Raw genomic sequence first — 72,089 nt, forward strand, 5'->3', positions numbered from 1 at the left:
ATGCATGTTCTTCCTTAATTAAAGACAACTCTTCAAGATCGGTACACTGTGCCTCACTGATCCACGATTGCCTCTGCTAACTCCCAGTCAGACACTGAAGTTTATAGAAATCTGACTAAAAACTGGAAAAAGAATCTTTCTCTTTAAACAAGAATGATTTCCCTTGGCAAGATACAGAGATGAATCACTGCCAACACTTTCCTTTAAGAGCTGTGTTAATAAAATTGGGCCAGATAATACTCCTTATTTCTGAAACATCTTTTTCTTAGGCAGCCTCATATTTCACACAGATCTGTGGTAGGTAGCCTGACAGCAATCAGGCAAGTTGAGAGAGAGGAATGAATTTCTTCTTCCATGCTTACAAAATGGATATGTTAGTAAATGGATGTTTTCTAAACTGGATTTGCAGAGCTCTTTTATTTTTGAAGATATGCAGCATTTTTTTTCAAGACAACAGTTTGGACATCGTAATCAAGTCATGCATGCCTTAATATTTGTGTAACTGCAATCATTGTACAAACTTAATAGCAGTCAAATGTGTTTGTGACAATTTACAGAGCTCATAATTTAGAGTCTAGTCATGGATAGTTGTCTTTTTGTGCTACACATCTATACAGCCACATTTATGAAAGTATACAGATACCTTGCAATTTTTACAATATTTATTCTCAGAATAGCCTGGGTGATGGAAAAGCATTAGTCCAGATTTACACATGGGAAACTAAAGCACCACTGTAAGACCACTTAACATTCTTTCTATATGCATTAGAATTTTTCTATTGAATGTTGTGACCAACCAAATCTGCAAAACTAGTTCATGAAAAAAGAAGCAGACTTCATTATATGCCATATTTCTGTTGAAAAGTTGATATTAGCTTCACTGACTCTTTTCCTAGTCGACGTTAGACCTTTCCAGAATTTGCTCCTTTCCTCTCTAATAATTATTTTTCTTTACTGAAACAATTTATTTTATTTGTTCTCTTTTTTATTACAGTGTTTATTGATCACTTTATCATTCTTCTGTATCGCTTTCACAGAGCCTCACAGATTGTTGAATACTTTCTATATGGGTAGTTGGAACTGTGATTTTGTGAAAGTCAGAAATAAATTGTAGTTCAGCTTGTAGGCTGTGTAAAGCAATTCAGAACCCTGCTACCGCCCTTTGTTCTGCCTTGAATCACTCTGTTGTTCCCGTCCGTTGAACAACGCGTGTGTTGATCAGACTCCCAACCGCGAGGATAGTTTTATTGCCGCACAAACAGGGATTAGTGCTGCGCTGCACTCATTTTCACTTGTGCCCTGATTTCCAGCACTCTTTTCAAAGGTGAAAGGTCAGTGGAGTAATTCAGTGTGCTACTCCACCTGTCTTTGCCTTCAAAGAATTACTTAGTCTGTGCATTATTATTAATGATAGCAAAAGAGAGCAACACTGCTGCTCTAAGATCACTGAAGGACACGATGATGCATTTCACATATCTCATTTTCCACGTCAAGACACACAGTATCCTTGACATGGTCTTCTAGGAGTTCATTAAATTTAAAACAGGTGATGTGTGGTTAACTATGAAAACTTCCCAAGGCAAAGTGACATTATAAATAAAATTACTCGCAAACAATTAATCTTCTCTTAATCCCTTCCTCTCGGAGTATTAAATTGTTCTGTGACGTGCTTGGTATAGCATGTCTCACACTGCCTTTGCAGTTTTTATTGACTGGTCTTTTTATAACACTAGCCTGGATATCACTGAAAACAACATAAAAAAGTATAATTAGATATTAAGTATTTTTTTAATTAATTTTAAGTGTGGTTTTGGTGTGAAGCAAGCCATCAGTGTTTGCTGTTAAGAAAGTTGGTGTCTCAATGAATTATTAGTTTCTCTTCTTACCCCAATCTTTTTTTTTTTCAATTTGCCTTTTGTGACCTATTTCTTAAAAGTTGGTACAATATTATAACTGACAAAAATTGGATTCAGAAGTCTTGGCTTTCACTGTAAGCCAGTATGGGAACATCCTGCGCTGCTGTTTGCACTGAAATGACCAAACAAAATGTAGTTACTGAAAATATGAACTTTTATTTTGGGAAGGTTTGTTTTTGGGGTAACCAATCCTGGCTGTGCTGCTTTATAAAGATGACTCCAAGGCTGCTATCCCGTAGATGACATACACTTCAACTTTTCCTAAAAAAAAAAAAAAAGCTCAAGCACTCCACATTTTTTAATTGAAAAAGAAATGCAGCATAATATTTGGAAAGAGAGGCTGTTCTAAAAAAAGAAAATGTAGTATTCTGTAGTATTACGTATTCCTAAAGCTCTTCTAAATTTAACATTTAATTTTTGGTGACTGATAGTACAGGTAGTTCCCTAGAGCCTGTCAATGGGATGCCTCTCACAGCAATGAGGATGGAGTCATTTATAGTTCAGAAGGAATAAGACCTTTCAAATTACATCTAACCATTGGAAATCCTTCCACTTTAATTCTGCTCTTCAGCTGGAGGCCAACTCTTCTGAATTCTCCCTGATACAGAGCTGAATCTTAACCTGGACCAAAAAAAAAACCCAAAACATTGTAAATATTTGGCTAAAGAAACTGAGATTTTTATAGGGCTGTGGGTTTTTTTAGTTTTTAAGGTGTTCCAGAAATCTTTCTGAGAACCGACTTGTAGTAGTGCAATAACTGGCTCCATCAGCTGTTCTCTATTAAGACTGCAAAATACTTCACTAGAAATATGATTCTACTTTATAAATTCTCATAAAAAATATATAAAATGCATACAAACACCCATAATGTATGTTTTAAGTCTAAATGTGTGTCTCTTTAACCATGTTGGCATTACCAATTGGAATTTCATTGCATACTGTGTGGCTGACAGAGAAGGCACATTGAAATCGAGCTGTTAAACATACCATCTCCATTTTTTATTTCACTAGAGTATGTTTGCTGTATTTTTAAAAGAGCATTGAAAAGCCCAGGAGATGAATTCTGCTCTGAAATTGCTATTTGCTGACATAGAAATAGCTATAAAAATACAAGCTGAGAAAAATACAGTATAGCAATATATTTTCATTTATTTGGGGGAAAAGTAGTTTTAAAGAAGAATTATAGTCTGTCTTCTGAATGATAAAGCAGTTTAACTAGCATTAAACACAGCTGAAATTTTGTAATGACCAAACCTCGGCTCATCCAAATCCCCAATAGCATTAACTTACTAGAATTGGGCTGTAAATTTGATTAGCCCTACAGCAGACATGAGACACAAATGTTCTTCTTTATACAGTCATACTAAGTGGCTGCAAAAGAAAATGATAAGGTGGCGTAGAGCAGCACATCCAACCTTTTCAAGCTAGGGACAAGCTCCAGCTCACCCAGCTTTCAAATCCACATAAATACAGGGCAATTTCATGAATTCTGATATAACATGAGGATTACATATGGTGAGGTGAGGAGGGATTTAGCAGCTGCAGTCTTCCTATAAATCATCCAGAAGCTTTTCTTCATAGTTTAAGTCTTTTGATTGACATTTTCAATGTAAACTACATCGCTGAACCATAGCTTCTGTCTTTGCCTGTATAATATGGTGCTTTTTTTTATATGTTTCCATTACTCATCCACTGTCCTCTAACATGAAATTTGATGCTGTAACTCCTACTGTGTTAACATTTTACATTGAGCCAATCAGAGTATGGGATAAAAATTTTTCTTTACACAAGTTAAAAGTTATAGAGGCATTCTAGGGCAGATTTTTAGAAATTAGAGTCTAGGACTGGAAGGAACAGTAAATTACAAAACTTTAAAGGTCCAAAGAGTTGCAGCAACTTCTCTGGTGGGCTGAGAGTGTGTGCCACAGCACAATTTCTTACAGTGGCTACACAGCCACTGCCACCCACAAACCTGCTCCCAGGTTCCAGTGCTGCCGAGTGCCACACGCAGTCGCTCTGCCTCATCCTGGCTTCCGCAGCCACCGGCACCCTGAGGGCCGGGAAGCCCATGTCTACCCACACAGCAGGGAAGGAGTTGTGCACAGGGGGTGCCATCCCGGCTCGCAAGCCAGCCACCATGCATCTGGTGCACCAAGAGTACATTCCTCCTGCCAGGCCAGCAGTTACGTAGTTTTGCTGTTATTGTTGTTAATTTACTTTGGGTTTATTTTAATTTCTTTTAGTAGGTTGTTCTCATAACACATTTCTGGCATAGCTTTGTATTCCTATCACCTGGTTTTGTTGTCAGTTGGACACAGTCCCATTTGGAGTCAAATTGTAAAATGAACCCTGATTCAATGATGAATCATGCTACTTATTAAAAAAAAAAAAAAAAAAAAAAAGATAAAACTCAAGCAGTTTGTTAGTTACAGAAACAAATTTCTAACATCAAGAATAAAACCGCAGATATATACAAATGGAAAATAAAAAAAAGTTTTTGGTAAAGAGAAATGGAAACATGGGAAAAATGCCCATATAAATTTTGAGATCCAGTATTCCTTTTTATGTCTTAATTTGATAGTTGATGCAATGGTTGTTTTATAAATACATATTTGACCTTACTAATGGAGATTTCACAATACCCCTCAAACAGTGCAGCCCAGCTGAGAACCACATGATGCTCAGCTGTGTGCTACATAGTTTAGGGGGTAAATGATAACTGCTGTTTTTTCCTTGATATTTTGTAAAATTTCTTCCTCATACTTGATATTTTGTAGGACTTAGGCATTATAACCAAGGCTCATGCATGTTGAGAATTAAATCTTTTAATTGTTTTAATTAAGGAGCTTCAATTTATCTTGTAATCTTCATTTTATGGCCCATCCCAGTGAACTGTGTAACAACAGTAACTCATGACTCCTGAAGGGTTGAGAGATCTGTCTCCTTGGGCCTGCCAGCTGGCTGAAACTGCCCACACAGGTGCAGGAAGAATCCGTGGCATTTCTGGAGCTCACATGCTGTCCTTAAATGCTGTGGCACAGATGTAGCATGCTGCATGGAATTGGCCAGTGTACCACTGGTTGGGTGGCTCTGATCTGAAGTTTAAATTTCCCTCCTCACCATCTGTCCTGACTTCCCAAACAAAGCCGTTGTGCCTCCTAATGGCTTTATGCCTTCATAGGAACTGCTAAATAAGCCAGCTCTTCAAACACCTGTTGAAGAGTCCTTTTTAAAATCCTCATAAGTAACTACATGTAATGACAACACACCTTCAGACTGTCTGATAGAGATTTGAAATACCGGGGCCTCAGTGTCAGTAACTATTTTTCTATTCCCTCAGTCTGTGGTCTCAAACAAGCAAGTGGCTTTGCCAAATTATGGGTTTGTTCTTTTATTCAATATTGTACCTAAAAAACTTCTAACCAAATTGAAAAAAAACAATGTCTTTACTGTTATTACTGAGAGTACCTTTTAGTAGCATTCGCTTGGCAGCTGGCTGTGAGTGCAGATGTTCCCACTCATGCTACAGCAAGCAAGTGGTTTGCTTCCACAGACCTGCTTCATACAGGCAGACAACAATGGAAGGAGACACTTGCTTGGGGGAACCACCTGAGGTGACAGTTGATTCTCAGGTCACTCTGTGGGAATTTACACACCTACAATAAAAGCTTTGTAGACCTCAGTCATCTTGCAGGCCATCACCTCCACTCTTTCTCCAGCTGCCAAACAAAATACTGCAAAGACAAAGGCTTGAACGTATGGATAAACAAACAGCCCAGTTCTCTACATTACTGGGTTTCAACAGATTTCCACACTTTCTTACCAAGAACTCCTCTCACTGATTCTCTCACCCCAAAAGAGAGGAGACACCTTCCCATGCTGTGAGGAAGTGAGAGGAAGAGCCTGTACCTTCCAAAGCCTTCTAAATATGTATGTTGTTGAAATATTTCCTCCCAAAAGGAGATATACATGGAAACCCATACTAGGAAACAATTATAATTATCATCAAGGATTGGGGATGATGATGTGATCCTCAGTACCCTTGGAGTGTATCGAAGAAATTGATTTACACTTCCTAATGTGAAAGACATGCTTTCGCAGAAACATTCATCCTGCACATAAAAAACCTTCAGATTTGAACAGGGTAAATCTTTACCACAGCACATCACTTTTCTTGCAAGGCTTTGTAAAGGTCTTAGAGGCAGCACTTTAAATGTTCACTAAACCTCAAGAAGGACTTGCCACATTCCCAGATTATAATGTCCTGCAGCCCATCACAGCCAGATGCCTCAGAGGCCAAACACCACCTTCCCCAACAATATGAAAACCAGGACATTGGTCAAATTTTACTTCAAGGATTCCTTTCAAGTTCAACTCTTAGGCTCCATTTCTCCATGGGTCTCCAAAAGCGTTTCTTTACACAGTGGCGTTGCATCCAAGGAGGGTGTGGGAGTTCGCAGCGGTACTGTCAGTCTGATCCCCAAACTACTGTTACACTATGACAACGTTTCCCTGTGGCTACTCCCTAAATTTTTTGTGAAGAAAACGTTGCCCTTTCCTATTGCCCAAGTTCCCTATTTACCCTACAGTGCTTCTGAAACCTTGTTCCTGCCATGGATATCTTTTCACTACTTAAATGCCTATATACTATTAGCCTCCTATTTACACAGAACAAAATCCTTCTGGTAATCCCCTACGTAGTTTTTCCACCTTGGCCGAGGAGTTAAATGTGATATACTTTCTAGTCTACAACTTTTAAAATGGATCTTAGATCAGATATGCTTCTTGGACATTTACGAATGTAAAAATAGTCAAGTTCAGGCCTCGGTGACCTTCCCTGGTTATATTAAAATGCAGTAAGTGTTCACAGGACTGAGACTACAGGGACATAGTACACTGCAAGTCACAGTGATAACTTGCCTTACTAATTTAGAAAGTGTAAAGTTTACATTCAAATCACAGGCTCTTCCTGAAAGTGCAGGATATGCATGCAAACCAAAGGATTTTTTATTAGATATTGTTTACTAATATTTGATGATGTTGGCAGTATGCCGGTCAATTGATTTTTGGCTAAACCAACATATTTCTCCTATCATAAACTCCTATCATTAACAACCAAACAAAAAAAGCCCAGATTTACTCTGCTTTACAGGAGCAGAGTAACATCTGATGTCTTGTCCAAGGAATTTCAGTGGTTAATGGTACAAGCACCACACTTAGATTACAAGTTTACCAGGGAAGCTAAGAGTCATATTGTTCAATGGCACCATCCTCAGTCAACTACAAAGCTAATTATTACCTAGCTTTCAGAAGAAGTCATATTCCTCTGTCCTAAGTCAGGACAAAGTGTGGTATCAGTGCCTCTGGACTTACATGGTAGAATCTCAGAAAATTTACTATTGCAGCAAAAGTATCAAGAGTATGGGTTTCCCTCAAAAAAGGAAAAGTCTCTATACATTTTGTCTGCTTTAAATTGAGAAAAGTATCTGAAAGAGAAAAATGTTGATTAAATACAATCACTTATGGGAATGTCTTGACTTGGTTTGTTTTCCTTAGGGGACTGATTGGTTTTGATTAATTATTTGTGAAGTATTTGGAGATTCAGACCATGTCATGCAGCATTCTGGCCATATGAATGCTCAGAAAGATCCCTTAAATTAAATAACAATTCTAAAGTTTGGAATTAACTTCTGTCACTTTGAAAATAGTACTTATTGCCTTAATTCCTTATATTTCTTTATGCTTTAAAGCAAAAGGCGTTTAACCAAAATTGAACCTGATAATAGAATTAGAGCCCATCCTCTTCTTAGGTGAGAATATATATACTTGTGGGAATCTAATACCATAAATAAATGACATCATCTGAAAGTGAATTTTAGCTCAAAATGAAATTATCGGAACTTTTTTGTGAAGTATAATTTTAGAATATTGTTTCAGTTCTATGTTTAACAGAAAGGTATAGCTAATTGCAAGCCACCTTCTCCCCATCTTCCTTTCACGCTTTCAAAATTAGGCTAGCATACGTAGGCACCTTGTTCTTACGGTTTAACCTAAGAGAACTGAATGAATGTGGATCTAAAAATAGCTTTTTCATCCCTTCAAGGCTGATGCGTATTTCACACTTTGTGTTTCCTTTTCAGCTGACCCCCTGGTTGGAAGCATCGCCACTCAGTATATGACTAACAGAGCAGAGCACGACAGAATGGCCAGACAGTGGACCAAGCGATACGCCACATAGGAACCTACTCTAGGATTTGCTGGACCTGTGCAAGCACATTCACTAAGTGCATCAATAGCCCTTCCCTTCATTCTTATTTTTTATTAAATTTTGAACCATTTCGTGACAAAAGGTTGTCCTTACTTTCTTTTTTTGTTTTATTTTTATTTGTTCTGGGGTTTTTTGTTCTGTTAACTTGAAAGTTGTTTCCCTCAAATGTAGACAGGGAATTTTGGTTATCAGTGCAAAGAATGTTGGATCTGTAATAGTATAGAGCTTTATCACAAAGCTTTGTATTAATGTGTGGGATTGTTTTTTTTTCTTTCATGTGGTTTTGGGGAAAACAAAAAATTTCAGAATTATATCTCATTTCTACTTAAATGTAGTGTTTAGGGTTATTTTTTTGTACTGAAGTCTTTAATGGTGGGTGCATGCTACTGGGAACAAGTTTTGTATAAAAGCTTAAAATCAAGAATCACTGTGCATTACTAAGACTGTGTTTATCACTAGCCTTCTGTTTCCCACACAAAAGGCTATTGCGTTGAACAAATTAATATGTATTTTGATTTACTTAAAAAACAACAAAAAAAAAGTGCTTGTAAATTTCTTAGGGACCTGCCACTTTTGACTGTGGATCAGTTGATGTACACTTGTATTATTAAAGCACTCAATAAAACACTGTGGCTGATAAATGCACTTCTTGCAAGACAGTGCTTTTGCATTTGTGCAGTATAGGCTGCGCAGTCCTCACATAATACAACTGCAGGTTAAACAACTATTTTTAGACGTGAACTATTCACTTCTTCTCAACAATGCGTTTCTTAACTCAGAATTCTTCATTGTGTATATCTGTCACATACCAACATTTTCCAAATGTTAAGGCCTTTCTTTCACGTGCCTATGCTCAGCTTTGCTATTCAGAAGCCTCATGCTACATCTTTTATACTATGGCTTCACTTTATCCATCTTGTTACATTTAAAATAGTTGGCTGTAAAAATAGCCTTGCAGTGAAAGCAGAATACTGATGTTGATTTTATACAGCAGGCCTCATTTTGCCTTTCTCCAAGCTCCTTGACTGTAAAAGCTACTGTTATTTAAAAAAATAAATGAAGGTTTTCGATGGGAAAATTGAGCCCATTGCACCAATCATTCCCAGCACGTTCAATAGTAAGGGTATTTCTATTCAGATTTGACCTTCAGGCTAATTTTAGATATGCAGCCATGGAAGGAAAACTTGTACTTGGCTAAGGAAATGTGTGGGTGTTGTGATTTAGAAAATATATACTGTGATGCTGATAGCTAAATGTTCTTTGTGTTGCAAGGCATATTGGAAAATCCCTGTCTCGTATAATTAAACGTTACAGATGCTTTATACAGTGCTTGCCTGCCCTCTCCCCTCTCTCCTTACCTCTTATGTTTAAAGAAGATCTTATCTTTAAAAAGATACGTTACAACAGGGTCAGTATAAACATACCGGGAGACCCAATCCCATTACACTCCAACCCAGTTTAAGTGTCATGAAAACTAAAGCAGTCAAGGTGACCCCATAGGGCCTCTACACCCACCACTGCAGTGCTCAGCGTTTCAAGGCTCTTTTGTTTTTCTCTTGGCCATTTGCTAACAAAGTGAACAGACATTCAAATCCAGTCCACTGGTGAGTTGTCCTCTGCATGAAGAAAAGCTGAACGTTGATGTTGTTGTAGGTGGTCTGATAACTACCACCCCAAGAACCACAAGGCTGTCAAACAAATAATGAGATTCTCTTGATAAGAGCAAACAGAGAATCTTCTGGTGTTTGTAGAAGCCAACTGTTTACAAGCCCAGCCATACAACATTTTGAGGCCAACAGATCCTAAATACATACATGAAAGAACAATGATATTTCAAAAATAAAACACAAAACCTAGACTTCTCTGAGCCAGAACCACCTTCTCAGGACAATACTGGTATATGTGCTTCGCTTGTGAGTTGCCTCCACCATACAACTTGCCACGGAATACTCCAGATCTGAAGAGAACCTTCCTGCTGTAAAAGTACAACAAAGGGGTAAAAGGAATTAAAAAGAACAATGCACCCTGCCCTCTACAGTAACGGCATTGCTTCCCCTCTTATCCCAGCTGCTGAAGAGATTCCTGCCATAAAAGACCTGTATCCCCTGAGACAGCAATTAATGGGCAATTTCAGATTTCTTATGAAGTACTTTCAGAGTCTGTCACACTGCAGTCTTTATTTACACTCGGCTGAGCACAATGCAGTGATTTCCCAGGTACATTTTAAGTCTACTTGGTAAAGAAATCTTTCATTTCCATTCTCCTGCTTTTTGTTTTTCTTTTGCCAAAATATAAAAAAGAGCCTATATTCTTCTCTAAAGAAGATGTAACTGAAAGATAGCTGAGATACCTTGGAGGGGGAATCACGGAATTCTCAATAAATATCTATTCTCGGATCATCAGCTCTCTCTTGCTTTTTTTATCAATTAAAAGCTGTGCAGTTTGAATTTGCAGGTAAGTTGCCCTCTGTGTGAATCTGTACAGTCACATTATCCTAAGTAATATGAAACTACTGCCTTAATAACCATGGGGATCCCAAAGAAATAATCAGAAAGGATCAACCTACGCTGATTAAAGCAGATGCGGAGTCTTCTGGCATCTGCAGGATCCAAATGTTTGAAAGTCTGGCCATAAAACATTCTCCTCTATTTACAAATCTGCTCTATTTGCCTCCCAAGTAATTCCTTTTCTTCATGGGCTAAACCTGGGATATATGAAGCATTATTTGAAACCTGCTGCTGTTGCTTAGAAGAAATGAACCATCCCCAACACAATTCAGTCTGCCAGTAGAGGCACAGTGAACCATAATGCATTGGCATGGTCTCTTTTTCTCCTTTTTTTTCTCCTGCATCTAGAAAATAGTGCACATTATTCTAGCTCCCCTTTGCTCTTCAGATCCTCTCCAAATTTAACTGATTCTTGCTTCTTCTTTTATGATAAATCATCTTTCTAATTTCTTCTAGCTGGTGAAGTCCGCATGCTGCCCTCATACAATTGGGTACAAAGATCATTCAAATGACTTGCACATATTAAAACATTCAAGAGTATACAGTTGTCCTAAAACCACATATAAAGGCCACCAGTTGAGCAAATCTCAGTATTTTTCCAGAGACACACAAATGCTAAAACTGGGGTTTGTTTTATAAAGACATCTTACATCTGTTCTGAATTCAATTGCAATATCAAGTAAACAATATTTAATTTCCAGTAACCCCAGCTAAATGTCACTGTCCCATACCCTCTGAGTTCAACTCAGATGAAGCAAAAATCAGGGAACTCTCCAAACTGTATTCACCCATTCATGGATTACTGAAGTGGCCTTTGCATCCCACTGCCCAAGTAACCAGCTGATTTCCCTCTTTAGAAAATTGCAGAACAACAATGCTTAAATCAAGGTACCTAAAACCATCCTGTATTTTCAGAGACAGCATTTCCCAGCTGCTCCAGGAGTGAGCAGGGCCATAACCCTTTTGATTGCATGCATTGTGGGTGATTGCAGCCAAACAGTTAAATTTCATTACAACCAGCTGCTGTGTCATGAATAAGGCAGGAGTAATTCCTCTTGAAAGATCTTTGTTGAGGTTTTCATATTGTGAGCTGCAGATGGATACACAGTCATATCCTATGCCCAAGTGATGGGCAGCAGCTCACAGCCCTTCTTTCTTGCTATCCTATGCAATGATAGCATGTGACTATGGAACACCAGAGCGGTTGGGGGACTCGTAAACCCCAAAATTGGATTCCTCTTCAAAGCCTTCTCAACCTTTTAAATTCTGTCCTGACACGTACTCTGGGTGCTTTGCATGCTCTAAACACTCTTTCAGCATGACGGTACAGTGTGCTTTAATCCTTCTGACTTATTCCTCCTCACTCACCCATTCCTTCTCTCTGTATGCTTTCTTCTTCTTGACTGATTTATTACTCACAGCTGAGAGACCACACAAGACACTGATCCCAGTTCAAATGTCTCTTCCAGAAGTGGCCTGAGCATAGTAATCCTTGTCCCCTGAAGTGTTTCCGGGCCCCTCTCTGCTCCCCCTTGCCTCAGGCAATGCCTATTAGAACAGGGAAAGCAGATGGGTCTCCAGTGCAGTAGGAAGATGCCTTCAGACAGTGCAGCATCTCCCAGTTACTCCAACTCCAGTGTTAACCTGGAGTTAACCTTTTCTCCTTTCCAGTTCTCAGAGACTTCTCTTGTCTCTGAAGATGGACATCTTACTCCAGGCCCAATGTACCTGCCTGCATTTTGAGTTGGGCAAACTGTAGCAAAGGCTCAGTGAAAATTCTGGCACCTCCAAGGTTCAAATGTACAGTCTTGGCAGCCACAATTCCTGCAGAGCCAGTTCTGCCTGCTGGTTTTCCATCCTCAGTTGGTCTTTCTTCTCTTCAGCTTTTCATTCCCTTTCATTTCTCCTCCGGTCCTTTCCTTCATGACATCAATGCTGTATCTTGATGCTTCCTTCTCCCTGCTTCCCTCACCTCAGTCACAGCTCTGTTCATAGTCATGAAGAGACTAACACTAACACTGGGCTCCCCAGAACTGCTTGAAATCCCCTAATTTTTAGGTCTTAGAAGCAAGGAAGACCTTTGTGTGAATTAAGTACTTCCTCATTGTACCATGCCTGGCCCTGGCTATAAACTAAATCACTTCTCCCACACACATCATTAGCAGTAATGAAATCCGGGCTGGCCTCCTTAGCATGGCATCCATATGCAAATGAATTTCCTCAGCTCAAACGATCTGTACAGCCAATGCATGGCTGCTTGGGATGCCTCCAGCAGCCTCTGTCGGGTCACAACTGGAATATGTTTGGAGACTACTGTTTACCAGGAAGAGTTTTATGATACCTTTAAATCCATCATTCTGCACCCTAATTCCATCGTGAACTTTAATAGGTACTTGCAGCACTCTGGGATAATGAAAAGGGCAAAGAAAAACATCCCTTTCATGTCTACTTTGATTGTGAAAGAAAGTAGTCATGAACTAATGGAAGGCTGAAACAAAGACAAGGTTACTAAGACATCCTAATCCCTTGCCAGTCCTAAATTAGAAAAATCCCACTTCACGTAACAGCTAAATAAAAGATGTATTTACTTCTACGGACCTTGCAGAACAAATTCCAAAAAACTCACTATCCAGATGCCCCAATAGTAAACGCGGATGATCAGATCATGCATTTCAGGAGAAGGAAATGCATCCACTAGGAAGAGCTTTCCACCCTCATCTCCTCACCTCTGTCAGGCTGCATGCAGGACTGCCTCCTTGACAGTCCCTTGGGAAACAAGGGCTGGAAACAAGAACCTCGGGTCATTCCTTATTGTCACTGCTCCTCAAATACACTCAGTCACAACAGGCATTTGTTGCTGCAGAATCAGTGCTGGGGTCCCCTTTTGTGTTGCTGAGGACCTTGAGGTCAGGAAAAACAAAGGGTCACACTTCAGTTTCTGTGAAATGCCTCCTTTCTTTGCAGTTGACTCATACCCTTTGTAAGGCCCTGAATAGAGCCTCTTACATGAATGGGGCTCCTACCACACAGATTTCAATACAGCCCTGCTCCTTTCTTCACTTGTCATAAACCTGGCAAAGTGCTTTGCTTATCACACTTTGGAAACACCTTGCTAATAGCGCAGCCTAACTGTGCACTTGCCCATCTTTAAGCTCTTCCATTTACATTTCTCAGATACTTCTCATTACATGTGAGTGTTTATCTTGTAATCACTTATAAACGCCAAGGATATGCAAAAATCCTGCTTCCTTCTTTTGGACCACATGCAACCTTCATCCCTGCTCCTCTCTGCTGCTCCCTAGTTCCTAAATCTGCTTCTTCACTCAGGATTCCGGCACCCAAATCCCTTGCTTATCCCACCAACACAGCAAACACCAGTCACCTCTGCTCCAGGCTCCTTACGGCCCATCACTGTCTCACTGTGGTGCTCCGACATCTCACTGAAAAAGGGAAAAGTCCACCCCAGCACCAGAGATTGCTGCCGTATTTGCAAAATGAGGAATCAAAACCTACTTTATTCTCCTTTATGTGAGAGAGCACATAATGCTCCTCGTGCTCAGCACTTAAACAATAAGGTACAAATCCTCTCTGCAGATCTCCTGATCTCAGAGTTCAGAACAGCACTCTCCTTTGCTCTTCAATATTGCAAGTAGTAGCAAAATGGTTTGTATTAAATGCCCTGAATGTTACATATCTAATAAACAGAATAAAACTTCCCGCACAAAAATCTGTATGTGCTGATAACTTAGTCATCTTTTACACAGGAAACTAATTGTGTGAATTAAAAAGTCTCTCCTGTTTCCTGTTCTGCTTCATTATGTTTGTCATTACCTCTTGCTGCTATTTGAAAAGAAAATCTTCCTGAAATCTACTTAGAATTTAAATCCTTATTGAAAAGCATCAAAGAATAATCAAAATGTGCTCTCTCATATCAATGTAATCTAATCAGAAAGGCTCATAGAATTATTTATATACATACATTTTAATGATAATTTAATAATTTATAGGCTTAAAGAAATAATCTCATTCTCTTCTATTTCATAATATACATCATGAAATACTATATTTCATTACTGTGTACATTTGCCATTTTATCTACTTAAATGCAGATTTGAATAACTTTGATCAATAATTTTCTAGTGGAAGAAAAAGACTATTTCTTTTGCAGTGTAATACTGTGTGGACTTACTCATCTTAAAAACATAATCCTCTTTGTAACTTTTTTCTTTCAATTTATATGAAAGATTGAGCAAAGTCTGCAAACAAAAAATGCCAGTAGTTACTCAGGCCCTGCTAATGTGCTGGTTGGAACTGTTAGCCATAACCCCTGTCCATAATTTTCAAAGATGGCACTACAACTCTGGAGGCAGAAGGACAAGAGATGCAGGCAAACCCCAAGAAGAAATGAAAAGCAATGACATGAATAAACACTGCACTCATGCACTACAAATTTCCTCCAGTAATGTATACATGCTGCAGCAACTCCCTTAAGTCAAAACAAACTCTGCTAACTGCAGGATGCTGAACAGGTGGAGCAAATGCATTGCTGCACCTTGTCCGTATCCAACAGCTGCACAAGGGTCTCGAAGGGTACCTGGATCCTGGTTGTGCATGGGAACAGGTAACTCCTGGAAACCTTGGGAAACTGCTCCGAGGCGAGGACCAGTCCTCCCTCCCCTCCTCCCCCACTTGCATCCCTCCCCCTGCCACCACTCAGACCCTGGAGAGATACTGCCATGCCTCTGGCATGTTCAAATTCAACCTAACACAGAACCAAAAGGATTTTTCCAAGATTCAGAAGCCAAGTGTAGAGCCAAAACTGCCAGCAGGTAGTGCTCTCCCATTAGACAGATCTTCATGCAAAGATGATTCTGTGACATGACTATTACCCCTCCACCTCTCAGCACCAGTTAATGTTCATTGGACAGCTTCAGCAATCATGAGCCTTGAGATGCAAGATTAGGAAACTCTTTGTGGGTATTTTTGATGCAAAGGTTTTTCTTGCCTTTAAAACAGAAAACCACCATGATGTGCCTTGCCTCTGTGTGTGTGTCCTTTCCTCTCCTCTTCCCACACACTCTTCCCCTCCCCTGCCAAGCCCTCAGGGGCATATATGTATGTGTATGTGTTATACATGTATTGATGCATGTGTGATATACATATGCCTGCTTTGGACACATGCTGGCACCTCCGGGACCAAAGGGTTTGGTTCAACTTCCAAGTGCCCCCAGCAACGTGGGGATGGGTGGAAGTGCAACAACCTCCAGTGCTGCCTACATGGGTGGTTTCATCAGTGCAGAAGGTAAAATAAAGAAAATAACACTAACAGGAACTAATGGGGAGGCATTTAGGAATTAAAAAAAGGGAGAATGTCAATGGAAACCTTCTGTAGGTCTAGCAGAAGTAAACTTGTCTAAATTTGTAAATTAAGGATCAAAATGTCACCTTCAGTCATAAATGATTATCCCAACGTATAGTGCAGGTTTTCCCAGTCTAGTGTTGCACTACACCTTGGCAAAACAGGAATGAGCCACCTCCATGAAACACCCAGTACATAGTCCTGAAATTTACAGACTTGCCTTGTTCCAATGAGAGAGACATATTAAAATATTAGTTGCCTATGGGCAACTATTTCATACATGTTATTACACAGCCTAATAAGAATTACTGAAATTATTAGAAATATTTAAAGCTGCTAAAGTAAAATCACTCCTCAGGCTGAACTCCTTAACACTAAATACTTGTCTCTTACAAATAAACATTCCTGCTCCCAGAAAGCACCAAAACCCATTAGCAAGGAGAAAAAGAAATTATCTCCGGGTCTTTATTAAATCATTTGGGAAAACTAAAATATGTTAAAGTCAGTAATTCTCCAGGGAAGTGGTCAGGCACTTACTAGTGGTTGGAGTTACTTCCCTTATTCCCTATAGCAGCTTTCTCACTGCTCCACCCTGCCTGAGCAGGAGGAACAGTCCACGAGACCTATGCACCATCTCAACTGACTGCTCCATGGTGAAATTCATGCACTGTGAGTTACATACAATCTGTAGATCTGCACAACCCACAAAGACTTTTTTCAGAATCAAGACCTTTTATAAGGGAGGTAGTTTTGCCCAGGGAGAAGATTTCAGTAGTATTTTCTACCAAATCTAATATAAAACTCATCAGAAAAAAAATTATTAACTATTTATCTGTGTTACCAATCCTCCAAATATTTTTATCTCTAACTGTATTTCTTGCATGTATATGAGATCTCTCTTAATGAATCTACTTCAGTTGGCCAAATAACTTTTCTCCATTATATTGCTTTTTCTTCATACTTATTAGGTTTTTAAGTATTTTGCTTTGTTAAAGTGTCTACCCTCAATAGGATTCTACTTTAATTTCACAGAAGTACTTAAAAAATAGTCCTTTGTGGATTTGCCACTTGAATGTTGCAACACTGAAAATCTGAATACGAAACACAGAGTGTAACCCTAAATTAAATTGCTCTACAGGAATTGATTTTTATTGTCTCAGCTGATAGAAAAACAAAATGTAAAAAGCACACTGGAAAGTAAATTCAATTAAGTGCTAGTAATCTGAGGTGTCATTAGTAGCATAAGCAAAGAGAGGTGTTGATTTACAATGTGTTGTGTTCAACCTGGCTCTGGTGCTCTAAGCAGCTCTGCTCTGCCAGAAGGAAGGAACCTGGCAGGGCAGGATTGAGCTGCAGAGGTTTTTCTGTGGCCCATCCTCAGGGGCTCATGGTCACCATGGGCAGCCCTGGTGGTGGGAGCAGGGTTGGGGGTAAAGACTTCATGGGTGGACCAGGTCAGGCAGAGGAGACTACCAAAGGAGTTGGTTGCTGAGCCAGGGTAAGTGGGGCTTTTACTTGAGGTTAAAGAGAGCTGCCTAACTACGATTCCCTTTCTATTTTTTGAAATTTGGCTGTAAGAAACTTTTTTTTTTTTAAGTTTCTTTTTCATTTCTTTAAACCAGCTCTCTAATCTTAAATGTGTGCTTGTTCTTCCCGAGTTGACTCCAACTAAAACCGTGTATTCTCAATGTGTATTCAGGCAACAATGTCATCAGAGGTTGTGGACTGGGGGTACCAATGCTTCTGACCTCTCATATGATAGAGGGGATAAAAGAGAAAGGATTATGAGTATTTCTATGTATGAGCCTTTTTGCAAAATAAAACGCTGCTTTGTTCCAGCAACCAAAGCCACAGGAGGTGCCTCAGTTTTTAGATGACAGTTGATAAAACCGTAGGATGTATTTTCTGTTTCAGGTGAAAGCTTACTGTAAATGGGAGGGATTTAACTGCAGCTTAAAGAACACCCATGGAAAGTATGAGAGACCTGCAAAGCACCACAACTTTTAAATCTGAATGATCACTGCGAGGTAATGGTGGCCTTGAAACAACTTCAGTTCTTGTGTAAATGATCCTCTGCCTCTACACTTCTCACTCACAATGAACCCAAATGGGCTACACTGTCAACCCTGTAACAACTTCAGTTTTCTGACCTCCTTAATACAGGTCATGCTTCATTGTTTTATCAGACTCCAAATATAAAGTATACCATCACAGCTGTGGAAGTATATACATTGTTAATGATAGACATATTTTTCTTCTTTTTTCCTGTCTTTTTCTTTTTCTTCTTTTTTTTTCCTTTTTTTTCTGACAAGGCTAAAAAAAAAAAAAAAGAAACACTTTGGATAAAACCAGAAAAAACATCTTCTCAATGCACTTGTGGCATTCAGTGAGAGCTTTCAGACCAAGCAGTGAAAGCTGACAAAGTGAAGCAAGTGATAATATAGTATTAAAGTGAAAAGTGTTGCACAGCTTCAATAGGGGAAGCTGCCTACCCAGCCTTGAAATGCCTGTATGTGATAATTTTGTTTTGGAGAAACTGATTCATTACCATTCCTTCTCCCTCCATAAGCTCTTTCCACAACAAATCAAGCAATGCTCAAAACTTATACTACTTTCAAAGTGAATGAGAATTCACTGAAGTTGATTAAAAGAGCAAATTTGGAGGCTTTAAGTTCACTCTTGGCAAAGTTGAAGCAAGTTTTGCTATTTGTTTGAGCTTTAACGGGGCGAGAGAGGGAACTGCTTTTTATAAATCTTGTGGTTTTCAGTGTAACCCTGGCTAGTTCAGATTTAGCTTGGCCTTTAAACAACTGAGCTCTGAAGTTTTACTGTTAAATGAAGTTGTGGGGAGAACTGGGAAGTGTCCCTGACGCTAACCAGTGTGGTGCTTCCTCTGGGCGCTGCTCAGCCCTCCCTAATGAAAATAGCCAGAAAGTTCAAGGGAGGCTGAGACTGAACTGTCCATATCTTCCAAAAGACAAGTCAAAACATGCCCTTGGCCCAAAGTAATGGGCTGTGCTGGAAGTCTGCTAGAGCCAAGAATTAAACCTCAATTTCCCCTTTCCTCAGATGTGGCACTGATTTTTCCTATCAAAAGGCTTACTTTTGTCTATTCACTGTGGGCTTCTGGCCCATAAACAACAATTTTCTTTCAGTTTAATTAAAATACTTCTGTCTGCCAGGATGCCATCAAATCTGTCTTTAATGGTATTGCCAGTCACAGCTCATTAGCCCCTTAGGCACAGTGGTCAGGCTGAAATGCTAAACAAGAAAACACTGATGAGAACAAGTGTTCACTGATGAAAACCCCAAAAATGCAAAGGTGATATGTTCTGAAAAAGGAAAGCAATAAGCAGTTCTAGCCCCCACTTCCCATATCTTTCAGAAAGCTGAGGTTTGACTCAGGATTTGGCCTCAGCATTGCAGGGATCCCCAGTCTCATCTTCCTCCCAGTGCTGCCCAGCAGACCTGCTCTGGCCTGTTCTCCCTACTTGTGCTGTGCCACTTTGTGCAATATCCAGCTTTAAGCATTCAAGGATTCTTTTTGGTCTTTTAGCCTGTTCACAAGATTACTTAGTCTTTTGTTCTCTTATGCAACCAATGCACCAGTTTACTGTTTCTTCAATCATCATTTTGCTTTTCCACATGTTTTTGTACTATTTCACAGCACTGTTTTGCCCAAAGCTGACTTATCAAGGCCCTGTGGAGTTCGTATGCTCTGGTGAAGCACACCACTTCCTTTGTTTATTTCCTTTCCTTTACCACATCATCAGACGTTGTAATATATGATAATGTACATGAGGCATCATTTCCATTTATGTGAAGAGTGGAAGAGACTGCTCCATAATATATGAGAAAACTTCTTTACAGATGAGCACTTGTCTTCATATTTAAGACTCTGTCTATGTCACAAAACACTGGTAGATCTACACTGAGTGAAGAGTATGCTGTCAGAAATCTCAGCTGTCTTGCTGCAGGCTTTTCCTTTTTTATTTTTTCCCCTTTCCATTTTATTTTTAGTAGGTTCTGGCTACTTCAGTGTCTTTGAATTTCCTATAAATTGGCATACATCTCTTCCTGAAAGATCTGACTTAGTCCTTGGTGTCCTTATCTTAAAACAGGGCTATTACAATGACCAGATAGGACAGCTGCTACAAAGGTTGTGGGAGCCTTTGCAGGGAAGCAAGGCTACTCCTCAGCTCCTCAATTCCTTTCAGCATAAAGCTTTGTCTACAATTTTGTAGCCCAGATTTTGGGGTACTAGGGATTCAAATGCATGCAGAAGCCTGGGGATATGGCTTGACAACACCACTTAGATGATCTAATAGCTGACTCCCTGGTGTTGAAAGGGAGAAGCCCTTCTCACCTCCAGTCGTGCATTTCCATGCTAGTAATGACTCTTGCTGAGCTGAGTGAATTTACTGACCTTGCAGAAACCAAGTGTGTGCGTGTGTGTGGAAGGAGGAGGCTCAGGTTAAGCTTTGGATAATTTAGCAAAGGATGGGATTAAATGGCCTGGGCAGAGGTGCAGGGAGCAGGACTACAGGGATGAGCTGTCATATTTCTGAACCTCATGGTCCTAGCCTGCCTCAACTGAGCAATTCCACACCTTGCTTTTCACTGGCTCTAGTGTGCATCTGACCTGGTGTTGAGTCACTCCAGCATAATAAATTGGTAGAAAAAGGGTGGGGTTTAGGGTCTCAAGGATGTGTGTCTGCCTTGCATGCCCAAATGGCTCAGAGCAGAGTTAGCCAAGCACGAGAGTTTGTGTAAGGAAGGAGACAGGGAATGTGCAACCATGGGTGGAAAATCGGGTGGGATTGCAGCAGACAGCAATTAAATTGGTTTAAGCTGTTGTTTTGTGGCAGCCTGAGCCAATTTTAGGGGCGGCTTAAACCCAAGTGTAAGGATACAGTTAAGTATCAAATGAAAACACTTTCCTCAGTAAGTCTAAATATGAGCACCGTATAGCTGTTTTTCTTGATTTCACAAACACTCACATTAAGCATTTTTAAATGTTGAATTTATTTATAGCCAAGGAGGCAGCTTTTTAAGAACTGTATCCCATTAACTGCTAGTCACTCCTGTGGCTGTGGGAGCAGTGCCCCTTGCTAAGAGGTTTCTGCTAAAAGTCCTTTGATTGCCTCCACCTTTGGAGCAGAGTAATGCCAGAAAGGAGACTGTGTCTTCTGGAGAGCTGGCAATGGAAGTAGAGTTTTCTCTTACAAATATATATCATTAATAATTTTTGGCCCTAGCCTTTCTCTGTGTGTTGTTTTGTACGTACTCAGTTTCTGTAGAAAGGAGGAATCCCTCCCTAACTGCATCTGAGTACTGGTGTCCATCAGCTCTCTACACAGCCTAGAGCAAGTGGGTCGGCTGTGATAGTATTCCTGAGATGCATGTGTTAGGGGATGCTCAAAATACAGCACCCTTCTGTGGTTCTGTATTGGCTCTTGGAGCACTCCCGGCTGCTGTAATCTCTGGAGTCCAGCATCAGGGGTCCCTCTTATCTCTCTTGCCAGTGTGAATTGATCTCCGGGCAGATCTGCAAATGAATGGCTGCAGATGGGAAAAGCAACCGGGGATAAATGCTTCCTTTGTGCCTGTAACTACCACAAATGCCATTAAGGAACATGCCAAAACCTTAATGAAATAGTGCTGGGTACTTTCTCCCTGTCTTTGGGGCAAGCCAAAGAGGATGGGAGCATGATGCCTTGTCTTGTTTCATCCACAGTCTCCATCCAAAAAACAGTCATTCTCTCCTTACACAGTGCTCCAAAACCAGTGGAAATGGCCTCAGCATCCTGCCAGGTCATTTTGCCTGGGAATCTGCTGGCCCACAAAAGCTGCTAAACATAATTATGAAGTCCCCAAACCAAACATTAATAAAGGAAGCAGCAGTATTTGAGGTGCTTCATTTAGGGGTTGATTTAAAAAGAGAATCCAAAAACGTCAGTGGGAATGTTTTGCTGTTTTCAGTATGCTTTGTATCAGGCTGCAGGCCTGGATGTTGCCAAGTGTTGTGGAAACACATATGCGCATGACTTCCAAGCTGCATGCAGCAGCAGTGCAGGGGGAAGTCTGGAATATTTGGGGCTCTTGTTACAGCAGGAGGAAAGCAGTGCTGCAGGAACGAAAGCAATACTTTTTCTGACTACTCACAAATCTATGCCATACACTTCTCTTTTTGGTACCCTGTAACTGATCACATCGAGCTATAATGAGGAACTGAATGGACAGCCAGGTAAGTAGTGCAGTCACGTGAGATCTCGCCCTGCAGCTCATTATATCGAGCTCGTGCAGAATGTGATGTGTTGGCATCAGGGGGATACTTGGATCTGGATTCACTCTTCACCCTGTCTTTCCCATGGCAGCTGCAGATAGGCTATTGATCTTCCTCCTCATTAATCAGAATAATTTTGAAGAAGAAATAAGGGGCTCATTTCCTATTCATTCTTCCCCTCAGTTCTTTAATTTACAAACAGCTTTATTTTGAGCTTTTCCTGTTTCCTGCCTCCTTTATGAGGCACCATTCAGTGACTGCAACTTATTTGGTAGTGATATGTGACTCACAAAGTGTCTGGAGTTTCACTTTGTAAAGCATTAAGCTGGGAGTAAAAAGGGAAAGAGGAGGGCCTTATTTTTAAATAGGATTTTCTGTGCTGTAACTTGATCAAACTCCAGGTAAATGGATTCAGTTGTCTGGGGTGGAGGAGGGAAACATGTGCAGTTACAGTCATCTTTTGGGTTTACATTTTTAAATGAAAATAAATGTATCTATCTAGGGAATGTATATACATCTCCCTTTACTCCAGCCTAAGAATCTTTAACTACCTTCGCAGCCCTGCTGTGCAGCAATAAAATGCTATTATCCTCACTGTCATTCAGCAATTTTGTTTATTTTAATTGAAATTCCTTTTACAGACAAAACTGAATACTTAATGTGCATTTTGCAGGCATGGTTTAGTGGTGGACTTGGCAGTAATGGGTTTAGAGTTGGACTCAATGATCTCAGAGGTCTTTTGTGGCCTAAAAGATTCTATGGCTCATTTCTTAACCTCAGATAAGGGAAGAAGACAATGGAAGGCAAAAGACTAGCAGAACCCAGACCCAGGCAAGAGTTTTACAACCCTGGTAGAGCAAATGGAGACTTGGTGTCTAAGCAAACTGCAGCAAATCTGCATGCTGAGTGGAGAATTTTCCACTTTGCCAGCAAAAACTGTGAAACAGAGAATCCTGCCTTATACTTGGGATTTCACTGCCTGAGTCAAAGACACATGGAAGAGCTCCCACCCTCTTTGGATCCAGAGTTTGCATTTATTTTATAAGGAGAGGAGTCATATCCAGTTATTTAACAAAATATTTTGGGCTCAGGATGATCTTGCAAATGTAGGATCCCCATGTAGGTCGAGGAATGACTGGAGCACAGAAAGGGGTTTAGGTGTAAGGAAGACATTGAGCAACCTGATACAGTGAGTGCTGAGGAATTTTAGGGGTCTGTGGAACTCAAATATCTAAATAACTGCTTAAACCAATTGAAACCGCAGTTGAACCCAAAAAGCTTAAAGTCCCTTTGGATTTTAAACTCCCCTAAACTTGACAGCTGAACATATGTGCTGTGGCTTAGGAGATGGGAACCTGGTTCTAAATGTGGACTTGTATTTCCAGTACTTCACTCCAGGCTGGTAACTTCCCACCATGATTCATTTTGTGTTTTGTTTTAATTTTTTCCTTAAATTCTCCTTTTTTCCCCCTGTCCCTATTCATGAATCTCTACGGAAATTAAAAAAAAAAAACCAACAGTTTCTTCTTTTAATGCAAATCAACCAAGAGATTTGAATGGATTGCTGCTTTTGATGGTAGGCTAGGTAGTTGTAAGGACCAGTTGCTAAACTCCCTAATGAGATAAAGGGGGGGTTATATATATATACATATTAGGAAAAATTTCTTCACTGGAAGGTTGGTCAGGCACTGAAACAGGCTGCCCAGGGAAATGGCGGAATTACGAACACTGGAGGAGTTCAAAAGGTGTGTGGATGTGACACTTGGGGACATGGTTTCATGGTGAACACGGTGGTGCTGGGTTAACAGTTGGACTCAATGATCTTAGAGGTCTTTTCCAACCTAAATATTTCTAACATGTATATATATACATTACAGAGAGAAGAGCTATTCTTTCTCTTTCAGGTTTGGAGCCTTCTCTGAATTGTTTCTTTATTAAGCAGTGACTCAAACGGTGGTAGGAGTAAGTGACATGCACTCGATGGGCAAAACATTTATCTTAGGACTACATACTTTCAACTAGATTCACTGTATTTCTAAAATACCCAATGCGGGATTGAACACAGAGCACAAAGCAGAGTGGGAGTGTGTTGTTTAGGAGGAAATTGTCAAGCTATTTGCTGCTGCCATATTGATGAGGCTTCTTGGACAGGTAACATTAGGATAGCATGATAGAAAATGAAAACTCTCTTGTCCGATGCTTGGGGAACTAGGTGTGAAATTCCTAAGAACCCATCCAGAGGAAAGCAAAAGGTTGCTGCCAGGAAGCAGGTGTTGCACCTAGTTCTTAAACTATATAGCAGATTTGTAAGGTCATGGGCATTAATAGGAGGTGGTGGAAAGCTGTGTGCTTTTGATTCCCCTTATCAAAAGGGATTTGGGTTTATTGCAGAAGTTCTGACAGCTCAGTGGTATTCCCTGCCTTATTGTGCCTACTGCAAAAGGTCAGTCCATTTCAGTTCAGGCAAAGGCTTTGGAGCCAGAGTCCTCCTGACAATAAACTATAAATGTTTTGTCTATCAGAAGGTGATGATAGCTTGGTATTGCATAGTTTTCCTGTGCTACTGGAAATCTTTTTTTCTATAGACTCCTCTGTCTCCAGGATTTATCAGTCTCGCAGCAATTATAAACAACACCCCATGGATTTGGGACTTCCTCTGAATATTTTCAGAGCAATGTTAAGATGCATTGGGTTTTCTTGCTGAAGAGTCAAAGCTCATTATTCTGAGCTTGTGAGAAAAAAAGTGGCCTTAGATTTAAAACTGAAATCTCCCTCTACCATTAAAAGTGAAGGATGTTCCCCCAGGGGTGACCCCATGGCATGGACACCCATCTCAGCAGGGCTGCTGCATGCAGCACTCTAGCAGAGAAGTGCCCACATTCTCTGCTGGAGAGAAGCCTGAGACCCTGGAGAGTGGACCCTCACACCCATCACTTCTGCCCACCCAACTTCTTCACTGGCTTTTCTTTGGCAGCAATAGGGAGGGGGGAATCTTCAATTTCCATAGCCTTAGTGTATTTACATATGCAAGTCTGAAGGCTGTAAATATGGAGTCTGTTAATTGAACTAGTGCTGCAACTTTGTTTAGACACTGTCATCAGTGTATCAGTAGCTCTAACAGCTAATGAAAGGATATTTGCATTGTGTGGGAGTGAGAAATTCCAGCTGTTAATATCTTGGAGCCTGTGGAAAATATTCATATGGTTCCTATGGTGTTCTCCAAGGGGCTTGAGGAGAGAGTGGGAAGTGTGCAGAGTTGCCACCTGAGGTGACAATGTCATGGAACCGGCGTACCATAATGATGATTGCATTACGCAACAGGCTTAAAATACTCTAACAAAAGTCATTACTAGGTAAAATCATGCCAGTGTTAAGTGCTTTGTTAGCACCAAAGCATCAAATGCATGAAATTCATGATACTCCAAAGAGGTGAACAGGCTCAGGTGTTGATCTTGGTTGTGGAGAAGAGCTGAAGAGTAAGGTTATATTCACACTCATTGCCCTAACCAGTGACGTAGGAGAGGAGATGGGGATTAATGCTCCCTTCTGCTTAGTTGCAACTCTCTGTGTATGGGTTCATTGACACATGGTGCTGGACTATCAAGAGGAGGATACCCTGTTCTCACTTCCATCTTAATTCCTTAAATTCCTAGGAGGCATGGATCGAACTCCTTTCTGAGTTAGAAGGGAGTTGAGCCTAAGTCCCCATGTGTCTTGAATCAATGTCTTAAGTGGAAGTCCACCATGTTAAAGGCTGCAGAAGAATTTCTGTGTCTTTCAGGAGTTAGCCTGGGACTGTGAAGCTCAAACAAGCAGAAGTTAACATTCCTGGAGCCCTCCTCCAGCGCTAAAGTTTGGGATTGGGAAAGGATTTTGGAGACCACTTAATGTTGTTCATATTTTCTGTGGGATCATTCTGGCAGCTCCATAGTGTACTGGTAGGGGGCCTGGATGTCTTGAGGGGTGTGTTGAATCACATTTTACACATATGGCCTTGTGTTATGCCTACGTAGGCTGTTGCTGGAAGGGGTGATCCAGTGCTTCCTTTGCCTGAGTCCCAGATTCCAGCTCATCGCTTTTTGCCTCAAATCTCACTCCTGTACAACCGCAGGCAAACCAGCACAGCTTGCTAACCTGATGTCAGGAGGTTTCTGGGGAATGTGTGAAAAGAGTAGTTTTCAAGAAATGAGCCTGGGCAGACTTGAAATGAAGTAGCACTGGTTGCCAGATCAGAAAATCCAAAATAATATGGTGGGAACACCTCACTGCAGGCAGCCAGGATTACAGAGAAATTCAGGACTGACCTTTCTGGCGGTGTCCTACTGTGGTGCTGGATGAGGAGTGGTAGCAAATGCCAGCCCCAGCAGTGCCCTTTACACATTAGTTTCAAGCAGTTCCAAAGTTGGAGCATGGAGCACATAAATGCAAGCACAGTCCAGTCATGGCCATGCAGTTTCTGACCGTATAAAGTGCAAATTTTCCCATGTATGATGGTAAGTGTCTTCAATTCCTTTTGCAGGGAGTATTTTCAAGATCTGGCTCTGATATACTGGAGGGCTTTCTGCTGCATCTAAAGGGCATGATTTCAATGAATTGGATGTTGGTGAGTGTGCTTATGGATTTCTAAGAATTCCTTCCCTGTGTTTGTGGAGAATGATTATTCTTCTCTCTCTACTTAAATTCCATTTTTCTTTCCATCTGTGTCTGTTTTTAGTTTAGACAAAATAATACAATTTTTTTTGCTTAACACTTTTTTCAAAAGGTAGAAAATAAAATGCTCCAGTCCTTTATAAATGATTTTTTTCTGCTGTCCTTCCCCCAGCCCATTCAGTTGTGAGTGGAATGGCATATGTTGTCAGATACCCAGCAAAAGGAGAAGTACATAACCCAGAACCTAATAAAACAACAAATCCAGTGTGCCCTCCTGGTCTGCAATCCTTCAACAGGCTCCCTTCATTAAACATAAAGCCATGTGTTTCTTAAAACAGATCACATCCCTGGTGCCACAGTGTGGTATGTGTTGCTCTCACTGTTTTTCATGAGGTTTTTTTAATTTATAACAGCACTGGTTTTATTCTTACAAGGATTTTTGAAGGAGTACCCCCGTCTCCAAAAAAAAAAGGGGGGGGGGGCAATACTGATATCTGTGAAAGCTGTAAACTGTTTAAAATTGATCTAAACAGCCGTGCTTGCCACTGACCTTGACAGCTCAGCTTTATTTCTGGCAGCATCCGCAGCTATGCCTTACTTCTTCAGGCATTTTAGTTGCCCAGATAAAAATCCCAGTTAAGCCTGGTGGCTCTGGTGGTGTTGTCCTGGATTTACACTGCCGTACTCATGAACAGAATTTAGCTGTGGGCTTCCTGCATGTTCCTGCTGCCCAGACTGTGTTTCCATGACACAAGCAGTGATGGAGCACCCAGGAGGACTGACGAGTCACAGAAACCTTCTATTTGCATTCTGCCAGCTTGCCGCAGCCCCGGTGCTTCAGATTCACTGCTGTTTTAAAGCAAAGGCTAAGGAGGTTATGGCCATATGCCTTTAGCTGGCATTCAGGCTTTGGGTAACTAATAGCGCTGGTGAGTAGAGGACAGCAATGGAGTTTTTTTATATTTGATTAAAGAATGAATTGTTGTAAGCGGGGGGAGAAAACTGAGCTCTCTTGTAGAACAGGTTTGTACCTTGCCATTGGGATATTTTTAACAATATAAAAAGCTCTTTAGAAACAAGTGTGATGGATTATATGTACTAAAATTGCTTTTTTAAAATTTTATTTTAAGGTAAAAACACCATATACAGCTACACATGTAATTCAGGGAGGGATGGGAGGTAAAATACATTGTACTGCATTAGAAATGTTGCTTTTCATTTACAAGCACATGAGAATGGCTTTTTACTAACTGAACTCTATCTGGTTTTCTATGTACAGCTCTCCTAATAGTATCTCAGTAGGCCAAAATTTCTGCTGAATTAAATGATGGCAGTCAGATTGCTTCAAATGATGTCTTGGTCTTTTCAACAAATGGAACATTTGTCCCACTGTTACAAAAATATCTGGAGTGTTTATTAATCTAATAAATTTTTGAACAAGGAAGCCCCCACATAAATGAAAAAAGCTGCTAATTAACCACAGAGCTGAAAAGTTAAAGTAGTTATTGCAGACCAAGGCTCAGTTATGCTGACATGAGCGTGAAGTAATTTTACTGAAGTCTGTGCTGTTACCTCAGATTTTCCCCTCTGTCTACAATCAGAATTTGGTTCAGTCTGCCTAATTATCTTTTATCTGGGCTTAGTTTCAGCTCAGTGACACTTCTCCACCTTGCAACCAATCCTTTGGCTTTTGTGAAAGTCTTTTTTGTTAAGAACAGTGCCATTTTGGTTTCCATTTAAAAAGAATTAAAGATCCAATTATGCAAATTAATTTTAAAAGCTTTATCGCCAGACTTCTGGGAGAAAGGTTGTTGCGCAAAGCTTGCAACAGACTTAAAACAAGTGTTCTTTGGCTTTGAAATGCATCCTGGCGTGACACCAGCCTCTGCCTCCTGTCATGCAGCTGGCAGCTGAGTGGGAGACTTTGGGCACCTCAGGGACCTGACCTGGAGGGGCCCTGTGGGTCTGCCACACCAAAGCAGGGCACCCCTATTCTCCAGGAAAAAAAGGCTGGGCTTGACTCATGACAGTGAAGTGGAGAGTGACAGAGGAAGGCAGAGGGATGTTTTGGGGTGTGATACAGGAGCCCCCAGAGCCCCCAGGCACATGGGGGTGACTGCTGGGCTGTATGTTTCGGCTGTGAGACTTGGAGGTTGAACCTCTGCCCTCTTCTCCTGAGGATTCAAGAAGAGCCACTGAGACAAAGAAATTACTTTGGAAGAGGGTGGAATTTAGCTCAGGAAAAGCATGTTTAACCACAAGCCTAAGTTATTTAGGCTTTAGAAATTATCTACTGCAAATATTAGGGCAAGACAGGGAAGAGCAGGAACAAGCTAAAATAATATTTGCAAGTACCCTGTGCTCATTGTGATGAACAGGGTTACCTACCCTTCTGTCTGACACGGGAAAATGTTCATGTGGAAATGCAAAGTTCAGAAACTGGCTGGAAAGAAAGCACGGGAGATGTGAAAGAAGTTCTACCCTTCATTATACCCCCCTTGTGTGTATCCGGCTTCTTCCTAACAGTACGTAAAAGCTGCTTAAGTAGTGGTAGAGTTGCTTCTCACTTGTTCTAGCAGGGTGTGGAAAATCATAGGTTACAGAGAACAAACAGACATTGGCATTAAGCGTCCATATCGTGGAAACTACAAAAATATCACCACGCTGCTGCTGAAGCAAGGAAACCAAAGGTGGACAGGCCCAGCCGTGGTGGCACACTAGGGATGTGTGGCCCCTTGCAGAGCCTCAGAGGAGCTGGTGGGCCTCCCTGGGCTGAGCATGCAAATGAGCTTACTCAGAGAGAGTTGAACTGCAAAACTCCAAGTGGGAATGAAATTTTGGGGAGTTCAAGTGTCTTCCATACTTAGCCTGGGAGAGAGAGGCGAGGGTTGCAATGCCTCTGTGGTGCCAGGAACAGGAGTGGCATCAACCAAAATATGTTCTTTATATCTGCAGAAAGGCTTTGCTGCACTGTGGCTCTCTGTGATCTCAGCAGTCAACAGGGGGCTCACTATCTCGCATTTGGTGTCCCTATCACACAATCATCAGGCAACTATTGCTTAGCTTTTGGAAACAAGCCTGAGCTGCTCAGGGTGATGGTTACCTGCAGCAATTCAATAAAAGACCAATATGTTGAGCTGCAAAAGGGTGGGGATCCTGGGAGTGATCCTGGCCCGTGTGACAAGGACCATGCTGGCAAAGTCTTCACTGCTCTCCCCACCTGCACATTAACAAGCCAATGGTCAGCAAGTGCTAAAGGAAGACTGACTTACAGAGAGGAATATAAAAAAAAAAGACTTGTGGAATTGTTCTCTTCACAGAAGTTTTCCCTTTTAGGATAAATTAAAAGGTAAGAAAAGCAACAGGATTTGACAAATTTGCTCCTGATGAGAACACTGCCCTGGAAATGCTTCTCAAAAATGGGATAGCTCTTACTCCTCCTTCTCTGGATGTTGATTGGGGTAAACCTATGTTGTTGCTCTGGTTATTTTATATAGATGTGACTGAGAAGATGCTGAGGTCACTACAATATTATGTGTGTTTGAGGTAAGCTAAAGATTTTAGAATGGAAAGTCCCTCCCCTTCAGTTTTGCCTTTTTGATTCTGTCAATTGCTATAAAGGACTGCAAAGAAAAGAAGAAAAATAGGTATTTACATGGACCTGTGACACTCAGCAGAAAAGATTTAGCAGCATTTTCAGAAAGAATGACAATGTCTTGTCTTACATAACTAGCATGCTCTGCAGACCACTGTTGCAATAGACAACTACAACTGTTGTAGTAATTGTCCTCAAGACCCTACAGTATAAGACAATGTCATAATGTTTGAACAAGAAGGTGCTCAGGAACACCTCTGCTGGGATCACTGAATGTAATACTCCAAAGGAAAACCCATCCAGCCATGGTGCTGCTGGAAGGTTTGGGATAGAACTAGTATGAATATTTTTAATTGTTTCTCCTCCTTTTGAAAAGGTAAAGAGGAGCTTGAAGAAAGTGAGGGATGTTGCAGGAAGAATAGAAGGCTTTACATGAATAATTTTCCTTCATCAGTCTAATGCCAATGCCACAGAGGCTGTTGCCTCAATGAACATACCCACTGGATCTCTGATAAAGCTGTTTAATATACTCAGTATTCTGCTTAGCTGACTGAAGATGTGATAGGAGGGTAGGGTCTCTCATGAGCTGCAGTGTCTCCAATTGACAGCAGCTCTGCCTGGGTCTGGAGGCAGCAGTCATGACCCCAGGGGCCTGAGTGCAAAGGCAGCATTACTGTATGGCTTGTGTTATTTACACTCCTGAAGATGTTAAATGTCTTTCCAGTTGTTCATTCAGAGGACTCAGAAATTGGTCTGATCATAATTATATTCCAGCATGAATTAGCAATCAAGACATAAGAATTTACAGTGTTACAAGGTAAATGAAAACGTCTCTTATTTGCAAATCCCTCCTCCTGTTGGTCAAGCTCATGCAGAATTCCATTTACAGCTGGTGGCAAGTAGCTCCCAATGTGGTTCCAGTACCATCCAGAAGTCATGAATCAGACTCCAGTGCACTATCCACTCCCTTGGGACAGCTTGCTAAATATTTCTTACCATGAAACAACTGAATTGCCTAAAGCAGGAATCAACAGACTGTGAATTTTGGCCTGTGCAGAGCTGAAACTTCAGGCAGTGAAGAGAAGAGAATATCCAAGACATCCCATGGAGATCTGGGCTTTCTCAGAGCTGAGGGAGGCCAGAAACTGAAGCTAAAAAATTAAGAAGAAGCCATTTGATTCATCTGAAAGTTCTTGCTCTTGTCCTTCACTGAAGTTAATGCTAAATCATGATAGCCAGAGCACCAGGCCAGTCAGGATCCATTTTGCTGAATACAAAACGAGTGAGCAGAGAGAAGAGCGTCTGGGCAAACTGAAGTGGAACACCAGAAGCCCAGAAAATGAAGAGCTGATCCAGCACAGAGGGAGTCAAGTTTCTTCTGAACATTGTTGGCACGAGCCAGTAAGGGCTTCAAACAGATGAGAGCTTTCATTCTCTTGCTTTCCTTTCGGGATATACTGTAGATGAGCAAATCAGTCATTCATCAGTGCTTCCACTTCTGGTGTTGATGGCTTTTGTTGGTTTTTTGGCAAGGTTGGGTTTTGGTTTTCTTTTTTTTCCTTTCCTTTTGCATTTCTGCCCAAACAGCTCAACTACTAAAACAAACTCCAGCACAGTGTGTTCAGAAGTGGTTTGAATATGCTGAAGATCAAAGGGAGATGCTGCCAAGTGTTTGATGTACACTTGTTTTTAATTCAAGGTTAAAGAAACAGCAAAAGCAAGGATGTACAGAATGGCCCCTATTGAGAATGCATCTGGGAGGTGAAGGGAGAGACATTCCTCCCTAGAACCCCATAAAAGTATGCACATATGCTTCTCCCTATTGTTAATCCCTTTTGCTGATGGGATGTGGAGGAGATTTTATACAGTGGTGCAAAATGGAAATCTATTGCAGGAGGAAAGAGTGCTGCAATCCCAGAGGGACTCTTATGTTCAAAACAAAATACAACAATGGAGTTAATTAGCATTGCATGGTTCATAAAATCCCCTCGAGGGGATCTTTCTCTGTTCTAAATCATCACTTGTATGTGAGATGGAAAAGCTCCCACTGAGCAGGCCCCTTCCACAAACTTTTAATAGATATTACCACGGTTTTTCATCATTTGCCATTGGCTTTGAGAAAGGTAACAGCTGAGCCAGGGCTATTCAGCTGCATTAACCAGCTGCATGTTAATATAGAAATACTATCCTGCTCCTCCCTTCTGCCTGCAAACCACCCTGGCCCCCCCCCCCCCCAGCAAGTTAACCCCTTCCTGCCACGTATTTCTCTGCCACTGTAACACAGGCAGGGGGGATAGTACAGGTTGACAATTAAGCAAGGGAGGACCTCACTATAAATATCTGAACTTTACTTGTGTGCAGATGAAGTTACCCAAACCAGATCTTCGACCCACTGTGTCCACACCCATTTGAAGGGACAGACCTTGCTCCAGAGGACTTACATCCCAGTGCCAGGGAGGAGGGCAAAAGGCCAAGAGGAAGGAGCTGATCCCAGGAACCCCACAAAAATTAAACCCATGTCTCCCACCTAACACACTCGTTATTACTCTCAGAGCCTGTTGGCTCAAGATTCCCAGCAAGCCCAGCTATAACCTCACTGAAATGCCCTGAACCCACACAGCACAATTTCCAGTGGGTGTGAACATTGGAGACAGTCTGCTCTGCCCTCTCATATCGCACTGTGCGTGAGGATCAACGCTTCTCTGCTGGTTTGACTGGCCTCCAGTCATCCTCCCGCTCTGTTTTGTATCATGCCAAAACTGATCAGTACCTGCACATCCTTCAACCATTTGCAATCATGTTGGCCAGATGGCCAAGTCTGTGTTTCAGTGCCAGCTTACACTCAAATGTAGTTCACTCACAACTGCAAACTGCTGGAATCAGCAGCAAAGCTCTACTGTGGATGACTGTACTGCCTGATGGACTGCCCCAGTGCAGATTCTGCCTCTCCCTGTCTCCTAGGAGGGCCAGGAAGCCCTGAAGAAATACTGCAATATGGCAATTGTTGCAAAAAGATATGGCTAATGAATTGCTGGAGCAGGAACATGTCAGGGCACCTTGTAACTCTCAATCAAAAGCTTGGAGCTGAAGTGCTTTGTAAAGAAAGAAATCAGATTCTGGCAGGGTTTGTGCTGCCAAATTCTGATGGGTGAGAGAGGGTTGTGTCATAGATCATTCCTACTCAACTATGTTTTACTGTGATTGCCCCAGGTTAGTCAAGCCTACTGAATACTATGGGACTGGTAAGACCTAACCATAAAATTCTAGTATACCAGGGCAAGCTAGGAGGTAAGCTCCTTTCTTCTTCTATTTCAGCATTGGATGTGTTTACTGCTTTCTATCTTAGCTAAGTGTACTGCCCTTCTCCCCTCACCTTGCCAGGGTCTCAGGAAACTGTCTCAGTGGCTGGGGCCCAAGAGCATCTCTGCTTGCAAGCAAAGATTCCCCTGTAACATAGGAGAGAAAGATGCATGGAGGGGACAGACTGTCTGTCCAGGGCAAGGGTCCTCAGTAGAAAGTGTCTGTCCCTCTTTACATTTTACTAGCATTTTAATTGAACTGTGGTAAGACTGGTGTGAAAAGGAAGGTGAAGATCTATTCAAACAAGCCATACGCTAACAGAAACCATCTTCCTCCAGCTGTGGCCAAACTATCACCCATCCCAAACCCCCTTCTCCTCCCCTTCCTGACTCTCACTTGACACACCACAGTGGCACATCGCCATCTTCCCCTTTCACACACTGACCGTGAGTGACCAACCTAGGGCAAGAGGAAATTGTGAAGCTCATAAGCACATCAATGCCTTGGGAATCTTCTGTTGGCTTCCCACTGCCATACCACCACTGCTGGCACCTGCTTTTTGCCCTTTCCTTCCTGTATGCCCGTTATGTTACTGCCCCACTTTTCCCACTGCAGTAACCTGCACATTTTGGCCAACCACCTCTGTTCCACCCTTGGCACACCCGGTTGAAAAGTGTCACCATGGTGACAAAGTCCTTGAATGCGCCCTTTAGATTTGTTACTCTTTTACTTTGGCTGAGAGACTGCTCTGAGATCACAACCTTGTGGTTCTCGTAGCATTGATGACATAACATTTCATGACTTTGCAGATGTACTCAAAGCTCTTTATAGTATGTCCCCAAGCATTTTATCACGGCACATGAGGAGATATTTCACAGTATTCTATTTAGGCACTGCTGCTGGCCCAGAGCCTAGGCATTTGAACAGTAAACTCCTTTTAGGACTCATGTGAATGTGCACAGAGATAGTGAGGCAAGAAACAGAGGATATAATTAACCACTAAAATTCTTCACAGTCATTGCAAAATGCCAACAGACTGTTCATCTTTACAGAGAATATAAAGTGGAATTTAAGCACAGGTCTCTGTTCCTGTTCTACCAGCCTTATTCTCAGATATCAGGGGCAGAGGCGGTTTCCTGAATCTTTGTGTGCTCTTTCTTCCTTCTTCAGAAATCTGTTGTAGAGCAGCTTATGATGCACAGCCTGCCCTAGTGCAGACCAGCAAAGCCTTTAGAAGATGTGATCTGCCTTACTGAAACTCAGAGCAGTTTCTAGGAACAGTTTGTGAAAGTGGCTGAAATCTTAGGGACCTGCTGTACAGACAACATACTGCTGTATGTTAGAGTGGAACTGCAACACATTGCAGCCATCCCACAAAATGTTACATGCAGGATTCCTTGTTCCTTGTTAATGCATTTTCCCAGTTCGCTGTAACCCAGATTGTTCACCCAGTGAGCTTTTCACAGCCACTCTTCCTGTGATACAGTTTCCATGGGAGGAAATATGGGGAAACCCGCGATGTAGGAAAGCCTGAAGTGACTACCTCCACTTCTGAGTTTGCTTTGTTATAGAATAAACCTGGAATAAATGGCAAAAGAGAAATCTGAATCTAAAGGCCTGCATCAAGAGCTGCTAGGAACCTCTACAGGGCTGGTCCCATGAAACACACCAAGATGCTAGAAGGTTCAGATAGGTGCCCAACCACTTTAAATTACTCCCAGAGGAAAGTTAAAGCTCTATTGTTTTAAATTCTTAAAACTGTCAACTGGGAAATTCCCTGTAGAAAGCAGGCCTGCATTGACTAGTCCTCCAGTGTCTTTCCCACCTTCAGCCCCTATGATTTATGTGCTCATAAATTCCTTTGTGTTCCATACTTACCTGGAAGATTCAACTATGGCTGGTATCCAAGAACACCATAGTGGAGCTGTGTTAGGCTGTTTCCTATTGTCTCTTCTCTGCCTGAATTTGGATCCAAGAGCAGATACAGACCAGATGTAACATGTCCTCTTCAGGCTGGAAGGCCACCTTTTCCCATGGGGACATCCATCCTGTTCAGTTCTGCCAGATGATGGTTGAGACATGAAATGCCTTGTCCTTGTCAGCTGCTACCAGAATGTCTTCCCTTGCTGCACCTTCCTCAGGCCCAATCCTGTTCCTGGCTTCAGTCCTGCTCTATTTCATTTAAAGGTGACTGCATTGGGAGAAACAGAACCAGTCTGAAGCAGAACTGGTCTGAACTCAGAACCATTTCCCTACAACCACAGGCTTTGTGGAATATTTACTTCACATCATTTTTCAGGACAAAGTTTTATTTCAAAATAGCATATAAAGGAATTGTTTGTTAGCGTAACTCTGTTCCATGTTAGTGTACCCAAACCTCTTCTTTCCCATGTATACAGCAGCGTATTTGCATATCAGAAGATTTCACATAGCTTCTCAAGTTACTGTGCCTGCCTAACTGCTTACAATTGCCACAGCAACACTGGGGGGGGAAAGCTTGTACAAATGCTTCACAAGACAAATCACATTTTTAAGCAGAAGCAGAACAATTCTCTAAAAAAGATGTTTTCCATGAGGGCAAAATCAGTACACTTAGCTACAATACTGGAGTGTCAGATGTTTATTGAGTCAGCAAAGGAGATATAAAAAGAACTGGCAGGGCTCTGCAAATCACTTTGATTTTTAGTAGTGACTCTACTACAGTAAACAGTAAATAATGTAAATAGCAAAGGTGTTCTCATTCACAGAGAAATGAAATGGGAAGTCAAAATCCTTTTTTTTTCTTTGTGATAAGAAATCTTTTGAAACCCTCTGATGCCATTTCTTGTTCCATCAGTATCACATTAACTTGATATGTTGCTGTTAAACAGCCGCACTTAAATACATCAAATGGATTAATGCTGGCATTTTATCAGGTATAGTTTCTGTTTCTGTAAGACATCTCTAGACATATAGAAACTACTTAAAATGAGAAAGTAAGTTTCTCCTCTTCGCTGATTCAGAGAACTGTGAGTAACTGGCTGATATTTCTTGAACATCCCGATTAGTGCCAGGCTGGTCACAGCGATGACAGGGCAGATAAGTTAAGGGGGCTTTGAAAATCTCTCTAAGTGACACAAGTTAGCGCAGCTTCGAAGTGCTCTGAGCTGTGTGACACAGCAAGCAGAGACACAATGAGGAAGAGCCTATAGACACATCCAAGCTAGTTGCAGTTTTGCCAGACATAACTCAACTGAAGCTGAGGGATGAACTCAGCAAGCTGTCTTGCACTGGCTTCACTTAACTGGTATTGTTGTATGTAAATCCTCAGGCTGAAGGAAGAGGAAGGAAAGTAGTTGCTCTCAAGAGAGAGTAATTTCATCACTGATAAAGAAAAGCACTAAAAGAAGTGAGTCACTGGGCTCCATTTACAGGGTAGTAAATAAATACACTGCAGTCACTTGTTACTTACTGTTTTAGTACCAAAAGTAAGAATGAAAAGTCTTCTCTGTCCCAGTTCCATTACTGGTTTCTCCCTTGAGCATCCAGCAGTTTATCTCTGTAAGGATAAGCCACTTCACAGGCTGGCAGGTAGGCTTCCCTTCCCTTCCTACTGTGCTGGGATTCATGTGGTTCCTACCTTAAATATATGACTCTGTTCAAATAACCTTCAGCTCATGGGCCAGGGCCTTCCTCCCCCTGCTCTCTAGGAACGTCACTAAATCACTGCCAGCCCTGGCACGAAGCCTGGCTCCAATTGTGTCATCTCGGTCTTGTGTCACAAGCCACTGGGGCCAAGGCAAGGTCAGGGGCTTTCTGATGAAACAGGAAAGGTTTCTCCAAAAGGAAAACTGAACCCAAGAAAAGGAGATCTTTCTATCTCCAGATGGATTTTCAGCACCCTGTCTCCTTGTGCAGGACAGTTAGCAATTTCCTCCCCTCTCAGCTGCTGTTGACACATGGCTGGATGGCTTCCAGCCTCCTCTGTGCACATTGTTCTGCAAATGTTTGTCTTAGCAAAGTGCAAAGCCAGCCGCACCTTGCAATTAATAAATATGTGTCAACACTCAGTGTAAGCCCAATTATTATCATTACCCCAGAATTAGAGGGATGGCACAGCCACTGAGCCACCCGAGGGCCTGATCCTGTCAGGTGCTCAGCACTCTTCATTTCTACTGGCAGCAAGAAAAGGTGGAAGCCAGGAGGGAATTATAGGACTCACTATCCAAGGGGTGATTCTTTATTTAGTCTCAAATTCTAAAAGAGATTATTCCTGTCAAGAGAGAGGAGCAAAGAAAAATTAATAGCTAGGGGCCATCCCCTCAATGGCTGTAAAATAATGCCACTTGCTTAACAGAAATGGATCATTGCTGATCTACATCAGCTCAGAATCTGGTGCTGGTAAACATGAAATTGATACTATAAAAGGAAATTAATAACAGTGAAAGCTAACCTAAAAGATTAATACAGATGCAAGGATTCCTATGCTGGTTACAGTGCAGCTGTGTGGGGCTTGAATTGAATTTCTAACCCATCTTGACCCTGACAGGTCAGAGAACTCCCCATTTTATGCTTGGAGCAGTGCCCCCCTGGAGCCAGGGTCACAGTGACATACCTGTGGAGGGAGGACTTGAATCCTCAGACCTGATTATGATTTGCACTAATGCCTCTTTTCACTGTAAATGCTGTGACATTTACATAACACTCTGAGCACTGGTAGAACGGTATAGAAACCATGGAGGGTGATCTTGAAAGGAGGTTAGTTTCCTGAAAAGGTAGACAGGATATATTTTTGAGATATCTCCACTCTAAAAATAGTTTTTCAGGCTAAGTCCTCAGGTCTCCTTGATTTCAAGAGTTCAGCATTACTTCTGCACCAATACTTTGAAGAATTTGTAGAAGTACCCAACTAGTCTTCAGGTATATTTGTAATTTCAGAAATCCTGCCACCCCTGCAAGCAGAGGGTTAGGCTGTCCAGCAGGATTTGGCTGCATCTTAAGGAACAGATGATTCTCATCCAAGCTGCTGTGTCAGAAGGCTTGAGGATTGAGCTAGAAGGCTGGAAACGAGCAGGGCCTTGACAGAGAGTGGTAGCCTGGAGTACTGTCAGGTGTAGCGATGCTTCCACAGGGAAAGGTGCTTGCTGCCATTTACTCTTTTCCAAATCTGTTGGTCAAAGCATCCTTGCATCATTTAGAGCAAGAGAATAGCTGGAGTGAGTACTGGTGCACTGACTTGAATGGAGAGCAACCTAAGAAATACACGAGGATTTCTAAAACAGCTGCCTTGAAGGAGGCCCGCTGCCAAAACCCAGCACAGCCCTGGGCCTGGCGACTGTCACTTGCATATTACAGAAGTGTCAGCTCCTCCAAGAACTGCTATTGGTAGAGCAGTGGTTACCCCTACTTCCTCTGCCTCTTCTAATGTATACTGCAGACACTGCTGTAATATCCAGGCCCATTGCTGCATGATAAACACCAAAAGAGGTGAACTGTGCCCTGTAGTGAGTTAAAGTGAAGTGTGTTTAGGTGCAGCAGGCAATGCTGAAGGGTTATACTGTGGTTGGACAGAGGGACTCTGTTGAGTCGTGTACTGCTACAATCCTTACAAAACAGTTTCTAGAGCCCAGTCCTTCCTGAGGAGCACCAGGCCCCTCTGCCAGCCGTGGACCTGATGCTTTACCTCCATTCATATCTCCAGCTTGTTTAATATTGCTTTGAGAAAGTTAATCCAGGAGTTTGACTCACCATGGATAACTATTATTACTGTCATCTATCTTGATTATTGTGGAAATCAGCTCCCACATTAGACATTGTTACTTCATCTCTTCATTTTCCACTGTCACATACATAACTAAGTATCAGTGGTCCCTTCTATGTAATAATACCAAGAAATGGCTTTTCCTAGGCAAACTCACAGGGAAAAATGTCATCATGGTCCAGAACTATTTAAAGTCATGGACATGCAGTTTCCCAGCCCCATACCACTGTTAGAAAAGGCTTCTGAGCTCCATCAAGCTAATCCAGAGGCAGTGAAAGATTCTGAATAATGTAAAATTTTGATTTCTTACGTAATCTAAACCAACGTCTTCTGTGAAAGCCATAGAGGACTATCTTGTATTTTTATAACACCTGTTTGCATTTCAACAAAGCAACCTAAGCATGAATCATGTGTGTGGTTGTATCAGACCTCCTGAGCAAGGTTGCAGATAAGTGACTTCCTGTAGAGGCTGGGTGCTGCCATGCTTGTCTGTGTCCTTGTGCTCAGGAGAGCAGAGCCCTCACTGAGCCTTGGGGTTGTCACTGCCACCATGCATAGTGTATAGCACTGTTTAGCCCTCATCATCTTACCTCCTCTTACCTACAGGTTGCCCATAAACTACTGAAAAAGCAATTTTGCTATTTTCCTGCCAAATTTTTTCCCTGGAAGGTCTCTTCTTATGACACTTTACCAAAAACCACAGCCCAAACTTGTTTATGGTTGAGCTGCTGCACCACCAGTACCGCTTCTGGCTGCTTATAGTACCATCTATTCTTCTTTTAAACTTCTCCAGACAAAAGGCATCCCTTTTTTTTCTTCTTTTTTCTTTTATTTTCTGTTTATACATTACCTAGTGGAGTTATATTCTGTAGTAGAGTGGGTTTGGTGTGCAAGCTCTGTGATAATGAAATAGCATTACTATTTTGAAGAGGGAGCTTCTTTTCTATTCTGTAGTAAGGCAACAAGAGCAGCCACAGCTGTGAGTTTCAAGTCTCTATGCTGTTGCTTGTGGCTGAAGTTAGTTGGTTTGTTACTTGTGTCCTTTAATGGGAAGAAGGGTTTCCCCCAAAACTGTGTTGGCAGGCACAGCCAAAATTCTCCATGGTGCCTTCCTGCTTCTGGATCACCAGCAAGAAATTAGGTTCCTTCTGGAAACAGGAGAAGGGGGGACTGCCTTACAGGGGGTGCAGAAAGCAGGTCTGCTGCAAATACTGCATGGCTGTTTTTTGATCACTACTACATCATCTGATACAGAGACAGTGTTTCTGCCTGGGAAGTGCATCCATCTCGGCACTGCTTTCTGGGACTTCCCCTGACTGCCTTGGTGTGCTCTCCTTGCATTTGGAGAGCCTTTTCTGCACTGGGTCCCAGAGCCACTGGCTTTAAGACCTCGTTTGTGCATTTTGACCACAGGAGCTCCTTAAATGAGCTGATTAAATCCTAGATCCGCAAAGGTGTTTAGGCACCTAAATCGGGTTAAGCCTATTTGATCCCTGTGGGGTTATGTACCCCCATGTTTTTAAGGAGCTGGGTGTAGTGTTCTGGTTTGGGGAGAGGAGGAACAGAGGGCAAGGAACAAGAGTTATTTTCCTGCAAAATGTGCATAAAAGGACTGAGTAGGGGAAACAAAGAACATTAGACCCTGAATTAGAGATCTGAAGGCTATAGAACTTATGAAGAATAAATAGTGGAAGTAAAATTAATGTTTCCCACATTTCCTCCAGCTTCTCAAAATATACTGGGGCAAACCACACATTTTCCAATACTGACATGCCTTTTTCATCTTATTTGTTTCTTTTCCTCACTGCTAGTCTGCCACTGACCATCAGCCCCTTCAGGCAAGGACTGTGCTCTCCTTCATGTCTGCAAAGTGTTTGGCAGACCTTGGGCAATAAGAACACTCCTTTCAAAACCAACCAGGTAGTGCACGGATCTATGCTGTCCTGAAGCCCCACACAATAGAAAGAGCACAGTGTGTTGATTCTTTGGTATTTATTATTGGTCTTATGTGCTGGTGAGCTGGTTTCAGTTCTTTTTCCCGATGACTGCTGGGCTCCAGCTTCAGTTGTAATAGGCCCTGATGAATATCTGAATTTTAGGGGGACTGCTGTGGCTGTGCCTGGGCATGGCTCCTACCTCAGAGTTCATTTCATCATGAGGGAACCAGGCTACTTCCCAGGCACAATCACATGTTGGAAAACCACTTCTCTGTCAAGAAGGAGCTGAGCCACTGATGGTAGTGGTTTATCCCAGGGACCCTGTTGCTGCAGCTCAGAGGGCTGGGGGTGCTGGTTGCTGAGGGACACACAGTGGAGTGGGGTTGTCCTCACTCACCTGCATGGCTCTCTGTAACTGCTCTGACAAAGCTCAGTGGTGAAGAGGCTGCTTATTATATACCCCTGGCAGACATAAATATGTGCCAATGCTTATCTTTTATGAAAACAAGTAACCAGAGATGTCTGCTGCTGCAGTCTCTTGAGTGTGCATGAAGTCTGCAGGCAGAAACAACAGCTCCCAGCTCTCTGCAAACACATTTCCTCCTTTTGCCAGGCCACATCCAGCCAAAAATGGCTTCTCACCCTTCACTGTGAGAAGGCAAGGCAGTGCCCACAGAGCCCATTGAAACAGAGCTGGAGGAAAGGCTGATTAAGACATGAGCGAGGAAACTCTGCTCACGAGGCATTCCCTGCAAGGGTGCTGATGGGATGTCTATCCATGAACCCTGCAGCAGCAGCCTCCTTCCCTGGACCTCCGGAGACACTGGGAGAATTTCCTCTTCAGCTATTTTCAGGCAGCATCTGCGTCTCTCACCAGCCATGGATGCCACAAGGCATGGTGCCAAAATATCAGCAGCTTGGCAGCTTCTCTACATGGACTCAAGAAATATATTCTGGATTAGCTGTACCATCTGCCTCTCACAGGTGTTCATCTGGGAGGACGGGGGAGGAGAAGGGCACCTGAGGGCACCAGCATTGAACGGAAAGTGTTTTATAGGGCAATACATGTTGTAGCAGCTGGTGCTGATGGAGAAGGAATAAGGAGGAAGAACAGATACTAATTCCTACCTTGGAAAGATTAATAAAGTTTACTGCCTAGTTTCACTGAATCTGGGCAAATCTAAGTCCTTGCCCCTTGGTCTGCTGCAGGGGTCCAGGGGACGTTCAGGGTAAGAATCTCCAGGGTTATATACTAAAGAGGGGTAAGCAAATTTCTGGACAAGTTTGGAGAAGAACTATGCGGTGTGTGCCTTGTTTTTGAGTAAGTGGAAGTTTGCACCAAGCATCCACTGGCCACGGGCTTGGGATTTTTGCCAGCTATGGCAAAATAACCGCTGTCTCTCAGCAGATACCACAAAGGTCTCATCCTCTTTCACTTATTCATGGTTAATCTTTAATATTTTCCTGGAAGTGGAACTCTACCGGTTCTCACAGAACTACAAAGCCACATTTATAAACAAAGATCTTATTTGCGAGAAGACGAAACCCTGATGGCAATGAATGGTTTGCTTTCCACCACGCTACAGAAACACTGTTTCCTGCCACTCCCATGAAAAGAATTTGTGGCAGCAGTCCCTGCACAGGCTGCACACCTACAGAAACCATGGGCTGCCCACACCAGCAGCACCAGCGCCTGTAACCTGCCTCACCTCTGGGGACAGCTGCAGGTCAGCAGGAGCTGGAGCTGTTACACCTGCAAGGCTCCATATACCACCCATCAAAGAAGGGTAAATGGCCTACCTTAAAACTTTTTTTTAATCTATTGCAAGGAATGGATTCTCACTGAAGCAGGAGGTTATTTATGCTGTTTGGAGATAAGCTGTTATTAGGACCAACACTAGGTAGATCTGGCCCACATCTTGCCTGCTGCATGTTCCTGCTGTCATCCTTGCTTGGAGAAGTCATGAAAGAAATGGGGAAAGCCATCACCACTTCTTTCTCTGCCTTCTGAGCTGTTGGTCCAAAACCTCCTTTAAAACCTGCAGAAGGTGCAGGGATGGCTGAGCTTCCCACAGTGGCACCTCCACTTCCATTGTCTTCAGAATTGTTCATGGGAACGCAACAACTTTGCAGCAGCTATTCTTCAAGACATAAGGCTGTGCAAATCATGAAAGAATGGCACAGAGAGGAAGAAAAATAAACACACTCTCAGCTCCTCATCTGCAAGCTGTTGCTACATAAAAAGGCAGCACAGAGCTGGTGTAAGGAAAGAGATTGTTCTTTCATGTGGTTTCCAGATAACCACCGATAACATATAGGATTGCAGCTGACCTTATGATACTATATTGCTGCTTATATTTTCTTTTAAAGTACAGAAAGCTGCGTTGCCTAATGCAAACAAGACTGGCAATGAAGAAACAAGCTCACAGCACCTCCGGTAGCAAGGCTGATGACTACAATATCACCTTTCAGCCACTGCTCTCCTGTTCTGTCCATCATCATCTGGATCATGTACTGTCTATCATTTGACTGTAAAATATTCCCCTTCATCATTAGACACATGGTTTCTTGATCCCCTGGACTGAACCCCTGGGCTTTCTTTTCCTTCATCTGTGGAGCTACATATAGCATGTTGCAACATTCCTGCTACCACACAGCTTCTCAGGAGGTGTAAAAGGCCCATCTTTTTGGTGGGTCCTTACCACCACACTTCAGGCCTAATTGCAAGTTAGAGCTTCTCCATCAGTGGCACTGTGAAGAAACCAGAGTCTTGATCCAAGCAATTTTAATTAGATACTTATGGGAATAAAGACAAGTAATAAGAAATAAAGGAAGCTTTGCTCTTTCCAACTAGACCAGGAAAACCTTGACTGAGCTCAGGAAGGCTCACAGTGTACTCTTGGTACATCAGCTATCTATATTGCATAGAGTTCCAACAAGTTCTGGTTTTATTCAGCATGCTAAATAGCATTAGTATTTATTTCCTCATGTGAATTTTCTATTTCTATCACAACTTTTTTGTTCTCAGCCACAGAATAAAAATACACCAGATGCTAATGGCTGTTTGTTGGGTATGTAGAAAGTGGGGAAATTGAGACTCAGAAAAGGAATTGCAAAGACTTGTAGATAGGACAGAACAAAAGATATTGTCAGTTGCCTCATATGTCTCATATGGTTCATATGTCTTATGATGTGTATACAGTTTAATAAAGGCATTAATATCTTTGGGCATCTTGTAATTTTTAATACTAACTTTTAATGTCACTTATGTTTGGGATGAAGGCAAGAGAGAGAGAGAGAGACAGAGAGAGAAAGAGAGAGAGAGCAAACATCATATCAGTCCTTGTGAAAAGTGCCAGCAAGTACTTAATACATATCTGTGTCAAGCACTGCAGAGGCAGAAAAATCCATACAAACACGTACCAAGAGGACCTACAGAAAACTTCTTGCCATTGGGAAGAGAGAGCTACCTGAAGGCTCCCATGGTCTTGCCTGTTTCAGATGCTGGAAGGGGTCCTAGTGTAATGTAGGGTAGTCTGTTTTAGTCACAGCATGGGCCTGTGCTAGCTACTGCAAGCATCCCAAGACCACACAAGCCACAGTCCTGTCAGACTCCCCAGTCATTTGTAACAATACCTTATCACCTCAGATATTTTATGGTAAGCTGTGTCTGATCTTTAGGAGCACCTGTAAGTTCAATTCCTACAGAGCTGACTTCCACAGATTTTTATGAATATGTTTTATATAGAAGATTTGCCCTGTATTACGTTTGAATGTGTATCAGACAATAAATCGCATAGCTGCTGTGCTGGTCATTAGCAGCTGTCTCCCCGGGGTTCCAGGGTAACCACATGATGTACAGACTGGTTGGGCGGGTTTCAGTCTCAGAGGGAAAAAAAAAGAAAGTGATGACACAAGGCTCAATTAATAATGAATTGGAGGACCAAAATATAATAATTGCCAGTCAACAGATGTTGTGGAAAAGAGGTCAAACAAACTGAATGTTTTATAACTATGTAGTTATTTTTACCAGCTGATATGTTTAACATACCAGTCATGTCATTTTTTTAAAATTTAGCACTATACAATTTCCACAAATTATGCCTACAGTGGACTGGGAAACACACTACTAAGAGCTCAAAAAGTAATAATAACTGTATGACATGATATTGGGGGGCTTCTATCAGGTTTCTGTAAGCATCAACATCAGGATTGAGGGCATCCAGCATCTTAAATTAATGCCCTGGAAATGAATATAAAATCACTGCTAATAAAATTTGCAGATGACATAAAGACAATTATGAGGACAAAGCACCCATACAAACTGACCAGGAGCTTAGCAATCCTGGATCATTCTAACAAAATATGGTTTTATGCAGTGAAATATAAAGTAATTCATTTAGCATCATGGAACCAAGCCAAAGTTATAGACTTCTTCCTGTAAAAGAATGGATCTGAAAAAGATTATAGCATAAAGGCAATTCAACATGGACTCCAAAGGCAATTCTGTGATAAAACATGACCAGTCTTATCCTAGAACTTCTAGACTCGTGATTACTGAGTAGGACCAAGGAAGTGATTTTTCTGGGTAGAACACTGGGCCAAATTATACTAGAATACAACATCTGGTTTTGGTGTACACAGGTTTAAAAGATTTTGGAAATAAATCCGAAAGGAGAGTTTCCTGGTTACAGGGGCTGGGATCAGTTTATCATTACAGGGGTATAACCAAAACTGTGTATTCTGCACCATCTGTGTCATTTCTGATGGACTATTAATAAATGGATCGTTTGCAGCAGCTGCCCAGGGCACACCTGACACCTCAGGCTACAAACTGCGTGTTAAAGAATCACTGTGAGGCAGGGGAGTGTTCTTTTGTTTTCACATCAATGACTCAGCTGTGATAACTCCCCTCTGGAAAGGCATTAACACCTTCACACCCAGACTGAGGGGTCATCTCTGCTAATGGGCCACCTTGGACTGGCAAAATAGGCAGCTGCAACACTCAGACCATCAAAGATTCCAAAAATATCCCATGACTCACAGAGTTAAATCACCTATTGTGAAACTCTCCGTCCTGGAGGAGGTACTGGACATTCCCACCTGAACTTGAGCATATAAATATCAGGGTTGGGAAGTTCTGGTACCACTCATTGGATTGAGAGGAGTACCAGAACACCAACAGGACTGCGACTGCCACTCTCAACAGGACTGCCATGATCATCTGGACCAACAGGTTTTTCTTTCCTTTTACTTTGCCCCCGGGGGGGCACGTGGTGCTCAGCACAGGGACCAACAAACACTGTTCTGTTCTTGTCCCAGGGTACTGGGTTATACATCTGTCTTTGGGGCTTAAAATCAGTTTTCTCTGTATTATTGTATTTATTGTAATCTTTTTAGTAAATTGTACCTCTGACTTGTAATCTCTCGAGTTGGGTTCATTTTTCCCGCTGGTTTACTTTTAAACCAGCACAGAGAGAAATCTATGCAGCAGGAGATGCAAGAGCTTGGTGCTTTAGTTTATTGAAAAGCATATTGAAGGTGCTGAATTATAGCACAGAAGTACCTTTCTTGTAGGCAGAAAATAGAAGGGTTCCACAGCCTAGAGGACAAGACTGTAACAAGGACTAATGACTGGAAACCAAAACCAGGCAAGTTCAAATTAGAAAAGTAAAATTTTTTTTTTTTTTTTTGGTAGTGAAGGAGATCAACATGACCAAAGGAACAAGTTATTCTCCATCTCATGGCATCTTCAAATCAGCCCGTGCCTTTGCCAAATGCAAATTATTGGCTTCATTACAGACATAACTGCAAGGAATTTAATGGACTGTGATACACAGGAGGCCATGCAAGATATCTAATGATCCCTTTTCACCTTAACTTCTGTGCATCAGTGAATTAAAGGAAAGAATTCTGGTACTACAGGATATTGCCAAGTGGGAAAGGATGAACTGGTGCTTTTGGCATCCAGAGAGGAGTGGAGGGTGCTTCTAACAATCAGATGCTTATTACTTTAGTTACAACTTTACTCTTTAGTAATATTATTAGAGGCCAAGAAATTAACTTATTTTGGGGGGTGGGATGGGGTGAGAATTCCTGTTGCTAAATTTTTTCCTAACAAGAGGCTTGGAAAACAAATTTTCTTTATTTTCTTATCTCAAAAATTTTGTTTTGAATTTTTGCTTAAACAAATGTCTTCATTTGCTAAGCAAATGAAGCAAATCATCTGGAGGTTCCTAGTATTATCTGTGATAAATAGTTAATACTAAGCCCAGTCCAAAGACCATTGAAACTCTTCACAAAGTTTTTCCAGTGGAAGTTTTCAGATTCACTGACATTCAGTCAGTCATTATGCAGTCTCTTAGTATCCACATTGGGTCAGTAGAATAGACTTCAGCTACTTTGGCATAGATCTGGATACACACCTGGGAAGCCCATCTGCATTGGTTCAAACTCTACACTTTGTAGGATTTTTTTTTTTTTTTAATAAACCATACAGCAAATTATATTTTACCAATGGTATTATTCTGCAGATACAATGTCTTTTCCACAACTAGGAGAATGTTGACTTTCATCATAAAGTTCAGTTTCACACTATCAGTACCAAATAATTTGTTTTTTCAACTTCTCTATTTTCTCTCAAAACAATATTCTAGAAGACCTGAAGAGAATTAATCCCAATAGTTTTCATTTAGCTCCTACAATAAAAATGCCCTTTTTAAAAATGATCATTTTTGTCAGTCATTCCTGCCTCTCTGCTTCATCAAACCTCTTGAAAATTTGGCCTGTAGGAGTACTTGAAAAAAAAGGTGTTTAAGCAAAGTAAAGATCTTGGATGTGGAATGTTAGAGCCAACTCCACTGATTTCACTAAGTCAAATTTTCTCACTATTAATATCAGTAAGTATTTTTTATGTAAGTAGCAATAATACTGAATACTGTACATTAAATGAGCTAGAATATATACAATAAGGGCCCTATTCTTCAACAGGTGTTTTCTATTACCCATCTGTTTTTATTATAAAGTTTTTACCTACAGCTGATCTGAAAAAAAAAATGTATCTACTGTTCTATGTGCATTACTCCAGCATAGTGCTGGTTCATACTTGTGTCTCCTAGCCAGCACAGCATCAGAAGAAATAATAATAATTATGATAGTATTGATGATAATAGTAATATTTATATATATACTCCACAAGCAGAAGAATATGTACCAGTATTAAGAAGAAGGGATTTACCTAACAGGAGGTTAACTTGGTGACAAGAGATTAAGATGGGAACAGGTGGATCCAGAGTACTTGGAAACTGTATATATTATTAAAAGTCTATGTTAAAATCTTTTTAATTTAACTGGTTTATGAAATTATACATAGCATTATATATATTTCATACATATGGAAATTTTTCTCATTCAGAAAATCTGACACTACCTAATATTCTATTATTAGGAACAACCTCTAATATTACTATGTTCAGGCCCATTCTAAGTAGACCAACTATGGTCCTGTTCTCTCTCTCTCTCTCTCTCAAAAAAAAAAAAAAAAAAGGAAAGAAAAACCCATAGAAATGCATCACCAATGCACTAACGCCTACTGGGAATATTTTCTCAGCTGGGAATGATAAACTGTCAGTAGAGTAGATACTTCAGGGGGAGGGAAAGATGCAGCAGAAAGGAAGGAAAATCCACAAAGTGGGAAGCTCATTGTGAAATAGAAAACCTGTGATGAGTTCCCCTATCCTGGCACTGATACCTTGAGGCCATGTAGATAATGTCTCTGCTCCTTCTCCAGGAGTTCTTCACCACACAACCATGTTGTGAGGCTCTCAGATATGATTGTAATGAGGAACCATATCAAGAGAGAGCTGAGTTAGATACGAGAGACAGCAGGATAATATCTGCCTTTATTAGGGGACAGATACTGCCTTGAAAAGCCAGGACATGGATCCCTGCTGTTAGAATATGAACAGAAGGATTATTAAATGAATGGGTGTCATAACAGAAATAATAACACTGACCTCTAGTTTTCATCAGTCTTAATGTTGTTCCCTCATTATAACAAACTATTTACCCTTTGGCCTCATTTTATGCACATGGGAATCAGATTATTGCCTCATAAAACAAAGGAGCAGTGAGATTATCACTTAAGTAATGGTCCCAAACATACTGTTAGCACAGTGTCACGGACTGTTGCTATACGGCAGAGCAGTATAACCTCTTTCATCAGGGCACAGTCCCAGTAACATGGGCAGTGGAGCAAGTAGAAATGTCACAGGGCAAGTGAGCACAGCTTCCCATTCACCCTTGGAGCAGTCAATCCCCAGAATTTTATCCCTGCAACTTGTTAAACCTCAGAAAGCTCACAGCCATTTAAAAGGGATAGCTGCTGTGTCCGTGCCAAATTGTTTTATCAGTTTTAGATAGGCAATTTTTCACACACCCTCCCCACCCCACCCCCTTGGTATTTGCTGATAAAATGTTTGCACGTTGTTACATGGGGAAATACAGAGTACTGGGGGGGGGGGGGGAAGGCAAGAAAAAAGGCCTTGATAATTTCAGTGCTGGCATTTCAGAACGAGAATGTCAAGCAGTTTATATCTTGTTGACGTTGAACCCTGGGGCTCTCCCTCCCTCCTTCTTCTTCATGTTTAAAGCAGGCAGAGTGATCCTACATTAAGGGCGTGTAGTCAGATACCTCTGCTGGGGATTCTTCTGACCAGCTTCAAGCACACAGCAGTGACTGAAGTCCGTGGAGACAAGGATCTGTGGATATAATACCAGCATTGTCTACACTTTCATTTCTGCCATACACTGGCCCCTCTCCTCCTCTGCATTCATTGTCGTTATTACATTTATCTGGAGAGAGAGGCTATTGTAGGCTGCATATTTATTAATCATTCTTACCTGCTTCTCTTTTTGTTCTTTGCTCTCGTTCTTTTCTGTACAAGGAGACTGAAAGGCAGCAGCATTGCAGAAGTACTTACACAGTGTTTTTCTTATCCATAGATCTCCAAGTGCTCTACAAAGGTAAGCGCTAATACAACAATTATCATTCCTGTTTGTCAAACCAGAGAAGCAAGGCTAAGAGAGAAACCCAAGGGCACGCAGCAGGCCAATGACACAGAGTGGGAGACACCTTACAGCTTCTCCACAGTATGTTGGATTTTGTGCATTGTGTTTCTTAAGCCAAGTAGCCTCGTGGAAAGGCCTCTCTTGTCCTCTATCAGAGACCTTTTGACAAGCAGAAGACACCCTTGCTTTAGTGGACAATCCAGTGCAGCAAAATATTATCTTCACTGTAGTAGCAACAGGGTTACTTTCTTCCCAGCACTCTGCAAATCTCCTTCCCAACCACTGCTTCCTGTAGAGATTACTATGCTGACAGGGTTAGCAGGCTGCAAAGGGTGCATAGGGATCAAGAAATGAATAGATGCATCAGGAGATTTAGCAGAGGTCACTAAACCCCTGACTTTTAGCAATTACCCCTAAACACCCCTCCCTTCCAAAGCTGGGGACCGATCACCCTGGGTAGGCAGATCTTTCCCCAATTACACAGACACAGCAGCAAAATTTTGATTTCCCCAAAAGTAGTGGTGTCTGTATAATATCACACTGCTCATTTCTAGATCTTGATTTCAGCTTTGTTTATCTTCTGAGTACAGTTATAAAAATAAAATCCAGATTTTTTTTTTTTTTTTTTTTAGTGCTGATGAGAATGGGAGTCTGGATGTCTCAGGGATTAGGTAATGGGAGAGACAGTCTTTGGCTTGAAGTCACCCATTCAGCTTTGGTCAGGTCAGCTGTGTGTTAGCATTTATATTGTTTGCTATCCCAAGTACTGAGAAGTTGGTGGTCCTATTCTGATGTGCAGCTCAAAAGGAACATTTTACTTTGAATGTGAAGAGGATTTATTAGCAACAGGGCTGAGGAGTATATGAGCATGGAGGATTAAGCAGGCCTGAAACTTCTGGGCTGTGCCAGGCTTTCAGTTAACTGGAAGATGCCGTGGATAACACTGCACATCTCTTGCAGGTAATAGATCTAGGGAAAAGTCTTCAGTGCAATCAATCTAGTACCTTCTCAAAGGTGGTATCGTCACTTTAAAAGAGGCTGAACATTAGTATTGTTTTCCTTTGATAATTGAAAGTTTCAGTAGATTTAGGATTTAACAAATTCCTTTTTGGCTCACACTAGCATATGAACTTAATGTAATTTTGTATATTGTCATCTCCACTGAAAATATTCTGTAGTTTCTTTTTCTCTCCTGGTATAAGTAGAATATCTATAATGCAGTACTTGCAGCCACTGCCAGTGCCTTGGACGATTGTGAGGGGAAATGTGAATTAGAAGTGGATTTGAAAAAAAATCCTTTCCTTGATGGTACCTTTGTAACTGATTAGATTTGGTAATGGACTTGCAAATGAAGTTTAAACATTAATCTAAGAGCTCAATTAGGTAAGGTATTATGGTGCAGCGGAGATTTTCTCCATTCCCCAAGCAAGTGAAAAAACCTTGGAAATCAAGACAAAATCAGCTTCTTTTATTTCTTGTCTTTAGAGAGGTTTAACAGAGGTTGTTACTGAATTAATGAAATATTATTGATTCATATATCCTTTCTAGTAAGTGAAATGGAAGGGGATATCACTTATAGTTCCTGAGCAGTTTCATACTGCAACTGGAAACACCACTGGAGCCTCGTAGGCCTGAAAATCCCCAAGTAAATCAGATCTCTCTGAAGGTCACATTAGCAAGCCATGTGACTTTTTCGAATAAACCCTTCAGATTTAACTTTGCATTGGGAGTCATAAAGTACACTTTTCAGTATGACCGAGTTACTGGATCCCATAATGTTTCCTTACAAAGGTGTAAACTCAAACTTGCACTTAACTGCATGGGAATTAAGCATATCATTAAAGTTAAGTGTGTGCTTAAGTACTGCTCTAATAGAAATGCTTTCCTGAATCTGGAATAGCAGTAAAGAGTAATTCCTTCCACTGCAGGCCTTGCAGGGTAGAATGCCATAACCTGCATTATGCGTGAGGTCAGATAGGATGGTTGGCTGTAGTCATCCTGTTTGGACCTCCAGCCTGTGAATAAGACACATCGTTGGTCAAATACCAACTTTCCAACTGGACTACATCCAGCACTAGCAAGCAGTGTTTAGAATTATACTAAGGAAATAAAGACAGGATGGGGTAATTAAACACAGGGGAGATTTTTTCCATTCACAAGCCCTAGACATCAGTGTTTTGAATAACTTGTTCTATTAAAAAGCTATCTTGCTACAATATATTTGAACAATCCTTTATTCTGCTCATTCTATTAAGGTTGCTCTAAAATTATTCCACTGAGTATTGCCAGCAGCTTTGAGAACTTTAGCACACAGCATTAAGTAGAAATGAATAAACACTTGGCTAAAATAACACATGGTGACTCTCTTAAAAGGCACTGTCAAGGCATTTTATACACCTTTCCTTTTACTCTGCTTTTTTATAATATTCCTCTGAGAAGCCTGAAAATCCTCGGTTCTTCACACTGTCATTTGATCCCTCACTCTGGGCAAATAGATGTTGTCTTCAATGACAGTGGGAGAGAGCCTATCTCTTCCCTCTTAGGAGTCTTAGCTTGCACAGTCCACTGCTCTACTGAACCGTCTTCCTTGTGGATCAGCAGTAAAGGTGTCCCAATAATTTCTCCTATGCAGCTGGGTGATGAAGGGAGCATCTGAAATGCAGAATTGGTAGTCCATATAAACCAATGACTGTGACATTTTTAAATATAAACTCTTGCAAAGTAACACCTAACATCTGCATGCAGGTGTAAAAATCTCCTCACAGCACATGAACCCAGCAGATGCTGAGTTTGGTGAAGAACTCAGCTGTCCACTGCAGTTTCCCACTACAGGAGCCATCTTCAGTGAGAGACTCATCCCATAAGTACCCAGTGATGCCTTACAACAAAAGACATTCTTTAGCTACTGCAGGGAGGATAACCTGAGCAGGATGATGGTTCTGCTGGCTGGGACCATTCAGCAATGGATTGACAGTGCTGATGGTGACTCAGGTATACAAGCCTCATAGCATCAGCTTTGCTCATATAGTGGAGTCAGCACTGAGTAACTCAGTGTAGCCATCCAAACCATCTCCACCAGATATACCACTTTGTGTGAGTTAGAAGTCTGTGCTGGATGGTGCTTTGAAGCAGGGAATTGCTTGCCTCTTCCCCCATCTTCTTGCACTCTAGTGCTTTTTGCAACACATTCATCACAGCTCCTCCCTCCCCCTCTCACTGTCATTTGGCTGCCTAAGGAACAGCAGGAATGTGGAGCCAAGTGACTATGTACTGATTCACTTCTCTCAGAGGTAGCACCAGCAGTCTGCCAGCTTTAATCACACCAAAAAATTAGTTTAGAAATGTGGGGGCTTTTTATAAGCCCTGAGGATAGGTTCTTTTCTCATCTGTGCTTGTGTCAATCAGGAGGATGTCAACAAAAGCCAGTGAGACCTTGTTTAAAGTGCAGCCTTAATTCCTTTCCAAGTCTCCTAACAGAGGGTAGATGCCACTATAGAACTGTTGCCTGTCAGCAGTCAAACAAAAGCATGCTGAAGTAGTTCCTTGGACTAGCTAATAAAGAACAGCTTCTGTTAGTTCAAGGGCTATCTCCTCTCGCACCATCCTCTCTCCAGTTTCTCCACTGCCTCCTCACCCAGACCTGTAACCATCCAAAGTGACAGTTGCTGGTCACAGCATCCATCTCTGCAAGAAAAATATTAAATCTCAGCCCAGGAATGTCCCAGGGAACAAAACTGAATTTCTTGAATTTAGGAGGACAAACCATCTAGGGCAACTACGATTTCACCGTATGGGTGGGTGTTAGGGGGATTTCCATCACACTTCACAGATCGACGGAGAGCAATGCTCTCTACCAGCATTACATCACCCGTCTTGAAGAAGAAAGGCAACAGCTGCTTAATAGCACTGTGTAACACTTCCTGACAGCTTATGACAAAATGGGAAGTGGAAATTGGACTTTCTTTTTTAAAGATCATTGCTACTATTTTACCCACCAATTCTCTCTCATGAATTGTGTGATTCAGCCCCAAGAGGACTTGCTTGAAGAACTGTTCTCACAAAGAGAGCTACTGTGAAAGCCCTTTTTGACAGGTTTTTCCAGATTTGACGATTTCCTTGACATTAGACTCCCTCCCTCCCCCTCTCTCACAAACCTGTGCATGAGTATTGCTCACTGTCTACTTTCCTTTCACCATCTTTCCATGAAAATTATTAAAAGCCTCTGTGCAAAGATCTCTCTGAAAGATTTGTACCTCAAACATAGTCCTACTAAGATGAATTTTATGGGGAAGCCTGAAGTACTTTTGCGATCTTTGCCCCTCAATTGCATTTTGAAGTGCTCATTGGATCTGACCTGTAACAGTTAACAGATATTTAAAGAGAAACCATGTTCTGTTTCACTAAGGCTCTGTGTTTTCAAAGTACATCAGCCCTTGTCTTGAGCTGATGCAAATTTCCACTTCGATACATTCACAGTGATTTGGCCCCACCAGGGTCTTGTCCCATGTGCTTCCTTTGAATTAGCCTCATGTCAGCACTTTCTCTCAGAAATAGAGCTCAAGCTCCTGTCTGCATTACAGGGCCCAATAAATAGCCTCCCATGAGATGGGAGATTGTGCCCATCCCTTAGCCCATTGTAAAAGGGAGGCAGCATGACTGATGAGCCAAGTACTTCAAGTGAGGTATTACAGAGCAGGTGATGCATGGTACCCTGCTAGCAGGGTCAAACACATCTGAGCACTTTTCTATTTATGGGATGCTTTTGAGACAATATAGTTGAGATTTATTTTAGTATATTTGATTCAGGACACACTTACAGAGTTGAATTTTTGTATCCATACCTGTATTGTTTATGTGCGAGTACGCGTGTGCATTTTTATGTGTGTATATATATTGTAGGCACGTTACTTTGGTTGGCTGCTCTTCAGATTCAGGACACAAAAAATTCAACAGTTTCATAATTCACTACTCACATTCACAGACCTTTCCAGCCTCCAAAACCATAACCACTCTCTATGTTTTGTAAGATCAGACGACAAGGACCACTGCCTCGTAACGGTGCCTCATAACAGTGAGTATTGAAGTTGGACATCGTATTACAGTGCAAAATTGCAGATAATAATCACGGCTCAAAGCATATCTCTGACATAAGCATAAATATTGCTCATTAAATATTATGGGAGAGGAATATAAAAATCTAACTTGGTCTCTCATTGAAGCAGTAAACAGCACAGCCAAAGCACCTGCTACAAACAGCTCTGTAAATCTTTATACAACATATGGCATCCAGCAATGAAGAATTAGTTTGTCTTCATGTTCATCTACATTTTGAGGAGAGATATAAGTTCCTGGGAAACCAAATCTAAACCTTTCCAGAGGTGCTCAACCTTGGGAACCTCAGCATCCTGTTTGAGACCTTAATAATTCTCCACGTGACTGGAAAGCACAGTTGTTTCCAGTAGCCAACACAGTGATATAAACCACAACACCTCCATCCTTTCTGAAGTAGATCCTCTGCTAAAGCCAATGAGAATTTGGCATCTGTAGCAGTAGTCAGTTTGGCCCTTCAAAATAAGGTCTTGGTATGCAGTTTTCAAGTCAATTGCCAGAGATTTTCTTTTGTGGGATATGTCCCTGGATTTAAAAGAAAAAAAAATAATCGTGCTAGCACTTTTGTTATTTATATCAGTACAAAATCTGTGTATAGACCAAGCCAAAGGCTTAGGAATCAAAATATACATATCGGATCGTGTTAGTTCACTGGAAGCAATGAATACATTCAAAACCATAGTCCAAGCAAGATAAACCATACTTTAGCACTCACTAAGCTGATGAAACTGAAGGCTTCAGCTCAACAGATGTCTCCATGAAAGAAGGCAGGCAGTCACGTGCGGTTCTGCCTGCGCTCTGAGCCAGCCAGATGTGAGGCAGCCAAGAAGTCCTAGTGAACCATGTGTGTTGGATCGTGTGTCATATGCGCTCTTGATTAGTTTTCCATTTCCAGTCTTGGAAGACATTCTTGTCCATATGTGGATTAATTATGTGTCACATGCTCCTTTTGCAATCAAGGAGCAGTGTCAGCATTTTTCTGCAGCTACAGAAGCACCTTTACATTGAAAGAATTGTAGGTTGGCATCTTTTCCTAGAGCGAAAGAGGGGAAAGGAGAAGAGAAATAAGCTTACTAAAAATGGTTCTTAGATTTAATTTTCTTACTGTGAGCTATGGGCTTACAGTTAAAATAATTAAAGCACAAATATCACATAGGTAGCTCACATAGGGCTCCTAAATTTACACTGACCACATAAAAATTACCAGGTAGTAAGGGATGCTAAATATTTACTATAGCTTCAGTAGTCAGCACTTTTGAAAATCAGACCACTTGATATAGGCAGCTAAACAGGCATGTTGGAAATGGTTTGCCTTAATTAGTTCCCCAAAGTTACATAGATTATTAGAAAAATAACTAAAGAAGCATTTTTATTCAGGAGGCAAAATGTAATGCAGTGTTAAACTATTAAGTGTAATTTGCATGAAACGTGGTGTGCACACACAACTCCCTCTGTTTGAACTTTACAGCCTTTCTATATAATATGCTAGTAATAATTTTCCCCTTGTAATACTCATTAAGTTCCTTTTGCTTAGGGGGATATTAAGTGAATGCTTTTGTAGGTAAAATGACAACTGCAAATGAATGGTAAGATTGTGTAGCTGAGTGGATAAAATACTTTAAATCATGGCACTATGATAAAGACACCTCTGCAAAGGTTGCAAATCATTTTTCATTTTAAGGTCAGTGTTCATGATTCCACTAACATTTTTAGATGGGTTTAAGAATGAGGTTCATTCTGTTTAAATGAATCACAGGGCTGTATCTGTAGAAAGCTTTCTGTGCCTGCAGAGAACCCTGCTCCTATTCCACAGCAAGGGAAGATACAACCCTCTATCTGGGAAAGCTCATCAGGAAATTATTTAATTTGGTACTAAATAGTTTGATCTATCTAGATTCTTTCTCCTCTAGCTCAAGAGGTAGGCTCTTTTTTACTAGTCGTAGGCTCAGCTTGCACTAATAATGAAGGTCATGACCTTACAGATAAGGAGAGGGATATTTTACCTTAAAAAGCCATCTTATGAGAGATTACCAGATACCAAATTTGGGAATTTTCATGGAAATTATACAGAGGAGAATAATGCAAGTACTTAGGGGGCTCTAAAATAAATCTCTCTTCAACGTATCACTACAATATTAGGAGATTAGCTTTCTACATGACTGTCTGCATTAAGGAAAATACTGTCCATTTTAAAGGCAAACTCAGCTGCAGCACTGCACCAGCAGGTTGTGTGCAAAGGTAGGCAGGGCTTAGTCTTATCACCAAAAAAAGTTGCTCTCACTACTGCTGTGAAACAGACACAGGTTGTCCTTGTGGCTTACCTCCATAAAAGCTGATGTTAGTTTTGTCTAACAAATTGGACAAATGCAATCTGAAAGCTGTGATTTCCCCTGCATCCTTAGGGAGAAATATCTTCAGGAAGGTGCTTCAATGGGTTAGGAATTTTTCCCAGCTTCTGCCTTCAGCTGACTTCTCAGAGAAAAGGGTAAAAACAGTGAAAGCAAAAGAAGAAAAGTCTGGTGCCTCCAAGTCCAAGAGGAATTTTTCAGAAAAGCATCCTAACTTTATGGAGCGAGATATTAACTTGGGTTGAGCCTTGTGTCAGGCCTAAAGGTACGACGGATTAGTGGGATGGGGGAGACCTCCAGGCTCTTGGGTGCCAGCCCATAACCTGGAGGGTGAATGCTCTTCCCCCCTGCCCCCCGGCATCTGGCCCGTGACCCCATAAGGAGCTCACACAGACCACCAGGGAAGGACGGACGAAAGAGGAAGTTTATTGTGGGGTAGGGGTTTATAAGGCTTTTAGGAGGGTCAAAAAGGGGACCAATCACAAGTTCAGGGTCACACAGAAAAAACCAATCAGGTAAGGGGTCAACAGCTAACAGGAAGGGGTTAACAAGGACCAATGAGAAACACCTCAGGACACCTTCCCAGGACACTGTATGGGAGACAAGTCCCTCACAGGGGGTGTCAGGAAGAAGAAACAGTGACTTTGCAAAAAATACAAAAAGCCATTTTGAAACCTGTTTAAACCACATTAAAACCTTCTGTTTCTATAACATTTGAGCTGTTTTCTTCTTTTTCTTCACTAGTCCATCTCTGACAGGACTTCTTCCATCCTGCATATGGCAAATCCATTGCCACATAAAGGTGTGGCAGAGTTTGTGCATGAACCCAAACTGTGCCCCTATGACTCCGTGTAACAGCACAGACTTGAATTTATACTGAAGAGGAGAGCTTGATCAGTCTTATGACTTTATGATGAGACTAGTAGTCAATGCTTTCCTGTCTCACTTTTGGAAACAAAGACTTTTCCACTGGCATGGCATTGTTCCCTTCATGGGTGTCCTAGTATATATACAGCTAAATTCAGTGGTAGTGTAACTGAGCACAACCCTTGATATCTCAGCTGAACTGAGGAACGTACAACAGCAGTGAACCTGCCCCAGTTTACCAGAAGAAAAGTGTCGTTTACTACCGGGAGCATCTTACTCATTGCTGCTAGTGCTGTAAATGTATATTAAGATCCACTATGTCAATCACTGCCCAGCAACCACGTCAACTCTCAGCTCCCCTTTAATTTAGTTAAATTCTCCATCCTCACCTGAACCCCAGTATACACTCCCCTTTTTTCCTGTTTTTTGGGGTTTTTTCTTTTTTTGCGGTGGGTGGGGGAGGAGGTGTTGAGAAGGGCCCTGTGGACACCTCAGCCGCAGTGGTGATTTTGCAGCGTTGCTAAATTAAGTCGCCGATTAAAGCCGGCGCGCTGCGAGCTCCCCCTCCTGTCGCCGAGCCGGTCGCTCGGGGCAGCTCCGGCTCAGCACCGGTGGTACCTACAGGAGCGCAGAAGGATGCTGAAGAGGGGCTAAATTTGGAGGAAAACTCCTTCGAGCCGCCAAGGGAGGTCTGGCATTGAAAAAACTGGCATGTCGGAAAGCAAAGCAGCTTTATGTTGTACACTAGAGCCTTCATGGACTAGGGTGATAAAATTGTCTGGCGCAGGATAACACTAGCCTTTGCCAGGACATCACTTATTTTATACAATTGCATCTTTAAGAAGGTAATAAATGCTAAAATTACAAGAAAATCCCTTGTTCCTTTACTATCTCTGTATCTTTCTTTGTAATGGTTTAACTCAAAGGGCTTGTGATATAAGAAGGAGAAAGCAGAATTTTTCAGAGACTGTAAGCCTGCCCCTTAGGCACAGAGGAAAAGTGAATACAAACTAGTGCTGAGAGAGGGCACCACGTGCATTGTAGTCAGAATGATTTTGTGCAGGTTTTCTCCATCTATGTAGCGTGTCTCTATACAGCAGTATGAGCAGAACCTTGCATAGTATACACTAGGCACAAGGGATGGGAGAGCCAGATCCAGAAGTGCATTGCTGTGGATGCTACTGTAGCTCATCCTCGCTCACAGCATCATGAGAGCATTTTAAGAGGGAATGAAACTTTCCAAGTGAAAGCTCTGCTGAGAATCATCACCAGCCAGTGTTGCCCAAAAACAGGCAATCACTGTAGGTTTACCCTTGGGTCTGGCATGGTTTAGAGTCCGATTACACAGTGAAGCTGGGAGAACAAGTCCAGGAGTTTCCTCTCACTCTTTCTCAGTGGCAGGGTGTACTCTGGAGCAACTATGAACCAGCTGCGTAGCTGTTCTCTTGTTTACAAACCAGAGCCAACACTCATTTGGATGGAGGGATGAAAGGGAGAAATTGGATTCAGGCCCCTCTTGAATGTGAACTGAGAGCTGTAGCTTAAAGGGAACAACAGGAGCATCATTTGAGGTGAAAGTGAGCCAGGCACAGAACAATTACCTGTGTCCTTTTGCCCCTTCCCATTCCTGGCAGGCTCTGGAAGTGCCTGGAAGATGGTCTAAGCCATTGGACCAAAGTGAGGAGGAGATAGGGGTGTTGACACACAGGGAACGAGGACGGGGAGACAGGCCCATCGCCAGAGCTGAAGTGATTCATTAAAGCTGTGTATAGGGTACAATAAGTCAAGCAGCTATTCATTTAAGACTGGAGGTGGGAATAAAGAATTTAGTACTTTGTTTGTGGACTTGCACCAAAGCCTAAGCAAAAGTCTGAGAGAGAGCAATGTATGTTTGCACAGTTTGAGTCCAGCCAGGGAAATCTGGCACTCAGGTTCTGCTGGGTAGAGGTTTTCCAAAAAATCCTACTTCCAACCTCTAAAATCCATTAAGGCCATTCATAGGGCCCTATAGACTGTGGAGCACAGTTAGGCTATAGGACAAAACACATTTGTACTTCTGAGCAGAGACTGTGTCTGTATTGTGGGCTGCAGCTGTGAACTGAGAGATACAAATATGAAGTAGGTCAGAAGGAGACCATCATACAGGCAGAGAGCAATAGAGCTTTACACTTGGTGTAAAGGCTTTAACCCTTGCCAGACCAAGGGCCTCGGTGGATTTAGGAGAGCCATAACCTCCATCAGGCAGTTGTGATGGGTGGAGATGCTTGTTTGTACCCCACACACCTTCTCCCCTCCTCCTGCCCAATCTTTTCATGCATGCTGCAAGCGCATCCCATACACCAGGAGTCAGTAGGGATGGATAGATTAAAATCTCACCCCTGTGAGCTGCTTCAAAACACCTCTAAACCATGAGGCTATTGAGAAGTATCCCTAGTGAAAGCCAGACCCTTCCTCTTAGTCAGAACTTTACACGAGGCAAGTTTGTTGGTTTCAGTTGGACACTAGTGTTACTATGGTTTCTAAAAGTAAATCAGAGTTTTAATGTCAGAAATAAGCAAAGAGGAAACCTTCCAGCCATCAAAGTGAGGTTTGACTCAAAAAGCAAGAAAGAACCCGGTTGTTCATAGGCAGCCTCAGAAATCAAAGAAGCCGGAATCTCCACTTCCCCAGCCACCACCTTTGCCAGCGCTGCCTTGGCAGTAGGCTTCTCTCCTGAAAATGTAAGTGGGTGGAGTTGTATTTGCAGGTTGGAGGGAGTTCCTCAGCTGACATACTGGCAGATTCAGGCCTGTTAACTGTTGCTTTCACTATCAGCTGCTGAGATTATAATAAGAGCATTTTTAATAATGTTGGGGCAAAAATTAAAAAGAGGGCATTAGATTAAGCAGTGACCCTCAGACAATCTGTAAGTCACAGTAAGGAGAGAGATATCTGGAAAATTTGCCAAGTTCAAAGGTCTTCATTATTCATGTTCCAATAGCTGACTTGATGGATTGTCTCTAGTCTGTGTCCCTTTATTCCTTCCACCTTCTCTCCTAAAGACAAATGCTTAAGACAAATCTCTAGATGGAGGGATAGACTCTGTAATAGATTATTTCTTATTACTTAGAAATCGGTTAATAATTTACTAATTCAATTTCACTGTTCCATCCCCCACTTCAATTAATCTTTAGAATATAGAGTAAATGCTGTTCTTTGTTCTTCTAGTACTAATGAAGAAAGAAACTAATGAGGAGACCTGGCCTTGACACCTTTCTAAAGATGATTTAGCTGCATAGTAGTTAATTTTCTTTTTTATCTGCTTTTATTTACTTTTCTTCTTAAACACAAAATCCATCCATAAAACTGGAAGCTGTACAAGCTGATTATGAGCCCAGTTTCAAGTGTGCTACACAAGTCTTACTCTAGAAAAATTCCATTTCTTGTCAGAGTGTTACAAAATCATGAACACCTATAGTCTGCCATCCTGTAGATAAATATTTTATACAGATAGTTTATATATACCTGAATAAAACAAGATATAGGAACTTTTGTACAGCAATTCAAACTGCTGTCTGCCATTTTGCAATGGTGCTTTAATATTTAGCAGATATAGAGAGTAATTTGTTTCTAACAAATTGTATCTGTGGCTCTGTGGCCATAATGCATTTCAAAGAGATTTTTTTAATCTCACCGGTCAGGAATTACACAAGTATAGTCAATCCAGCCTCCTGATATCCCTTCCAGCTCTGTTTCCTGTAATTCTATTACCTTTGGTTTCTTACTTTTCTTCTACTGTTGTCTCTTACTGGAACCCTCCCATCAGCACTCTGAGAAATGTTTCCAGCCCTGCCCATAACACTGTAGCCAGGATACATGGAAGTCTGTGATTGATGGCTTCTTGTCTGCCAATGCACAGGTGTGAATTAGGAAACCAGTTCAAATTCCAGCCAACAGACCTTTGTTCTTGCAGCATGTTGTGTCATCATATGGACATAAACATTTAGGGCACCAAATGACACATTCCAGCATTCAGATACTTTTTGCCAAATGCCATTTCACACCATGGGGAGTGAAAAAAAAAAAAAAGAAATCCATCAAAAAAAGTCCAAACAGCAACGTTCATCTATTTTCATTTTCACAGAGTCCATTTTCATAATGGTAGTAGCATGTGGTCATCATTGATAAGCCTACTTCATGTAATTGCCACTGATACAGGAAGCTAACAGCCTTTTCCCTCACACCTACAAGCTTGCTTAAGCCTGTCCCATTACAGAACAAGGATAGTATATTAAGCCATTTAATAGCAGGACCGGAATACTGTCCATCTAATAAAGGAGAGAAAAGATGCTCTTCAGCATGGGAGAAATCCTACCAGTCAGGACAGGATTCCTCACAGTAGGCTCTTGGCATCCTTTTCCCCATGAACAAGATCACTCAGATCTGTGTCTAGTTATAATTTGTTTCTGAGAGCTGCAAAAGTGATCACTGGCTGGAAGGCTACATCCAGGTCTGCTACAGGCCAGAAGCATTCATTAGCTTTTTGTCTTTCTACAGGGGCAGGAAATTCCCCGTGCATCTTATTCTTTACTTTGCCCTCAAGCACAAGAGGGGGAAGGGCTTGCTGTATAAAATTTGCTTTACAGATTCCTAATTCTACTAAGCAAACACATCTATACACCACAGTGCAGGCCACCAAATATATTAGAATAGTGAATTGTCCCAGATCTTTGGCAGTAGGGGAGTAAGATTTTCCAAGTGACTGAGTAAATTGATGCCTCCAAAAGCACCATAAACTGATCTATTTGGCTTAACTCTGAGATCGCTTTATTACAGTGTAAATCTGGAGTAAACCTGCTGAACTAAATAGAGTTACGCCAAGGCAAAGTCAGAATCCCTCTCTTCACTTTTTTTCTTTTACTGTGCTGCCTAATCCCATAGCTGCAGCAAAACTGAAAAATATATATATACAAACTCCATTGGCCAGGTTCTCTTATTGTGAAACCTACAGTATATCCCAACCTTATAAGAAATCATTCAAGTGTGACACTGTCCTCTCTCTTGCTTTTCTGATAAGTACAGAGGAAGGACTGCCAATAGCACAGAAACTAGAAGACAGGAAAATAATATTTCATAGTAGTGGAAGAAAACATAACTGAATGGATATCAAGGAAGCTAAAATAAAGAAACCCACAATACCTGGGTTACATGTCCACAACGCACAGCTACAGCACAGACGTCAAGGCAACTAAAGGATTCTCCCAATGACAATCTTCTAGTTGCAGAAAGCAGCAGCATCTCCACTCATGAGTTGCTTCTAAAAATCTGTTCTTATCAAATGGCTTGATTTGAAACAGATTAAACTAGTGAAAAGAATCTTGTTGACTTCATCAGTCAGTGCATGAGGCTTGATGAATTTAAATAAAACGTAAACTGGTGAAATACTATCATGGTAAATGAACCTACAGTTTCCCAGATTGCAGATGATCGTATTGCATTGTTTGACCTGTGTGACACTGTGTATTTAGAAGGGTGAGTGTCATCTTTCTATGGCATTGACAAAAAAAAGGGCATCTTTTGAGATTAGTAGATGTTTAAAGCAAAAAAAATGGCAGAATTTAAGGGTGGTATTGGAAAGGTGCTAGTCCTGTCTCTGCTATGTGAAAAATCTCCAAATTTTTTACCAACAAGTTCCTAGAAAAAATGGTAATGTTCCATTTCATTATTAGCTGTTTTTAAAAAATCATATGAATATCCCTTTCATATCAGCCCACGCTGTAAAGACTGCCTGTAGTTTCAATATATAAATTCTGAGATCTGAAATGCAAATCTCATTTTTGAGGACACGGCAATTTATGTGCAAATCTTCAAAGAGCAATTCTCCTTCTGACTATACCTAGTAGAGGAAGTACTCTTGACATCTACTGTTCAGTGTCTTTTTTTTTTTTCTATCTCAGTTTTGCAAACAAACCCTTCCAGGGTGTGGTACGATTGCCACGCAAAGTGCCACAGAGCTGTGCAGTTTCAGTCACACCTTGAACATTGAATACTGTATAGGAAGAATGATTTTGTGTTTTGCTTTAAGCATACACACCACTGGATTCTTACTACACATGTGTCTCTAGGCTGGGAGACATCTTACTAAAACTGTTTCTATAAAAATATTTATTGACTTCTGCAGTTATGTTATTACGTCCTGTTCATACAGTGGTAACTCCTAAAGACCAGTTATGCTGTAAGAATGAAAAGTTCGTGTCCAGAGGGCTCCTATTTTTATCACACCGACAAATGCAATAGGTAGTGGTTCTCAAACTACAGGCCCCTGTGGACCTGTGAGGCTGTAGAGCATTTGCTGTGTTACTGATCCGCTGAGGGAAAGCTCCTTCCATGAACAGTTGCAAGGCACTTCTTGGAGCAGCCTGTAAGCCCGAGAGAAGCAGGAATATGAAGAAGGATCTCACATAGTGGCATTTGCTATGGGGAAAGGAATTAATTGACCATTTGTATGATTGGAGAAGATGGGGAAAAAAAAACTTGGCTGACAGGACACACTGGCCAAAATTCCGGAAATCACTTGCAGAGAGTTAAGAAAATCCAGAAAGAAGGAAGTGTATACAGAAGAAAAAGTGGAAAAGGTAAAAAACAATCAGAGAATCATGGTCCCACAAATATGGAGAAAGGCAGTGCTTCAGGCCATGCAGAGAGGAAAAGCAAAGAAAAAGTCAAAGGAGTAAAAAAGGTGCAGTAAATTCTTTGAGAGAAATCCCAAACAGAGTATCAAAAGAAGCTCCTCTTGTTCCTGTTCTAACTCAACAGAAATGGTAAATTAAAAGACTGGCAAAGAAACTTTATTACACCACGGCTAAAGTTTCCTGAAGCATGTCTATGCAACAAAAGAGGTCATTATATTATATAACGTTATATAATTACACTGGTATAATACCTTGTGTGAACAGTCTAGCAGTGAGCCTTTTTCCAGTTTTGACTTATATTGCTCTGGAAAGGGTATTAGATGAACTAGAGACAGTAGTCTCTAGTTTATGCTGGAAGTCTCTCTTTTATGCTGGAACGGGAGTTCACAGATAGTGTTATTCTTGCCTAAGTCTATCTGTATGATTGTATTGATGTGAAGGGTGAAACATATCTATAGGCATAAAACCTGAAATATCTAGCTGTCCTTCAGGCCATAGACACGTCGTTCTTTAGCTTAGCAAGAAGTCATATTTCAAAGACACCTTTTATGATTGCATGGGAACAGAACAGAACAATACAAGGTTATTCAGAAATGTTTAGGTTTCCTAAGCTTATACTTCCGTGTCAGCAATTGGAGAAGATGCCACATGGAACTTTTGTGAACGTGAACATGAGAAAGGATAATGAAAAAGTGTTATGTGTGAAGATTTAGTCCATGCTGTGAACACTTCTATAACCTTTGGCATAATCTGAGAGTTACCATGGCCTATATCAGGAAGAAAAAAAAGAGACAAAGTTTAAGAAGCCTTGAAATGAAGGGCTCTCTAATGTTGGAGTTTTTAATAGCATACAACTTTTTGTTTTAATTATGGACATTATGTGGGAAATGAAGAATGCTTTATCACTCAATAAAGATGAAAAAATATATGATTCAGGTGTTAAGTAATGGTTAACAATCAGATGCATGTTCTATTCTTTGCTTCCATGTACTGGTCAGACAAAAAGAGAAGAAAAGAATTGCAATACACTGGTTTCTCAAGAATGCAGCATCAGGGATCTGTAAAAGTCTGAGTGATTCTATTGCTTCCTTTTGAAGGGCTCTAATAATAAGGAGGCCTAGGGAGAAAAATTGCAGTTGAAGACCATTGAAGTCTTGAACTGCAGTCAAGCCACAGAGTGAAATTACTGAGCCCTGAACACCTCTCCTGATCTTTCTCTGTTGAGAAGAACCTTTGTTAGATGAGGAGGCAGAGGTTGAAAGACTCAATTGAAATCCTCACTAAATACATTTTCTGAGAAGTTAGGACGTGGATTTTTTCCTCACATAGATATACAAATCCACAGAATTGGAGCAGATGGAAAAACTCATTTTTAATAGAAAGAATAAACTAGAATATTACCAATTCAGCATATGAGCAAGCAAAGCAGAATTTCTTGTACTAACCCATCTAGGCCAGAGTGACCCATACTGTGACACTGAGAAATATTTGAAAGTGCAGAAAGAAAGGACTGTAGGTGTAAATATTATTTACAAGGTAAAAAACCCTTTTATTTCAAATACTAGGAAAATTGTTTTTTCCACTTATTACTGAGTTCTTAAATATCACATTCAGTACAATTGACCAACATTTTATACGTCTTATTGCCGACCTTCTTCTTTACAATGAGTGATTTTCCAGAGAACATATTCAGAGTCTATGGTCAATCTGTAACATTCTGGTGACCATATAATAAACACTGTCCTTTTTCATCTGAAATTATGAAAGAACCCTACAAAAGCAGAGGCATAAACTGTAAGTGTACACTACTAATAAGCCAATCCCCATCAGTTCTCCTCTCTGACTATTCTGTTCCAAGACAGACACACTCTGAGGTTAAGCTTACACCAGAAAAAGATCTCTTGGGATAGCTGTGCAGGCAATAAAGCAGTACAGAAAAAATGCAACATTAGGAGGTGCACTTTGTGCTGGCAAACCAGTCTTTTAGACTGGCTTTTACAGGGCTATGCCTGGCTTTATGCCAGCATAGGCATGTCGTAACCTAACCATTTACTACTGTGGTGGAAAGCTTCCACTACAGATTTTGTCCAGCAGTAGACATTGCCATTGGCCATTTAGTGTTGACAAATAAAAAGCAAACACAAGTTTAAATGTCAAGTTGGACTTTCCTGCAAGCTAGCAGAAGAAGAGTGGTGAAAGTACTGCATTTGCTGCAGTTTGACCCACCGCTTACAGGAGTCTGTTTGTGTGGGTCATGTTGGACAACATCTTTCATCTCTCCCACAGCTCTTGCCAGCAGGAATATCATCACCTTGGGATCTTTCCTGTGGTACTACTGTTTGATGATAGTCCACCTACTACTTGATCTAGTATTAATCTAGTATTCCACTTTCTGAGTTTCTTCAGAACCTGAGTACTGCTGCCAAGGAAAAGTGGTATGTAGAAATGGAAAGCTGATGATGATCAAAAAAGCAGCAGTTCCTGTAAACTGAAAAATAGGCAGAAACAAGGAAAACATCTGAACTAGGGGAGCATGCACTGCCAGGAAAGAAAAAGTCAAGGAGTCTGGAATACAGCAATCCAGAGATCCTAGATGGGGCTTTGAGAAACCTGGTGTAGTGAAAGGTGTCCCGGTCCATGGCAGGGGAGTTCGAAGTAGGTGATTGTTAAGATTCCTTCCAACCCAAATCATTCTATGATTCTATGAAGAAAAGCAGAGCCAGCTACTGCAAAGCCCAAAGGAAGCATAGAGGAGAAGCATTGTTCTGCAGAAAAGGAAGTCCATCAAGCACAAAAAGGAAGCAACAAAAAAGACTAATGAGTGGCTAGGGATGAAGTCTGAATGTGCACCTCTATTTACACTTTCAGTCTAACTCCAGATGAACATCACTCTCTTTTTTTACAGGATGGAAAATGAAGATCAGAAATATGGAATCAATGCTAGAGACATAGACAGGGGAAGCACCACACAGCTCTCAGTCCTGGTCGCTAAGTACTAGCTACAGACTGGGTAAACCGAGAAAGAAGTGAATCATTGTATCTTCAAGGTAAAGCAATTTTAAGACTCAGTCTCATCACCTGGAAGCAAGGCAGAACTCCCTGGAAATATATCTGATGAAACTTCTTATGAAGCTGCAAAATTTAATTGATCTAAGCATCTCCAGTTTTTCAATTACCAAAACGAACCAGACCATATACCAGCAGAGGCATAAAAGAAGCACAGTAGAGGCAGAAGATATGTATAGTTATATGCTGCTATACTTCTCTGCTTAAGCATTTGGAATTAATTGCCAGCTGCTCTTCGTGTCTATGGGAGTTCAGCCAGGACTTTAACAAGGTCAAAACATGAAACAGGTCTCAAGTCTTTCTGCCCACACGACAGTCTCACAACAAGGCCTTCAGATAGGTCCCGGGACTAGTCTCTAACAGAACCAAAACCAAGTAGCAAGCAGCAAGGGTCTGACAATGAGATCTAAACTTTTCCTTCACAACTGAGTCCTCTTTGGTACTGGAATAAAAGGAGAGGAAACAATTCTTTTTCTGCTTGTGGATCCTTTCATTCTTCTGTAAGGAATTGAAAAAGATAAAACTCTAAGGACTAAGAGCTGTATTGTGTGAAAAAATTACAGCAAGGGAAGTTGGACAGCATTATTAAGTTGTGGCAAGATAGTTGTGAGCGGGAAACCAAAGGGTGAGACTGTAAATTCACTACCTTATGTCACATAAATAAGCCACTTTTGGTTTCTCTGTTACATTTTATCTCATTTGAATGAAGTTCCTTCCTCTTTTGGTCCAATTCAGAGTTTCTGTCTAGCTTTACTCAAAAGCTGTGTTGAAAATCCTGAGCTTATTGTAGCTTTCCTTGCCACCTCATCTTGTATCATAGGGGCACACAAAAAGGACAAAATGTGTCATCCCAGGGCTGTGTAAGGTATCAGCATGTTTCTGGATTTGCTGCTGTCACCTGTAAGTGTGACATTACCAGCAAGCTGACATTAGGAGAGACAAAAATACGATAATTTCTTTCTGCTCCCCACAAAAGGTCTGATGCAAAACTCACTGGAATTGCTGGAAATATAAGGGGCTTTGGCTCAGACCCAAACAGACCAGCCAGAAATAATGCTGAAAATGTATTTGGAACTGAGATGGTACAAAGGGACTAATCCTAGTCACCTTCCCTTAGTGGAAGGCTCAGAGTGATTTGAATTGGCTACCTTCTGTTGTGAATTAAGCTCAAAGCCCCAAAGGCAACTTGATTTCAGCCATCTATCTTTGCAGCCTCCTCCAAACTCGATCCAGAGGGAAAAGTGACTAATCCTATTCAGTTGCTACACTGAGCTAGTGCCATCGATTAAAAAGGCTTGGGGCACAGGGAAAATGAATAATCTGGGTCAGTTTTGCTCTGCAAGTCCTTTGCACAACTCGTTCAAGAAAATAAAAAAAAGTAAGGATGCAGCGAGAGGAAGCACTGATAAGAAGGAAAGCTCACCCAATAAAGTGCACACACTTCACAGGAAAGAAATACAAGCAGATCAGTGAGGTTTTGTCCAAATTCCTAAGATGGGATGAGATTGATTACAGGAGTTAGTTCTCCTATTTGCTGGAAAAGATGATCATGTTTTACACTCTTTTGCAGTTCTTCCATGTCCATGCAAAGGTGAGAGGCCAAGCATGGTAGCAAGGCAAAAACATTTCTGGTCACAGAAGTCGGCTTCTTGGCCCCCCCTCTCTCCACGGCTGTGGGTATGGCATGGCTAGCACAGGAGAACAGCCCATTGCTGATCCTAGCCATGACCTAGAAGGTGAGTCATAATATGGGAGTTGCCACTGTAACAGCTGCTCAAGCGATGACATTAGTAGGTGCTTTCAGCAAAAGCATTTTTGGGTAGGCTTCAAAGTAAATAACTGCTGCTGCTGGTTATCGTATTATTACTTTGAACAGGGTTACCAAGGACTGCGTGCTGCAGAAAAGGTTAGTTTACAGATAACCCCCTACCAAGGTTATTAACATAATATAGGAAAAGTGCCTGTGTGATTTTATAGCACTCTTTACATTTTCCCTGCCCCTTATTACAGAAGTGGAGGGCTTTCATTATTAATAACATTTGTCTGACTTGACTTTGGTGCATGTTTCCTGTGATGACAGGAAAGGGCTGGAGGTTTGTTTGCGGCAAAAGAGAAGATTTTCTGTTTTAAAAGAGTTGTTCCATAAGCAGTAAAATTTGTGAAGCCTGGTAACCTTGTTTTGTGTCCTCTCATCTTCTGCATCTGTCACCTGACACATACCACCATACCGCCAGCCCCATCCTCCACAGCCCCCTGGGTCAATTAGGAGAATGCTGACAGAGCAGCTGGTTGCTGTTAAGTCTACAGGAGCTGAATTCTACCCCCCTTTTGTCGAGGAGGGGTATGAAGCCATCAGATCACCCACCTTATCTAAATGCCATTTTTCATGAAGTTTTACGTGTCTTCAAGACCACGGTCAGTGGTGGAGATGTCAAAGCTCCAGTTACTAGAGGGAAGAATGACCACGGCTTCCTAAGTGTTATTCCTACAGGTCAAACTAGACAGGTTGTCTCTGCTAGCAAACTGCTTTTGCAGGACAGTTCACTGAGGCCTCATACATGGTACCACAGGTAATAAAGACTGAAGAGGTGGGTTAGCAGAAAAAAAAAAAGCTCCAAAATCAAAACTCCCCACTCAAAGACCATTTAAGGTTGACACTCCAGTGGAATTCCTTCTGTTTTCAGGGTGACACTCGGAGTGTCACTGGGGTGTATGTGCTTAACACACTGCATGGCTCAACCAGGAGGTTGGGCAGCAAGTTTGGGGAGTGTAGGTAGTTTTGGGATGGATCAAGAGGAAATTAGGTGCTGCTGAGATATGTGCAGAAAATGAGAGAAAGAGAGAGGATAAGGAGAGAGAAGCAGCATATGCAGTGCTATAGAGGAGAGGGTAACAAGGGGAAAGACTGTTCCCGCATGGATGTCCCCTCTAGGGATACCTCTGACTCAAGGATTAGGTGAAAGACCAGTGCCACGACCAGATCCTTGTGTTGAGTCACAAAGTGTGAAGCTGCTGTCCCATGGAGCAGGGGCACAGCATCCCCAGGCAGCCCTGCTGACAGCTGACCCCAAAAGAAGCCACAGGCACCCATTACCCAACCCAGCCTTTAAGGTTTCATCTCCACTCAAGCCTCCAGCCTCGCTCAGGGGCAGGCTCCTCCCGGGGGCTGGCTTCACAGCACCAGTCCCACCGGCGGGCAGGGGGCCGGGTCCCACGGGAGCCCGAGGGCCGCTCGCCGCGGGGAATGGGGAAGGCTTCCCATAGCCGGACCAGGGCCCGCCGCAAGCCGCCGCCCGCTGGGGCCATCTTGGCATCCCGGGAACGGGCAGAACCTGCCAGCGTCAGATGGGAAGCCCGGGCTTCAGGAGAAGCCAGCCTCGGCTGCCCCCACTCCCCGCCCC

The 72,089-nt window shown here is 41.6% G+C and overlaps 2 protein-coding genes and 1 long non-coding RNA gene across 5 annotated transcripts in view; all 3 read left to right on the forward strand.

The window, feature by feature from the left end:
- LOC113945161 (ubiquitin-conjugating enzyme E2 E2) overlaps window positions 1–8,829 on the forward strand; it is a 206,645-nt gene extending 197,816 nt beyond the window's left edge. For all 3 annotated transcript variants that reach the window (XM_027639014.1, XM_027639012.1, XM_027639013.1), the window contains exon 6: window positions 8,057–8,829. In XM_027639014.1, the coding sequence (XP_027494815.1) occupies window positions 8,057–8,154 (98 nt within the window). In that variant the 3' untranslated portion in view covers window positions 8,155–8,829. The remainder of the gene's footprint in view (window positions 1–8,056) is intronic.
- An 18,983-nt stretch (window positions 8,830–27,812) lies between these two features.
- On the forward strand, window positions 27,813–42,609 carry LOC113945163. Its single transcript, XR_003526970.1, has 3 exons — window positions 27,813–27,915; window positions 33,792–33,869; window positions 42,172–42,609. It is a non-coding gene; the product is annotated as an uncharacterized LOC113945163 (long non-coding RNA).
- Window positions 42,610–71,789: 29,180 nt separating this feature from the next.
- The window catches only part of LOC113945160 (ubiquitin-conjugating enzyme E2 E1-like), a 46,639-nt gene continuing 46,339 nt past the window's right edge, over window positions 71,790–72,089 (forward strand). Inside the window, 1 exon segment of the mRNA XM_027639011.1 lies at window positions 71,790–71,799. The gene's annotated coding sequence lies outside the window, so the exon portion shown is untranslated.

The sequence above is a fragment of the Corapipo altera genome, unplaced genomic scaffold (genome assembly GCF_003945725.1).
Source record: "Corapipo altera isolate COAL_440 unplaced genomic scaffold, ASM394572v1 44, whole genome shotgun sequence".
Lineage (NCBI taxonomy): Eukaryota > Metazoa > Chordata > Aves > Passeriformes > Pipridae > Corapipo > Corapipo altera.